A 72,089-nucleotide genomic window follows, 5' to 3' on the forward strand; every position below is an offset into this window, starting at 1 on the left:
TTCTTAATGCACTTTGGTTCATGATCTTTATTATCATTTATTACATCAAGCACTACATTATATGCAAAAACATTGTCAACGTTAACTTCATTTCGGTCCTATTGTATTCCATTCATAATATAATTTATTGAGATCTCATTATTTTCACACATTTCAGGTACCTGAGTTTCTTTTGGAATTGAAATATTAGTAGTCTCAAATGAATCTTTGTGAGTTACTAACTCTTCTTAATTATCCTCAATTTGATCATTTGTGTTCCTAGCTCCTTTTCTTTTTTGAGGATTTTTATCTTTGGAATCAATGGGCCTTCCATGTTTTATGCATGGTTTAGAATCATTTGCAATAACAGGCTGTCCAACTAGGACATTAATTCTAATTGGAGCATTAGCAATTGGAATATGTGATTTAGTTACTTTTTTTAGGTCAGTAAATGCATTTGGCAATTGATTTGCTAAATTTTATAAATGAATTATCTTTTAAACTTCTAGTTCACATTTCTTTGTATGAGGATTAAGATGAGATAATGATAATTCATTCCAACTAATTTCTTTTTCCAACTGCTTATTTTCTCCCCCTAATGGTGGGAAAACTGATTCATCAAAATGACAATTAGAAAATCAAACAGTAAATAAATCTCCTATTGATGATTCTAAATATTTAATTATAGATGGAGATTCATACCCAACATATATTCCTATCCTTCTTTGAGGACCTATCTTAATACATTGTGGTGGAGTAATTGGAACATATACTGCACATCTAAAAATTTTTAGGTGGAAAATATTAGGTTCTTGACCAAAAACCAATTCTAAAGGGGAGCTCTTAAGATAATTTGTTGGCCTGATACAAATTAATGATGCTATATGTAAAATTGCATGCTCCCAAGTAGAAATTGGGAGATTCGATCACATAAATAATGATCGTGCAATCAATTGTAAGCATTTAATCAATGATTCTGCAAGTCTATTTTGTGTATGAACATGTGCTACAGGATGTTCAACATCAATTCTAAGAGACATGCAATATTCATTAAAGGCTCGTGAAGTAAATTCATCGGCATTATCTAAATGTATTTTCTTAATAGGATAATCAGGAAAATGTGCTCTTAATTTAATAAGTTGAGCAAGCAATCTCGCAAACGCCAAGTTACAAGAAGATAACAAGCAAACATATGACCATTTTGTTGATGCATTAATTAAAACCATAAAGTACTTGAATGGTCTGCATGGTGGGTGTATAGGCCCACAAATATCACCTTGTATGCGTTCTAAAAATGTGAGAGACTCACTTTCTATTTTTATTAGTGATGGTCAAATAATTAACTTTCCTTTAGAACATGCAGCACGTGAAAAATTATAGGATTGTGAAATCTGTTGACCTTTCAATGAATGTCCACATGGTTTTTATGATTATCTTTTGCATTATAATTGACCCGAGATGGCCTAACCGATCATGCCAAACATTGAATTTATTACTATTTGTAAAATTTTGATTTACAATAGCATGTATGTTAATTGTATTAATAAATGTGTAATACAAGCCAGAGGAAAATGTAGGTAATTTTTCTAGTGTGCACTTTTTATCAGAAATTAAATTCGTAATAATAAGATATTCTTTATTTTCTTCATTTGCTGTCTCATTATGGTATCCATTTTTACGGATATCCTTAAAACTCAATAAATTTCTACTAGACTTAGTAGAATAAAATGCACCATTAATGTGTAATTTAGTTCCTCCAAGCAACAATATATTAGCCCTCCCAGAGCTATCAATCATCTTTATACTTTTGAATATAGTTTGAACATTGGCTTTTTGCATTACCAAAGAAGAAAAATATTTTTTTATTTTTGAATATTGTATGAGTTGTTGCACTATCAATGAGACACATATCTCCATTATTGTTGTTGGTACCAATCAGATGAATACTCATTTTTCATTAAAAAACATAAAAATATATAATTAAAACATAGAATACAAAAACTTTATTCATTGAAAAACAACAACATCATAAGTAAATTCTCTAAAAAAATTATAAGTAAATTCTTTATTCCAATTTAAGAAAATTAAAATGACACTTAACTATAAAATTTAACATCAATATCTAAGAAATTTATTTCTAAACATTTCCATCCCTAATCAGGTGATCAATTCTTCCATTAGGATTGGCAAAGAAATCAGCATTGTTCAAATGAGTAATATCCATGTCACCATAATCAGAATCACCACCTTCAAAAGCAAAATGTGTTTCTATCTTTACCTCTTTGTTTTTACTTTTACTTTTAAGTGATTCTTGGTAAAGATCAATCAAATATTTTGGAGTACGACAGGTACGTGACCAATGACCTTCACCACCACAATGGTAGCACAAATTTTCAATATTATTATTATTATCCCCACTTATTCCTTTCTTGTGTTTTTCTTCATTGTTTGTCCACTTCTAGCGGAAAGATGTACTACCACGGCCACAACCACGGCTACGGCCATGACCTCGTCCACGGCTATGGCCATGAATACGGACATAACCCCGAGTTGATTCATTTGGCACTACATTCACTTCAAGGAATGGGGTAGAATCAGTTGGACGAGATTCATGATTTTTCATCAAAAGCTCGTTATTTTGTTCCGCCACAAGAAGATAAGAAATCAATTCAAAATAATTTTTAAAACCTTTTTCACGATATTGCTGCTGCAGGAGCACGTTGGATGCATGAAATGTGGAGAATATTTTTTTAACATATCATCATCAGTGACTTTTTCTCTACATAATTTTAGTTGAAAACTGATTCTAAAAATTGCAGAGTTATATTCACTCATAGGTTTAAAATCTTGCAAACGTAAATGCATCCAATCATAACGAGCTTTTGGAAGAATTATAGTTTTTGATGGTCCTACCTTTCTTTTAAACTGTTCCAAAGAACAAGAGGGTCTTTTATAGTTAAATACTCAGTTTTCAACCCTTTATGTAAATAGTGATGAAGAAAAATCATGGCCTTGGTCTTATTTTGATTGGATGCTTGATTACCATCCTTGATTGTGTCTCCAAGACCATTGGCAACTAGATGGATTTTCGCATCTAGTATCCAAGATATATAATTTTTTCAGTAATGTCAAGAGCCACAAACTCAAGTTTTGAAAGATTCGAGATACAAATACTATCATAAAAATATGATAAGAGTTAGATGATATTTAGGATTAAACAAGATTAAAAAGATCAAATGGTTAGAAAATATATCAAATCATATATAAACATAAAAATTATCTTGCAATAAGAAACCTTACTACAAAACCTATAGATTACCAGAGCTTTCGTGCTGATAACATGTTATAAAATTAACAACTAGAAAATAAAGATATTAAGAGAAGAAATAGAGACAAGAGAATGAGAGAATTTCTTATGGATTATTATATCCTTCAGCATAAATTACATGTCTTATTTATAGGCATGGTCTTACACATTAAAGGTTACACAATTGATAAAAGCAAATAAAGGGTAATTAACTCTCATGATGGTAGGAGTTTCATGGGAGGACAGTCAACTCTCATGATCGTGAGAGTTTCATGGGAGGAGATGAAGATGAAGAGGTGATGAAGATAGACATTCACTATCCTTGTAATATTCATAACAATTTCAAGTTTAAGAATAAAAATCATGAATCATCTTGCCTTGGGCAAGGATGACACCAACAAATCAAGAAAAATCATAAATCATCCAACAATATCAATACTATTATGAAAATAGGTATTATGAGCAGGAGAAAAAAAAGAAAAAAAACTATAATGAATGATTTAGAGTTGAGATACATTAAAAAAATAAAAATAAAAATAAATTATTCATAGCTAAGGTACATTAAAAAAATGGCTAATATTGTGCTACTTGATTTAGAATGGATTAAATAACTGCAACTCATGTTCAACAAAGAAATTTTAGTAATATTAATTTTTAGTCCTTATAATTTCAATAAGAAAGGATGACTTTTTTTAGTGTTTTCGGTGTTTTTAATTCCTATAAAAATTGAAAATACTGAAAAAAGTACAAGGACGAAAAGTAAAATTCGATAAAACTATATGAACGAAGATTATGTTTTTCCTTATAAATATATGGCCATGCTAAATAGGACAAAAATTAATTGGTAAGTTCTTCTATTTTTTTAATTTTAAATTAGATCTATGTAGTTTATTTTATTTTAATCAAATATTGTAGTTTGATTGATTAAACATTTTTATCCCAAAAATTAAAATTAATAATAAATATTAATTTTTTAAACAAAAAACTTCTAAAATTTATAGAAAATTTGATTTAATACTTATGGCCAAAAAATAAAGAATTTTTTATTTAATGCAATGATTTACATTTTTATTATTTTTTATGACAATTCTAAATGCATAAAAATTATTTAGAATACATAGCCTAATTATATAAATTTTGAGTTATAAAAAATTATATAATTAATTTTAAAATTATATATATATATATATATATATTAATAAAAGCTAGATTTTAACTCTCGTGCATTGCACGGGAGATTCTAGAAGGATTTAAATATTTCAAGTAAGAATTCAAAGTGGCAATGATATTGTATTAATTCTATAATTTTTGGCCCTATATGCTTTCATAAGATCATATTAAAAGGCATAAGAAACCTGCTGAAAGCATACGCGCACATAGAAAGATTAAACAAGACAAAAGCAATGTAGACGGAATTGTCTATACAGAAAATAATTATGATAGTTGAAGTAAATCCAAAATGGTTCAAGTTTTGATGAACTATCTATCTCAAGTCCCTGAAAATATCTCAATGCACAACATTGTCAACGATGGTTGTTGGTATTTTTCACTGCCATGAATCAATATCATTAACCCCTTCTACTTTTTTTAACTCTTAAAAATGCAGCATATAATTGCCGATGAGTAAACATTGCCCTTGGTAGAATTACAAACGTACATGCTGCAGTTAGCCCTAACTTTTGTTAATTGTCATTGTAAATGGCAACATGATTGGAAATTGTCATTGTTGCATTTAGAATGGTAATATACTTTCAAAAGGATTTATATCCATTATATGAATAAACATTTTCTCATTAGGGTGAGAAGTTGAGAATTATTTAATGTTATAGCTTTCGCAATAGTTCTTCCCAGATGTGAGACACTAAGTCTAGTGCCATTATATAATCCTGATGCCTAGTCTGCATTCCACATTAAAATTATTGGTGATCCCACCTTAAGTGTTAGTTTGTGAGAAGGTAGGTTATAAATTTTAATAGTGTTCAAAAACTCCATGGTGTATAAGTCATCAAACAAATCATTATCTTACATTGATTTACATACAAAGTCTAAGCTATAATAATCAATCATTTCTCCTAGTAGTAGGCTGTACATGAAGTCATTTACTCGCTTGACACATTCGATGATAGGTGCAAGGATTGCTCAGTCATTGAAATAGGCAAGATTGTGAAGGTTTTCTACTAAATTTGGATACGTGGGTGAAACAATTGCATCTAACGGGTCTAAAAAGTCAACAATTAATAACTATAGATGTAATTCAATCTCTGCCGTGCCACCATTTGGGACAGGAAAATTACCATTCCTAACATCTAAAAGCCACTTCAAAAATTATTCCAATTTAGCTTTATCAATAATATTTGTAGACGAAGAGATGCACTTGTTTTTGGTTAAGTGGTAAATCTTGCAATGATTCATAAAGTAAGAATCATCAATAGCATAATTGACAATGCTGCCTCTACGAAAATCACTGCCATCCCAATGCATTTTCTATTAATGACATTGTCACAATGTATTATATCTTATAATGAATGATCAAAAGGTTCTATGCAATATTTTTTAGTTATAGATAATTCATCGCATATGATTAGTTTCGTCTTTAGAAATAACTTTGTTAATGGTGATTTGTGTTTAATATTGCACATTGAATCATCGTTGATGTCAATAGGTATGACACATTTGAAACATCCAGTTCTTCAAGATGGTCAAGATGATAGTAATGTGGCTGCAATACAACTTGAGGCAACTGTTAGAACAATCTCGCATCTAGAATGCAGGTATGATATCAATGCATTTCATAAATAGGTTTTACTTGTGCCACCACATTCATATACAAAGAAAAATTGTTCGGATGGTTGATCTATTAAATAGATTATGCTATCCAAGATTACTTTCTACTCATTATTCGGGGAATTTATTAGCTTTTCATCCTCTTTAAACAAAACAACACGATCAAAATTTAAGTCTTGCAAGATAAGATGGTTACTTAGATTCGTAGAAGAATTTCCATTTGGTATAGGAAATGATGGAAAGTTTGAAAGGCTCTTACTGTTCCATTGCAATAGGTTTTGAATTCCGTGTAGTGTAGCTTGTTCTTTTTCCAAGCTTGTTATGTTAACACCTAGGGCAATACAGTAAGACATTATATGTATTAATTACTCAATATTTTTGAAGAGCAAAACAATGAAGTTTGTGCCATTCTAGATATTTTTCAAGTTGAGAGATACAATAACAAAACAACATGCTAACAAACATACTTTGAAATGAAGATCTAGAAGCCTAAATAAATGCTTCCATAATAGCATCTATATATTCCTTGCCCAAGTAGATGTTTTATGAATATACATGCACGTATTTAGGTGCATCGTATTCCATATTTTTCAACAATAAAACTATATATGTATTGGATATATATTGTATCTGATTCACTTGTCATATATGAGGGTCATGGCCAGCGAATAAATGATTATTCCTATCTATTACCTTTATAGTAAAAGAGTTTGATCCGATGCTTTTTATTTATTTTTCCCTAGTAACCAAATAATTTTATTTGTAAATAATGCATATTTGATTCTATCTATAAACCTATTTTCTTCCCTGAGTTCTACTCTCAATAAAAATGCTAGTTCTTAATATTAATATGTTATGATATGAATAAATTACATTTTGTGTAAAGGGCAAACTCTTTTAAATTAGATTTGTTCTATATAAATGAGTTAAGAATCGAATCCCTAACTGTAACTCATGCCAACTTAAGTTTGTATTGCATTTTTCTTTTTTCTTGGTACAAAAAAGTTTAGGTGAGTTGGATCTTGAAACTCACAACAGCAAAAGCATGGCTTTAGGTTCAAATAATATTTACAAAAGTACCTACAAATCTACCACCAAAAAGGTTTTTACATCAGCAGTGAGATTTAATCACACAACCTTGTGTATTATTGTCCAAATCTTTATCAGCTGAACTAACTTTTGTTGGTATTATATTTTCTTTTTATATAATAACTATATATCATAATTAATAAATGTTAGTTTAGTTGGTAATGATTTAGTCCATAACTCAAAAGGTCACGAGATCAAATTTTGCTATCAATGTAAAGACACTATTAGTAGGCAATGTGTAAGTATTTCTATAAACACTCTTTGAGTCCGGAGGCATGCCTTGGTTTAGTGAGCTCTCAAAATCTAATTCACCTAAACTTTTTTTTTTAACCAAAAAACTATATACATTCAATTGTCATGTCTTTTTTCTTTTCTTTTCTTCTCTTTTTTTTTTTGGTAAAAGGGTTCTTCTTGGGCTAGAAAGAATCAAATAAACACAAAACGTAGAATTTGTGGGCCTAGACATTAAAGAAACGAAGATATAAACAAGGGATATCAACTAATGGGTACTTGATAGAGTTGATAAGGGCTACTACCAGTATTTTTTAGGGTGAGGGTTCGAACTCTAAGGGATACTTTAGGATATCGGATGGTTTATACCAAAAAAAAAAAAAATAAGGGATATCATTGCTGGCATTGGTGGCCCATTATACACAAGTAAAATGAGGCTCAATAACAATTGTCATTGGATTTTTTTGGGCCAGTAGGCTCAGTATTAATTGTCAGATTCAAAACTTCCGTAATAAGTAAGGACTCTGTTTTCTGTCACAAAAAAAAAAAAAAGAAAGTAATGACTCTATTTTTTTTACCCCAAAAAAAAACTCCGTTATGAAGTCAGATTTTCCTTTACCATATATGAAAAGAATAATCTTTTTCTCTTAAAAAAAATCCTTTTCTCAAAAGCAGCCTAATATTTTTTTAACCTCTTATTCTCTTGTTTAAAGGAGTTGATTCCTTGAAAATGAATACCCAACTACTTCAATTTGGGTAGTTGGATGTCGCTTTTGTCCAAAAAGAAAGAAAAGAAAAGAAAAGAAAAGGTGGGGGATCGCTTGCTTTTTAGCATTATTTTTCCTATCATATTCAATATTTTGGTTCGTATTTCATTTCTAGGTTTTTACTCAAAATATACACTGGTTATTTTATATTTAGGATATATTACATTCATGCATCTGTTATGTAACTATTCTGTTTTATCTAAAGTAACAACTGACTTTTTTTTGAATGAAAAAAAATTTAGGTAAATTGAGTGGATCAAGGTTAGAACATTTTTTGAGGCTCAAAAAATGTTTAAAGAGGTATTTGCAAATTACTCACTAACAGGATTACCATAAAGCAATAATATTTGAACTTATGATTTTATAAGTTATGTATCAAATTCTTATTAATTTAACAAACTTTTGCAAATAACTACGAGCTTTTATTATTTAATAAATTAGCATTAATTAATCATTGGACTAATTAACAGATTGCATTTAATGATATCAAATAATTAATTCTTTAATATGCATTCAACTAATGAATTGTGTAGGCATTCTAATTCTTTTGGAAAAGAAAAACTTAACAACTTAAATTTATTTACTTAATATATATATATATATATACATATTGGTGGAATCAAGACAAGTTGACACGTATAATTAAAGCCAAGGAAAATTTTAAAACCCAATAATTATATCTAAAAATTTAATAAGCTTTTGGCATTGCCCCTATTAAATATTTGTTTTAATAATATGCTTTCTTTCACTAACATTTAGTAAGAATAAAAAACAAACTTGTAATAAAGAAGTCAATAACGTACTTTATAAGTAGGACAACAATTTCTCTCCTTCCCCTTCCTTTGTAAATAGTATGGAAGGGAGCAGTAATTCAATCAAAGTTTAGCTCTTTGATCTTGGGCCCAAAGATGTCACGAAATCTCATGGCACCCTCTTGAAATAGGTTGGGTTAGGGTGGATATAGATGGTTCAATCAATAATAATAGAGCTTGTGGAGATTTTATTAGAAATGAAAAGAAAAATTAAATAAAGGGTTTTTTTTTTCCAAATACTTGGGTTACCACCAGTAGCTGAATTCTTATGGATTCTTAAAAGCCTTCATCCTATGTTACAACTATAAACACCTTAAAATTAATGTCTACTCTAATTTCCTCTTGATTCTTACATTTATCTTAATGAATTCTCTCATAATCACCCTTTATCCATACTATCAAGAAAATTAAAGATTTAATTATATAAAATTAGATCATTACTTTCGATTATATTTTCAAGGAAGTAGAAGATTGGCTCATTTACCAAACTTCACATGAGACCTTAGATATTGATGTCTTTGATGATACATCCTTAGGATGCAAAAATTGGTTAAACTGTAATATGACTTGGCTTGTTATTCTATGCATAGTTTTTCATGACCTTTTAATTCCAAAAAAAGTTAAAACGTTTCCTCTTAAAAGTTTTTTAGGAATAGTCCCAACCCAATCTATATATATAGAGCTAGAGATCTTACTTTTATTGATTAATCCAATAAACACCCTGGCATAGACTTTCAAATCTTTTAGAGGTTCTGTTAATTGGAGCATATTTTAGCCTTATCACATTTTTTTGGGTAAAAAGTGTTATCACATAATTCATACAAAATTAGACAATGGACTGGTAGAACATTTGGGGCCTCATAAAACAAGTTAGATTGTTCACAACTAGTAAGTAATAGGAAGAATGACAGTCAAATCTAGAAAGAAAAAATTAATAACAATTATGTCTTTAGTAATTTTTTTTTAAAAAATGACTTATAACTATTTATTATAATAATTGCAGATTGAGGAATCCTAATTGTAAAAATAATATTTAAATTTTAAATGTAACTCTCAGTTTGCTATTATGATTTTTATTTGCAACTGCTTAAATTTATACTTGCAACTTATTTTTTAAAAAAATTTTGTGGGGGCCTAACTATTATCAATTCCTTCTTTAGGGACTTTATTATCATTCTTTTTGCATGCTATCACTTATAATAAGTTCTAACATGTATACCTACATTTAGAGCTCATTTATTTCAACTTATTTTATAAAAAAATTACTTATTTATTTAAAAAATTTATTTTATAAGTTTTTATAAAGTTTGTTTAAACTTTTGAAAATAATCAGAATAAAAAAATTAAATTTTTGATTATTTTAATAAGCTACTTTAAATAACTATTAAAAATAATCTAATACGGTATATGAAAAAAAAGTGTTTTAAAGAAGCAAGATACACAAATTATTATAAAATTATTTTTATAAAATAAAAATCAAGAAAAATATCATAAAATTTTAAAATCACTAACTAATAATCACTTTTATATTATTATAACCAAATATAAAATAATATCTTCTATAAAATTTCTAAACTATTTAAAAATTACTTATTTTTTATTCTTGAACAAAACGGCCAATATTCACAAATTAAAGAGCTTTTTCCATTATACTATCCATACTTAAAATCCTTCATTCACACTTTATTTTGGTTTTAGTGTCTAAATGAAGGTACTATTAGATTTAGACAGCAAAATGGAAATGTGACTTTAATGAGTTGAGGTGTTTTTTTTAATATTTGTAAATATTATGGTTTTCTATAAATTTTATATCATATATAAATATAGATTATGGAAGAAGATGTGCAAAAAAAAGAGTAAAATCTGAGTAATTACATTAGAATTAAAATGTGCGCAGATATATTTGTAATCACTTTTGTCTCTTTTTTGGTGGGCTCTACTCTTTTTCTAATTTATAAATAATAAATATATACATCACTCACACACACACACAGAATGAAGTTACACGCATCTCATCTAAGTCAAGGCTATTATTTTCCGGCCAGATACTAGAGGAATTAAATATTAGATACTGGGTAGGTGATTCTGCTTTTAGAAAAAACTAGGTTATGTGCACTGGCACACGTTATTGGTGCTATTTTTTTTTTCCAAACATTAATGCTAATTTTTGTAGTTAACTGAAAATAATTTTAATATAATTTATCATGACAAAGATGTTTTAATTCAAATAATATTATTTAGAAGAAGATTTGAAAAATGTGGAGGGAATTTTGAATTAGAGAGAAAGATTGTATACTAAGAAAGAAGTGAACAATTTTTTTTAAAAAATCTTTTAAAGAGTAGATAAAATTTAAAAAAAAATTGACAATAAAATCTTTTAAAGATTGTATACTGGAGGCTATAGAAGCACCGGCAACTAAGCAGAAGAGAGAAAATAATAAGAAAAACTCTGACAAATCTAAAGAGTTGATCACATTCCTTAAGTAGGCGCTAGCTTTTCCTCATGCCCATCAGCCTAAAGCTCCTCACTCCTAAGCTCCTAAGCTTCTAGCCTCTCAATGTCCTATAATAGCACTTGACAAGTATTGAAAGTTGCTTAGAACTTACGTAGAGACACAAGAAGGAGTGTTTTTTCCTTTCCCTGTGGAGATGTATGCAGATCCAATGTCTATTGACTAAGTCAACAATGAGGTGCTGGTTGACTTATTCAATTATGAACAGGCTACCACTACCTCGTGTAACTTATATATGAGGTAAATTTTTAAAACCTTACATTAAATATTTAGTTGTGTATGTATATATATATATATATATATTTCAATCATTTAGTAATCTACTTATTTTGACGGTTAAAATACCTTTACACCACCATGCTTGCCAAAAGAGATACAATATAGAGGATCATACTTGTTAGTCTCCATGTAGTTTCTTCTCATTGCAGCAACAGAATGAGTCTTAATTAAGGACTAGAAATAGCTCAGAAGCTTTCTAAATACTTCCAATAACGTGGCGCTGATAAGAATAGAATATTAATAGCATCTTATTGTGAAGAGTAAGTCACTTTACAATAATTCACTTTCTTCAAAATTAAATTATGTAATACTTCCTAGTTATAATCATTGTTATGGGAGATACTGGATGTTATTTGTGATCAATCTAACCATAGGGAGAGTATAGTACCTTGACCCTATTAGTGGTGGCAATCTCAGCAATAGGCCACATATAGTGGAGATGGTTGATTAATAAATTGACTAAGTTTTGTGCATATATGTATGTAATTCTAGTTTTTTATGTATGAATATTTCTCATATCAACATTTCTATTGCATGTTTGGGCCATTGTCATGTATTGCATAGATGTCAATCAGTAATTTCAACAATTAATAAAGGGTAGCAGTCACTTTGATACAGTAATGTCGTGGATAATTATGAAGGTATATATATTTATCATTAATCATGTTAGCAATGCAACTATAATTCATGTCATATCATTAATTGATAAGATTTTTTTTTTTATCCATTATGTGATCATAGTGCTCAAAACAACCAATAAAGTCAGGAATTATGGGTATGCTATCATGAAATACATGAAAAACATGATCTAACACACTCCCATCAAGACTTTTCCAAACAATGCACATATGTTTTCAAATTTTTCATCATTATATTATCTTTATTAATTAACATGATTTTAAATTTATTATTGTTGTTTTTGCATTTAGTACTACGATGATACATATAGTGACATATTTATTGAGGCTCAAATGAAAGAAGTCTTTGAAGAGCTATCATGTAGTATTTTTGCAAGCTTGATTTAGTTATAACAACTAGCAGTAGCAACAATAAAAAAAAGGTGATATAGATATATATTTAAAGTTAATCGACATAGATGACATAGGTATATCTAGCTAATTTTTAAAATTTAGAGCTTTATTTTGCCACAAATTATTTTAAGTTAACTAACTTCAAATTGTCAATAGCTTCTGTAAAGGTATTATCATGTGTATTTCATATATATGTGCTTATTGTTAGCTGAAATTTCTATTTTTGGGTGCTGAAATTTGGATATGTAATGTATAATGTAGGAAGGTTGTTAGAAATGTAGCCCTCTCTTTTAAATAATTTGATCTTAATATTAAACAGTTATGAGAGAAACTATAACGATTGTGAGAGAAAACTGTTTAATATTATAACTAAATAAAAGTGCCACAATATTAAATGATTTTGGCTACAGAATTGTTTTATATTTAAAAATATTAAAAAGTTTTGGCAATAGAACCATTTAATATTGTGATTTCCATTTACAATGTTCAAATTAAAACCATTTAATATATCTAAAATATTGAATGATTAAAAACCACTGAGCAAAGTTTTAAAAATATTCAACACTTGATTACTCAACAATTTATAGTGTTTAATATTGAAAAAAAAAATAACCGTTTTACAATTTTTTTTGTAATAATGTAATATGCATTTGTCACTTTATTAAAGATAACTTGTTAACAAGATCCACCTACATATTAATGTAACATCTTAAAATTTACATACCGATTTTTCGCAAATTATTAAAACCATTATCGTGGTAAAAAATTTTCTTACCATGATACATTCAAAACATAACACAAGTCTTAAAATATAAAAAAAACAATTAAAACCATGAGGGATAGACATAATTCTCATGGCATGATAATCAAATCAGATCATACATCAAGAGGGATAGACATAATCCTCTTGGTCATATAAATACTTTTAATAAAAAGGATTAGAGTTTACATGCTTCATAAAGAAGATATGTCCTAAGTTGGCACAAGATACATTGTATAATCCAAAATAAGAGGCAACGTAAAAGATGGTGTCTCATACACCATAGTTACACCTTTGGTGCTTTTTTGGCCGAACTCGCTCCTGTAAAAATATTAATCACGGGGAATGAGACTTAAAAGTCTCAGTAACCAAAAATTAATATGTAATGATGCATGTGGATGTAACTAATCATGCGATTGCTAAGTGGGCACATAAAATATTTAACCGAACAATACTTTCAAACAAACCGAACAAGTATTTAATTTGCATGACTGCACCTTATATCCTCCTTTCGCCATGCTCGGACGCCAAATCACCCGACCAAAGGTGAGTTGAACCAAGCGACACGCCACTCATTGGGTCCAATGAGGACTTACCACGTGGTAATAATTAACCGAACAGAAATTTCCATTAACACCATATATTAAAATACCTGAACAAGTCATACATCATTCAAATATCCAAACAGAAATATATCCGAACAATAATATCTCATCATGATAAACAAAAATAAATTTTTGACCCACTTGACAATAATTTCAAACAAGTATATATATACAGTATTTATTTTCATTAATTTATAATTTTTTCAAACAATAAAACAACACATACCCATTCACAAATACACCCATCACAACGCATTAATAATGGTTACCTTATGTCTTCAATAACAAGTTCCCCTTCACAACTCCTTTTTCACCACTATCTTTGTCAATATAATTTACATAATTATTTTACAATACTATATATTAATTTTACATTAAAATTAATAAATAACTCTAATTTAAAGAGTTAAAAAGTCTTAGATTTATAATCCATATTAACACTAATTTAAGATTTATGCCTCATTTAACTTTCCAAATTCTTTTCTAAAATTCTTGTACCCTAATAAACTATTTTTAAGCCTCAGATCACTTCTAGTATTACAATTTCATCCTTCTATATTCTAAAAATTCGTCCAAAAATAAATTAAAAATTTTAGAATTATCCTGAAGCCTCAAATCACCTTTCTATATTCTCAAAAATACCTATTCATACTTAAATAAATATTTAATAATTAGAGGTTCATCCCTACATCTCAGATTCTACATAAATTCAACCATATAGATTTAGAGTTTAACTCAGAAATTCTTAAACATGAGTTTTAACCTCAAGAAAATATTCTATAATATTTATTATATCCCTAAAAGCTTTAACCTATATTTTTAATCTATCATATTATCAAATTAACTATCTTATAGAAAAATCTTAAATATTTACTCTATCTTATAAAATAATCATATCACTAGAAAGCTAATATTATTTAGAAAATAACTATAAAATTAATTTTGTAATAAATTTTTAAATGCTAATCTAAACAGGAAAGTTAGAACATACCTGAAGAAAAAGAAAATAATCTCCCCTTGCAAGAAGACGCCGAGCAACGTGAGAGGAAGAGAGAAAAATAATATAAAAATGAGATTGCGGGTCCCAAAATTATATTAAAAAAATTATAGGTCTGAATTTAATTATTCAAACCTTTGGGCCATTACTTGCAATTTTCTCTAAATTACATCTTGGACCCTTAATTGTAATTTTTACAATTGCATAAACTTTTTTTTTCTTCATTTTGCTCCTCCTCGCCTGTGCCTCCTCCTTTTATATGTGAGGAGGCACCTCACCTTCCCACATTTAATCGATGTGGGACTTCAACAATGCCTCTCTGTTTTTTTTTTTACTTCAACCATTTTTTTAAATTTTTTTAACTCACACACACACATAATTTTTTTTATTTTAAATCTTAAAATTATATCTTAACAAAATATTTTTTATATAATTTTAAACCTAAATTTTTAATTCATAATTAAATTTCTAACCATATTATTATTTTTGAATAATCTCAAATAATATAAATTTCTATTATTATCATTTTTTTTAAATCAGGATGTTACAATTAAAACTTCTATACTTGTTATAATATAACATGGACTTGTTAAATATTAACTTAATTTTTTATTTTATTAACTTAATTATGGTTAGTTGTTAGCCAAAGCCTATACGAAGGGATAAAGGTTACGCATTTAGGTAATGGAATTGTATCCAACCTCAAGAGGGAGATTAACAAAGATTCTCACCTCACTATTTCACCTAAAAGTTGGGGTTAATTTGTAAATTACCCTAGTTGGGTATATTAATGTAAGGTTTTCATCATTTTTATTGTTAATATTCTCTTCTTCTAATATTCTTAACAGTTTTGCTTGTCAATTTATAAAGGTCACTCATCACTATGTCTGAATGTGTAGAAGTGGACTTGTTAAAATACTAACTGAAACTTTTACTTGTTAATATACTATGTTAGTTGCAAAATGAGATGTTTGAAAACCCTAAATAAATGACAATTTCAATTAAAATTTTAACAAGTTGATTTGATATTATAACATGTTTATTATCTACGAATTTATCAGGAATTATCTCATTCCCTTCTCTACAATTTTCCACACAATATATGACTTAGGAATTTTTTTTAATTATCTCTTCTTATTTTAAATTCTTGATCACATGGAAGGGGGACTCACTAGCACTACATTCCCCCCCCCCCAAAAAAAAAACAATTCTAAATGCACAACATATATTCGCTAAATATAAAATTAATATATGCACAACTGCATCTTTTGGCCAAGAATTAAATATTAGATATTGGATATGTGGTTTACTGTGATTGAATAAATAAAATTATTCATAAGTTGCATCCAATCTATCCAAAATAGGTTGAAATTAGATCATGATCTGTTTCACCTAGAATCATCTATTAATCAGGTTACCACTTTGGTTGAACATCATTGGGTTTATAAATATAATATAATATAAATGCCCCAACTAAGTGGTCCTAATAGGATATGCATTATTGTCTCTCATAATCTTCATTTATTTATATATAATAATAATTCGAACATGCAAACCAGATCATTAATCAATAATTAATTTCAACCCATCGTTTCCCAGCCGTGAGATGGATGAACACGTATCTAGCTATGAAAGTAATCAAATAAACATAAATAAAAGGTGAACTTCCAAGAAAAGGACCAAATAATAAAAAAATTATAAATAAGGACCTTGGATTTCTGAAATTTCTCATAAGGACCTAGGTCCTTTCTTACCAATTGTTTGAAAATATATATTTTTGAATAACATATAAGGAATTCTAGTTTAAAATTTTTAAAAAGTAAAATATAATTACCTACCATCTATTTTGATAAGTTACAAATATCTACCTTCTATTTTCTTGGTGAGGCACAAGAAGTATGCTCCACACCAAATGCATAATCTAATATCCTCAAGAGTATATAGAATAAACGGTAGAACTCTCCTAACTAGTTTATTCCAAATACAAAACTTGGGATTAAATTATTAATGTGACCTCATAATTTAATTGTCTTCTCTCCCCCCTTAAATTTAAATAAATAAGTATGGAAATATCTAAATAAATGTTTCATGAAATATCATATTAAAATTAATAAAAAATTAGGATTAAATAAATGCAAATTGTAATGACTAATCTACCTCATTGCATCAAATTCCTAATTCATTAATTTTTTTTATGTACATGTTTGAAATATTATTCTTGACAACTTATATATTTGAAATTTTAAAGAATCTCTATATAAAAATATTTACATAACTAAAAAGGTTGAAATATGATGAAAATTTTAAAATTATATGTATTAAAATTAATTTTTTTGGTAAAATAAATAATTTTTAAACAACATTTATGCTTACGAAAGTATTTTGGTAGAAAAATATGATTTAACAATTTATAAAAATATAGGTCAATTTAAATAGTTAGGAGATTTAAAATATCATAAATAGGAAAATATCATAAATGTGTGTGTTCTAGGGCTTGTTTGATTGTATTCTCATTTTTTTAAGTTTTATAATAAAATTTTCAAAATTATTTTTCAGAATAAAATAAAAAATATATTTAATTATGTTAATTCAAAAACAATTTTAAAATTAAAAAGTTAATTGATAATGATGGTTGCTAGTTATTAACGGTAGTGGTTTATAGTAGTTATTGTTCTAATAATTAAATATAGTGCATTTTGAAAATAAAAAAACATAAATATAGTAGTTATTCTCATTTTTTTAAGTTTTATAATAAAATTTTCAAAATTATTTTTCAGAATAAAATAAAAAATATATTTAATTATGTTAATTCAAAAACAATTTTAAAATTAAAAAGTTAATTGATAATGATGGTTGCTAGTTATTAACGGTAGTGGTTTATAGTAGTTATTGTTCTAATAATTAAATATAGTGCATTTTGAAAAAAAAAAACATAATTTTTTTAAAATATTTAAATCCAAAATACTTACCTAAACAATTTTTTTATTTCTTTATTTTAAAAATAGTAAAACAGTTTTTGAAATCAAAATCAATCAGGTGCTGATTTTTTTTTAAGGAAAACCTACATAAGTTTTAAAATTAGAAGAAATATCTCTATAATTAAAAAGAATAAAAGGAAAATTAGTGTATTTTACTATATAAAGTAAAAGAAAATTATATGTGCACATTTTATTTAAGTTTTGAGATATTTTAAATAAGAATTAATCAATAGTATTGACTATTGAGAATGATGTGATTCTAAAATATTATATAATTACTTCAATATATTTTATATATTGTTGATTGAAAATTTACTTCAAATTCTTGTAAGTAAAACTGTCTCTAAAATATTACTTTAGCCCATAATATTCATAAAAAAAAATTCTCACGTCAACATTAAGATTTGAATAAATTCAACCAACAAAACCAGCTTTGGTTGGCATGAAATTTAGTTTCTTTCTATACTGCCTTTGACCTGTTATTTCACAATCATCTCTAAGAAATATTATTCTAATTCTTAAGAATTTTCTTTTCAAATAGGTTAGAGAGTGATCTCTAGTATTATTGGTGTGAATAACGATCTCCTGAGACAAGATATTGCAGAATATATGATACAAATGTGTATGATAAGTACCTCTCGATGCTCCTAATAAATAAGGATTCATTTTTTAAAAACATACGTTTTGTCATTGCAGAATGTAGAAGGTATCAATTCTGTATCCAAACTGCAACATCAACAAGCTTAATAGGTGAGATAATGCCGAGACATTAAAAATTATATTTGGATATTATTTTCTGAAATTTATTTTAATAAAATAAAAAATGTTTGGATGTTTTTAATTAAAATTAATTTTAAATGTATAAATGACAATAAAGGATGCCTTTTATAATGTAAATATTGACAAAATTTGTTAAATGTCCACTTAACAAATAATATATAATAGTGATTCATGCATTTTTATAATTATTTAACTCGTATATATACTTCTTAATGATAGAAATTTTAATTAAATTATATCGTAATATTAACAATTTAACCTATGTAAAAATAAATGAATATATTTAAGTATAAATAAATTTCATAAAAGAGAAAAATAAAATTATTATGCACCTTTGCATAATTATCCACCTCCTTCAAGTCTCACATCCAACAATCATTTTTAAGAGTAAAGACTGATTTCTGCCTCAGCATGAGATGCATAAATGATAATTATATTGATAGTTTTACATCTAACAATCATTTTTAAGAAAATAATTTTGTCTCTAATTCTGTTAACTTTTATTACATTCTTCTTTCACTCCTTATCAACAATGATATCCACCCTATTGTGTGTGCTTACTTTTCTTTATATACCAAAGTTTAAAACCTTGAATATTTTTAGCTTGTTTATCAGGCCCTTGAGTTTCTTGTAGGTACAAAATATTAATTTTTCTATGAATCATAATTTCTACTTCCTTCATACATTTATAATTCAAAGTCTCAGCTTTTCAAATACCAAATTTGATCTCAATCACATAGAGTAACTTCTTTAATCACCCTCATTCAGAATAACATGATAACTCTTACTCATTTAACACTATATTTGGGCGCCGATGTAGCGACTTTAACTCATTTGTCATTGCATTAGAGTCATGTAGTGCATTACTTACTGGCAACAACCTAACATTGCAAAAAAAAAAAAAAAAAGCTTACTTTTCATATCTATATGAGATTCAACAAATTTTTATGTTGGTTATTTGAGAGTCTAACACAACCCTCTTCTTTTATTTAGGTTTAAGATTGATTATAAATTAAATAAATTTCATAAAAGAGAAAAATAAAATTCTTTATGTTGCATACAAACCACAAAGTGCCTATGCCTGAGGTATATTTGACAATTTAATAATTCTCATAGATAATAATGGCTTCAACAGCTGGAATTGATTTTTGATAGTAGGTAAGAGCAAGAAAATGCCTCTCCACGGTGTGAATTAGAGTCAAGTCTAGCTCCAACAACTTGGAGTGTATTCGAATTTTAATTGGATACAATTGATTATGAAAAAAAAATTAATTAATATGATTAATTTTAATTATAATTGATTATATGAACTTATATGTAAAATATTTTTAAAATAATAAATATAATTAAAAGTATTATATTAATTTTTATCTATTTTTGGTATTAATTTTTACTTTGTTTTAATAAAACATATGATGCATTATCAATATCATGATCATTATCAATCCTAAAAACATTAGAAAAACACTACTCAAACACCATAAATTATTAAGTTTTATTAATTTTATTTTAATATTTATCTTTTAAATTCCAATATGAGGGTCACGTGAGTGGTGGCTCAATAACCAACAGTCCGTTTCTTGTGCATTTATGCGAGCGGGATCAGTCATGCTTGTTGACCCTCAAAAAATGAAAATAAAAATTAAGGATTATTTTTTTCCTAAACCAAAGATCATTAGATATTTTAAATTTAATTATAATTAATTTTATCCTTCAATGTTAAAAATTTTTTTCTCTCTTCATTCTACCATTTTTTTATACTATTAATGAATCCTATATTATATTTTTAATATTTTTTATTATAAAATATTAAATTAAGGTATTTTTTTCAACTTTATTTCAAAGATTAGTGAACACCTAAAATTAAATAATTTATCATAAAAATTTTTTAAAAATGTAATATAAAACCTGTCAACAATAAATAAATAATGAATAAATAATAGGATGATAAAAAAAATTATTATTAAAAAATAAAATTAATTTATAATTAAATTTAGAGCGTGAAATAATAAAGTTAAGACTTAGTCCATAAATAAATCGGTCATCTCATGAGTGACCTCCCATTTAAACGAAGCTACCTCGTAATTGGCACTCACCTTCATGGAAACTTCCTCATTCTTTCCAACTTCTCAACTCTCTTCTTCGTGTTCTAAATTTTCCCTGTTGAAGCTGCAATTCTGATTTTTCTCTCTCTCTCTCTCTCTCTCTCTCTCTCTCTGTGCCAAATCCGAACCATCGAAGCGTGACTCAGTTTTGTCTCCCGCATCTGATTTAGTACTTTTGGTCTTTTGTCTTGATCTTCTGTCAATTTTGCTTTTCATCGAGCGAATCTGCTTTTCTCACTCACTCGAGGGAAAACCACGATTTTCCCTCTCATTTCCCCAGAAACCAATTCTCGTTCGTCTTCCATGGCTGGCATGCTTCCCGGAGTTGAATCAGCTCGAAGGAGACGCTTCCATCAGACCGGGCCATCCTCTGATTGCCCTCATTTCACCAGACGACCTTCCTTGTGCTTATATTCAAGCAACCACGAATTCCTTCATTTCTCTTCTTCTCTGCAGGTTCGTGCTCTTATCTCTCTCTCTCTCTCTCTCTCTCTCTCGATTTGATTAACAGTTCTGTTTTTGTGATTCGTTCTTAATTCGATTCTGAATCTGAAAATGAACTGCAGCAAAGAAACGTATTATATCAGGCGCGAACAGATGAGAAGCTGGCAGGAGCTGCCGGAGAAGCCAAAGAAAGATTGGATGAGAGATTAAGATCAGCTCAAAAGAAATCACTTAACAAAAGGTATTTCAAAATTCTTCTTCATTAACCAGAATCCACGGGATTTTTGTAAGGTATTCCGACTAAATAATGTGAGTTGTACATAGTTTTTATAATTTGACCTATATTCTATATTTGATTGGCTTACTGATGTTAAGACCCGAAAAGAATGACGTCGGTGTATCTGTGATTCAAAATTGTACAAACGCAGGTCAACAAGTACAGCTTCACTATCATTTTTTACTTTTAAACTTTAGACTAATTAATACTAATAAAACTACGCATTAGTCTAAATCTTTTTCAAAGCTGATCTTGCGTTTATCTGGACTCCTTCGAGATAAGTGTTTTAAAAGTTCCGGAAAAGGAAAAATCTCTTCCTCACTCTTTCTGGTAGAATCTCAAATCCATTCACCCAAGGCTTCTTGGTTAATATCTCTTCCCCCCCCCCCCCAAAAAAAAAAAAAATTTCTAGGCCAACAGACTGATCAATGATCAATTTTTTTTTCTAGGCCAACAATAATTAAATAAACAACCAAATCAGCAAGTAGAACAACAAATCTGAAACATATTAGAATCCAGATGAATCTTGTAAAGTATATATATCGCTTAACATCGGTTGGTCTAGATGGTATCTGTAAGGCTTAAACTGTTCTGATTGAAGAAGTATATATTCGTTTCTGACCAAACCTTCTATGAATATGGTTCTTTTGTGCGCTTAAATCATAAAACTTTGCAATTAATTAACAGGAAAAACATCAAAGAGAAGGAGAAATGCAGAGAAGGAAGACCAGAGTTACACATAGAGGTATACGGATCAAAGAAAAGTGGTGGGTCAAGGATGATGTTCAATTGGAGGAAACTGAGCTGGAAGGCTTCAGATCAAGAGGATTGTGCTGTGTGCTTGGAGTCATTCAAGATTGGAGAGACACTGACCCATCTTCCTTGTGCTCACAGGTTTCATTGCAGCTGCTTGGAGCCATGGCTGCAAAATAACAATTATTGCCCATGTTGCAGAACTTCCATTGTCATCTCTCACTAGATTTATTATCCCATTAAGGTTCCGCACTTTTGTTTCTCTTGGTAGGGATTGGGGATTGTGATGATGAATTGATAGGTTTCTTGTTTGACATATCAGGCATATGGATGGTGATTTGCAAAATATCAATCAGCACCTTCCATTAGATGAGAATATGTACTATATAAATCTGAACTGAGTTTTGAACGTGACGAAGTAATGAAAAAGTTTTTAAAGTATTTGGTCCATTTAGTTACATAAAAAAAATATTTACACATTTAGATTTACCACAAATGCCTGGTTCAATTGACGAAAATTAATCTAAAATTGATCAAAAGTTGAGTTTGCTCGGCTCAATTTACATTAGTCTAGGCCCATTAAATCTACAATTAAAGCGCGGCAGGTCTAAAACATTGGACGAATCAGTCCTAAAAAAAATATTTTGATTTAACCTTATGGTGATTATTATATCATGGGTTAAAATTTGCATACTTGGCATACTTGAACATCGAGCTCTAATTGTGGACTTTTTTTTTTTGTTTTTTTGTTAAATTAATCTCACTAATTGAATCACTATATTGTTCTCCCTAAAACTGTCAACTTACTTCTATAGATTTATTTGAGCCAGACAAGTGACAACCTCTACAAGAATGCATCAGTTAAATAATTTTATAATGTTTGTTAATTTTTTTTTAAAAAGGTCAGAATCTGATTTTTTTAATTATCTTTTGAGAAACTGTGATGTTAAGTGACCAGAAAATATAGAAGCTCTTCATTAGCATCTATAAAAACCTTGAAAAGTACCACTCAATTTCACAACAATGCAGCTATATATGGCTTTTGAGATTTTTCATGAAGCCTTTGATACAACTTCCCTACCAACCTTTACCTATCACAAATCAGACCCCACAGGAAGATGAATTGTTAATTTCGGTGATGCATAAGGAAAGGTCATTTGTCACTTTGGATTCTTAATAGTTTATAACGTAACATTCATCTTTGGCGCCCCCAAAAAAAAAAAAAGTAACATTTATTTATATGTAATATATTTTTATCCAACCAAATCAAAATAAGTAAATTTTAATATATTAATAGTATGAATAACAAAATTTTATTATAGAATAAATAATATGTAGAAAATTCATATTAGAAACAAGGGTTAATGAGCATTTTAGACCTAAAATTATTACTCAAATAGCATCTTAAATCATGAATTCTTAAAATAAACAAAAACTCTCGTCAATTTGTAAATTCTGAGCAAACTATCTCCCACCATTTATCCATACAACATTAACCATTTTGTAGCTCAACTATCATGCCATGTGTCAAGAAAGAATTAGTACCACATCAGCATTTGACTAGGCCATTCAAAGTCAAAAGTAACAGGGGTTATATTTAAATTAACAGTAGGAATAGTTTGTCAGTTGAATAATAATTCAAGATCTAGGATGTTTATTTTAAGAGTTTATAATCCAAGACTATTAAAATAATAACTTAGGATTTGTGATGCTCATTACCCCTAAAAACAAATATTTTAAATGTATAAGGTGTAGATGTTTTTATTAGTAAATTACAAAGACCTTCGTAGAAATTAGGATGCCGGATTCCTCGTTTTTTATGTTGTCATTTTTAAAAAAAAAACTAAAACAATGAAACAGGGACATTTTAAGCTAGGTCGGCCGATGGTTGAGAAAGACCTTGAAAAAAGAAAACGACTGGGTAAACTTGAATAGTAGAATCCAATTACAATTTTGTTTTCAATTTGGACTAGCTAATACTAATTAAATATGAATTTGAATTGCATCCAGGTGGATAAGTACTGTTCAAAGTTCTTGAAAAGAAATTAAAAATTATTTTGGATTCTTCATGCATAGGAATGCTGGATCCAATCAGCCAAGGTTACTTTGTTTTTAATTTATGTCCACACAAGTTGATAATTCCATCCATCTATCTATAGTTATTTAATACTCTTGTAGGTTCTAAATATATGAAACTTTTAACCATCTTACAAGCATTCAAGGGATATAGTTAAATCACTAAGATTGTTTAAAAATTAAATATAACTTTTTAAGTTACCCCTATTTAAAAGCATGATTTTTATTAAAAAAAAAGATAATTATAATAGGAGTAGTCATCAATATCAATATATCATATATAACAAAATGGTTGAAGCCAATTCCTGAAAGTGGCTTAGCGTAGCTCCTGACTCATAATACTGTTCATAGAGTTAGTGGTACTGTTTATAGAGCCATGCCTTAAGGAAAATAAAGTGTTGGCTTAATTTTGGATTGTGTGTCGTGATTTTGGGTCTAGAAAAAAGCTCCCTCTTATTTTTTTTTCTTTTAAATTTAAAAACTCTATATTTTCAAACTTAAAAAAAAAAAACAGTTGATAAATCTCAAGCCTTGTAAAGCAATGTCTATCATCTCTATCTTTTCACCTCTCTTACTCTCTTACTCTATTATTTGTTTTTCCCTATTCGAGTCCCCTCAGTTTCAATTTAGCCCATAGATTATTTTGTGAAGACTAGAGGCTAATCGAGCTTGATTCTAAAATCCTCAGCTTCTCTCCTTCTCTAATAAAATCTCTCCCCGCTAATGTTGAGCTCAAAAGCCTCACCTGGCATCTTGGCTTTTGTGACTTGAGCTTCTCGCCACCCTCCACTTTATTTTTCGTTCTCTGCTGGATTTTGTCATCAATGCCTTCACATTCTTATTCATTTCTGTTGATGTGAGCAAACATTTTGTTCTTCGGTTTCTTCTGAGCAATTAACAAGCCTCCCAAATCGATAAAGGTTAGTAAGAAGCTCTGGAAGGGTCTCTTTTGTTGCGTTTGGCATGCTGACATTATTTTAAATGCCTATAATGTGATTAATAGGGATTGGTTTGTTTTTATCAGTTTTGCTTATAGAGATGTCATTAGTTGTGCGCACTCGTGAGCAACTAAAGCTCATGTCTTAGAGGAAGGTGCATCTTATTTCCTAGAAAATGGCTAAGGAGAATAAGCAACGTGGAGGGTTGGGTTTTAAAAACTTTATAGCCAGAACATGGCCTTATTCATAAAGCTTTGTTAGAATCTTCTCACACAGCTGTCCACTCTTTGGGTCAACTGCTTAAAGACTAACTATGGTTGCAGTGATCCCCATCTACCTTTTGTTTGCAAAAAACGATCCTCATTTTGTGTTTGGCAAGCAATCATAGATGTTTGGGATTGGTTTTATTCTAGTCTTGGGAGGAAATAGGGTAATGGTTTGGATAACAAGTGTTGGTGGGACCTTTGGACCCCAATAGATCAACCTTTATTCACCCTTGTGGACAAGAACCATAGTTTCCTCAATCCTCATGCTAGTGTCATTGATGTGCAACTGAATGGCTTATATAATATTATGGCTTGGAAAAGCTTCTTGCCCGATTGGGTTGTGAACAATATTTGTATTGTCCTTCCTCTTTTCCTTTCTAACTATGATTCTTATTTTTAGAGAGCTTCTCCAGATGATAGATTTAGAGTTAAATCCGTTTATAACTTTATTTATCACAAGCATGACTCAATAGTAAGACATTTTTGGAAGAAAATTTGGAAATTGTCACTTCTAGAAAAGGTTAAATTCTTTCTTTGGCAAGCCCTTCAAGAGATATTTCCCACTAATTCACTAAGAGCCAAAATGAGACTTTCACCCATTGGTGAATGCTCCCTTGAGTGTCATAGTGAAGAGAGTATTTTACACATTCTTAGGTATTGTGCTGTTGCAAAGGATTTTTGGCCAAACTTGATTTCTACTGACCTTTATCCTAGATTTTTTAATTGTTATTTATAGGAATGGCTTGATTGGAATGCAAAACACAACCCAGCTAGGAGTGCTTCTTCAAAATGGCCTTGGACGAAGCTATTTGGTTTTGGCTATTAGCTACTTTGGAGGATGCAAATCTATTTTTAAAGGTTCTCAACTCACTGCTAAGGAGTTAACCCATAGTTGTATGCATCATATGCACAAGCACATTGCTGTTGGAACACCAAAGCACATTGTTCTACCATATTCCATTGCATCAGATTATACTTGGATCTCTCCACCTAGTAATACCATTTGAGCGGACGTGCATGCTTCAATTAACCCTTGGCATCATGTTGCCTTTGGTGGGCTTCTTTGAGACTCAAATGGCAATTGGGTTTGTGGGTTCAAACGAGACTTAGGAGACATTCTGGTCGTGGTTGCAAAACTATTGGCAATTAAGACAGGATTAGAGGCATGTAAACAACTAGGTTTCATAGGTTTCATCTTTACTTTGATTCCTTGGACGCCATTAACATGATTTTGCAAGATTATATAGCTAATCACCCTTGGAAAGAAGAAATTAATGCTACACGAGACCTCATTTATAGTGTCCTCGAGGTGGAGATGCACCATGCTTATGGGGAAGTCCTTCAATGAGCTCATTTATAGTGTCCTAGGATAAAATTTGTCCATGTAATTCTGGATGACTTGCACGCTATGCTATGCGAAGATAGGTCAATGTTACCTAAGTTGTGTGTTTTCTTGTAATGTAAATCTCAAGCTTTAGGCTTGCCATTTACATTAAAAAAAAAAAAAAACCTCATGTTTTAGAGCGGCATTATTGTATCTTTGACTAATTCCCTTCTTGAATTTATGAAGGTGATTGATGAATGATCTGTCTCTCTTTTAGGTTATTGTAGTTGCCTTTTCATTATTATGAAGGGTTCCTATTTGATCAAAAAAAAAAAAAGAATTTAATCTTTTAATATAATATATGCATGTCACCCTTTAAGTTAGAGAGTGATTAATTGATATAGAGAATGAGATTGATATTGATAATGAAAATGATATAATATTAATGCTCAATGCAAAAATGATAACAGGTTACATAAGGTATTAGCAAGAAATAAATTCGTATTAAAAATATTTAACCAAGATCAATGCTTAACAGAAAAATATTGATCGGTATATAGGGTGTAAGTTTAAATTTTTTGAGGCCTAAGGTTTTGGCCTTAATGGCCTTGCAGGATACACAACCCTAGCTCCTGTGTCAGGATGACACGCTCAAATCAAAAGGTCGGAGATGTTGTTGGGACATTTTCCCACCATCACATTTGTGTAGGACAAATGATCAATAATTCAATGTCTCTCCAATAACGATTGCAGACATCACAGGTTGCATTCATAATCATTCCAAGATTTTTGTTTTGTTTTGTTTAATATCTATAAGGAGAGACTCACGTGCATCAATGTTGAGGTTGAAATGAATCTCTTAATATTGAAGTTTTGTACCGTCAAAGTGCTTATATTTCTCTTGAGAATGCTTCCGAAAAACAGTGTGTGTGTGTGTATTATTTGTTGTTTTAACTTGATATTATTATATATTGATATTAAATTGATTTATATAATATTTTTTATTTTTTATTTATTTTGAATATTTATAAAGTGAATATATAATAGTCATTTTTTATATCTAAAATCTCATATTATTAATTTTAAATTAGATTTTGAAGATTTATGATATTTTATTTAATTAATTATTTTCTTCAAAATTCAAAAAATTCAATTCCAATATTTATACAAATAATACTTTTGTCTACATTAAGAGTAGATAAATTATTTAACGACAAACTAGAGTTGGGATCAATAAGAGAGGTTAATTTCTTATAATATGATGAATTGAAGTTCAAATACTCACAAAAAAAAATGCCTATATTTAATGGCTAATCGTGCTTTGAACATGATTGTCTCAAATAAAAGAATATCTATGAGGAACAAAAATACATTACCTAACAAACATTAATTTACTTTGGGGGGAAAAAACATCAATGTACAATTTTTCTCAGGAAAATCTATATTTGTTTAAAACGACGCCGTTGTTGGCTCCCATGCATGTGAATGGCCTCCTCACGCCCAACGGCTAATTTCAGCTTCATATTCAACTCAAGTGACCGTTTGCTCGAGAGCTCATCGTCTCTAATTCAAATTCCCAACCCAATCCTCTGAAGCACCGTTTACAGAAAACGCCCTTCATTGAATTGACATTCAAAACCCCAAAATCTACAATAAAGGTGAACGAGTTTGTGGAAAATAAAAAACTTCAATCTTTTGTCGTCGAATCTCTCACCTATTCTCGTCCTCGATCTGATAACAGTAATTCGAAAATGGTGTACTCGTACACGCCCGCTTACTACTCCACCCTCCAAGACTCCATTACGTCTCTGTGCAAGACCATCCTCCCTTTCAGCTTCAAGAAACGGTGCTTGCCGGCGTCGGAGCTGAAGCTGTCGAAGCTGCAATCCGACAACCTCAAATGGCAGCAAGACTCTTTCCACCAGATTCTCAATCTCATGGGTCTTCACAAAGAAGGGATTGTAGTTGAATCCGAGGTTGTCTCTTTCAGAACAAATTTGCTCGAGAAACTCATCGCTTCTCCGCCAGATCATGAACACCCTGTCGTGTTAAGGGATAAATTACTCTTCTTGCAGGTATGCGTAAAGGTTAAAACTTTTTTACTCACCTGAATGTTTCATGAAGAGGGTCAGATCTTGAATTAGATACCCTTTTGTGTGTTTTGTTTGTTTTGATTTTAGGAGCTTCTTTATGCGAAATGCATTTCTGAGGAAGAGTACCATTCTTCGAAGAGGCCGTTGCTTCAGAGATTGGCAGTTCAAGGGGCTGAGATTGAAGCCAGAGATGTGATCGTTGGAGGATCGAAGGACACGAAGGAGAATTCAGAAGAAGAATGGTCAGTGATTGACTTGAAGGACGAACAATCCTTTAAAGAGAACATAAACTCAAAGAACAAATCAAAGAATATTAAAGGATCAGCCTCTGTTTTCGGCTTCATGTCTGCTTACAAATCTGGAAACAACAGAACAGAGAAGAGCATATTTGAATCGGCTTCTTTGGGTATGGATTCAAAGGGAAAACAAAGCTCGATTCTCATGGAGGAAAGTGGACCTCCAGAACCCATGAAGGAAAGCTCTGGTGCAGCAGAAAAGCTGAAGAGGAAGCCATTCAAGAGTCTGTTCCAGAAGGACCAGAAAGAGGGAAATGAAGCAGCAATAAAGCATCAATGGGGTTTTGATGGGTTCAAAAAATGGAAGAAGAGTGAATCAGGAGATGAAACAGCGTCGTCTCAAGCTAATAATACCATAAGAACTCTTAGAGAAGGACCAGACACCAAGTTGATTAAGAAGAAGCTGCATTCTGATGGCTCACCATCTGATTTTTTCATAGATAAGGTTTGATTGATTGAGTTCTTTCATTTTCATCTTCATCATCAATCTCTGAATAACAAAGTGATTCTGCTTGTCGAACCAATTCTTGCGTGTGATTATTAGGTTTTGGGGGAGAAGATAAAGAAAGAACTGTCAAGAATCCAGGCAGAACTGAGCACTACAAACCGAAGTCTTCAATTTTCGTATGTCTTCTCAACAAACATCCTTATTATTATTATTATTATTATTATTTTCCTTAGGCAAAATACAAGTTTTGGTCCCTATACTAAAATTAGTGTATTTTGATATTAATTCCTATACTTTTTTTCATTACTCCAAATCCTTTTAAGTTTTATATAACATTAATCCTTATAATGACATAGTTAAATGCATAACTTTTTTTAATTCTGTTGAAAAATTATAATGAGTTAGAACAGAGTTTATGCATATGTCAGCAATCATTAAGTTATTATGGTCACGTTTTAAAATATATGGCTAGTGTTGCATGTAGATGAAATTCAAGGGACTTCAAACCTTGGGGAAAAAAAAAAGAAGAAGAACTAATATCAAAATATGCTAGAAGTATGAGGACCAACAATTATATTCTTCCTTTTCTTTTCTTTTTTTAGTTTAGATTATATAGCATCTAACAACAATGATTCGGGTTGAATAAACAGGAATGATCAAATGGAAGAAATTTCTACAAAACTTCCAGTGGACAAGGCCGAGTTGAAAAACTACTTTCCAAAGTAAGTTGCTAATCTTTATGAAGAAATTTCTACACAACTCCATGATAAAAGTTGTTTTTTTCAAATTAAAATTGTAGTTAAACTCTGACTATTTATACTGTTAGAGTTGTAACAAGTAAACTCATGAAATTTTAGGTTCAGTAACATGTTATGCTGCATAAGTAACATATATAAAAGTGAGCAGTCCATTCCAAAAACTATTTATAAGGACATCCTACATATTTCATAATACAGCATGATTTGTCTGAAGTCAGTCATTAAATCAGTCAAATATTAATTCAATGATTGATGATCAAAACTTTAGTCGAGCCATAATCAAGATCATAAACAAAGCATTTTATTAAATTGGTCAATACACTAGCTAAATAAACTCCTGTACTTTTAGTGATGGTAATTAAACAAATTAGTTATTAATAGATCTTTATAAAAAGGATTGGAGAGAGTATAAGTCTTGTGAGTATAACTAGCCTTCTCACGTTTTGAACAATGATACACTTTTTTATTTTAAAATTAAAATTAAGGTTCTAGCCTCCTACTTAGAAGGCTTAGGAATGTCACGGCTCTTTACAAGAATCATGATATTGCCATATTTTTTTGTTGAGCTCTTAGTAACATTCCTCCACATAAGCATTTTATAGTAATATTCTCTTTGGATATAAGTTGCATTTGGTAAATTTTCTTTTACCGTTTATACCATTGATTTTTTTTATTCCTTGTCTTTAAGTAAGACACTTTTAGGAGAGATTTGCATCTCAAAATATAAAACACTTTGAGAAAATTAAGATTTCATTAAATGAGCTTATTCATATATTATCCTTTATTTCTCTTTATTTAACACTAATTAAGTGTAAATTTAAGGTTATTAAATAAAGGATATTTTTAAAAGTTTATTTTTTATTTTGAAAAAAAAATTATTAAGTGTATTTAATGAGATTTATTGGTATGCGAAATTTTGTCTAAAAATATCTTATAATTTAAAATAAAGGGAGTATATATTTAAAAACATTGCACATGTTACTGGAAAAACTCAAAGTCATATACATATACATATATATATATATATATATATTGTAAAATATGAATTAATTACCTGTAACATATATTGTGATATGCAGAGGGAGTATGATGTAGCTTAATTGTCCCACACAAGTATAGCAACCTAGATTTCCAGTAATTATAAAGTGAAGCTAGTTGGCATCCTCATGGTCTCACTATAGATTTCTATCATATCAATTTTTAGATGATGACTTGACAATGCTCCACTTTTATTATAATATTGAGATTGATTTCTATATAAAATTAAATTATCTCTATAATTATTTTCTATCATGCAATATCTTGAAATTTTTTGACTATTTGTAGCATTTATCTCAAAAAGAAAAAAATATTATTGTTTTTCTGAAAAGGCTTTTGTTTCTTGTTTTTAATAATTTGAATATAAGTTCATGCAATATCTTGAAAAATTTTAACTATTTGTAGCATTTGCCGCAAAAGGCCAAAAAAGATTATTGTTTTCTTGAAAAAGCTTTTGTTTTGTTTTTTGTTTTAAATATTTTGAATATAAGTTTATACATTGATAGCCACCAATTTAATGTTGGGTTGGATATAGGTTATCCAAATTTAAGTTTGACTTAAACTAATATGAAAAGTTATATGCATTAGATAAAATTAAGCTTAATAAATATATATATATATATATATATTATAAAAGATAATGACTCATAAACTCATAAAAGATAATATTCTTCTTTTTGCTTCTTTTGAAATATCTTTTATCATGCATTTTATCATGTACAGATAAAACTTATTAAATATACTTTACATTTTTGTAACCTTATTTTTCTCAAGACAAAAATATAAGCTTTTAAAAATACCCTCCATTTAATACTCTATTTATAAAAGATTATTAAAGAGAGCGAACATATGAGAAAGTTAATAATGAAAAAATATCATTAATGAAACCTTATTTTTATTTTAAAGAGAGAGAATATATCGAATCTTCTTTAAAAATATCTTATAATTTAGGACAGAGGTACTATTATTTATAGTTTATAAAATTACATTACATCTGATATATATATATATATATATTTATTTATTTATTTTTATGGCTGTGATGAAGGTCTTGGTGTGAAAAATATGGAGATGTAGTGCTGGAAGTGGTGAAGAAAGAATTCAAAGAGCATGTTGGAGAAATGGAAAACATGAGAAGCAATGCTAGAGAGAAGCACAGCAACAACAGATCAAAGCGTTGGGCAACCTTTGATGAAGATGGAGAAAATTTTCACCCAAATCTTTTTGCTCATCCTCATCAACATCATAGTAATAATAATAATATCAACCCATTTGGAAGCAGTACCATCAATCCATTTTCTCATAGTAAGTGGAATTGATTAAGCATTGATGCCTCAATGAATTATAGGGTAAATGTGTATTCTTGCTGTTGAAATATTCTTCGAGAAGCACTCAATACCCTTAACCTATTAGATAGAGTATTTTTGTCCTTGTCATTAAATTGTCATTAAATTCTTTAATAGTTAATTTTAGAATATCAATTAGCATTTTCTAACAGTCAATATTGAAAATTTGATGATAAGGGCAAAAAATAATCCGTTTTAATTTCTTCAAAAATACTCCTTAGAGAATATTTTAAAAACAAAAATATACATTTACTCATGAATTATGGCAAGCTTGCCTTGTAACCATAATATCTTCGTGTTCATGTTTAGTAGGCCCACCCAAAAGGAATTGTGATTAATTGATTACTATTAATATTTACATCTATTGTAGGAACTGAAGAACACTGTTCTTCAAGTAAAAGAATCCAAATTCCCCTTGTCCCACTCCCATCCTATCAACACTTTCAGAAGATTTTTGTCTTCATCAATTTATAGATCCATATGTTTATTTCCCATTTAGTATAACACTGGGTACATATAAACAAAGTAGCTAGCTAACAAGAAAGAGCTTGCAAAAGAAAATAAAGGAGAAAATGGACAGGAAAAAATAGAAAAAAAGATGTGATTTTATTTTATTATAGTTGGCTGAACATGAAAAACAAGAAGGAAAAAGTAGTTAATTAATATTTTACATAAAAATATTAATATGATAAATTTTACATAAAAATTTACATATGATAAAACTTAATAATTTAACATATTAATAAAAATATAATTGCAAATTATTTTATCTAAATTTATTTCTAAAATTATTAAATAAAAAATAGTCAAACAACTTTAAACTGCAACTAAATTGCCATAAATTGTGGAATCTATCGTTACATAAACAAGTGACTTTTTTTTTATAATCCAAGAAAAAAAAAAGAAACAACAGATACAAAATAAACTATTTAAATAAGTGATTGAAAGTTTATCTTTACATATATAGCAATTTATTGTAACTGCAAAAGGTCTACCATTGCCCTCAATTAGAAGCAATATTCTTTGCAGTCAGCGAAACTTATTCAAGGGGAGAAAGAAACAACATTCAAAGGGGCAAGTGTCGCATTATTTTCTTCCTATTTTCATGACAGAAAGAAGCAGGCAATAATGGCTAGCTACCATGAAACTTGCGTGGGGGTTGATGACGGTGCTTCTGGTCAGCCAAGGAGGACTGAAATCGAAAGAAATGCCGATACCTTCTTTGCCAATCTGAGGTGTGTAGTTGGAAGATGCAGAGAAGGAAAATGAGTTCAACACATCAGATCAGATGTAGTCAAATAATTAGGCAACAAAAATTATTTACACCAAGGTCTTTCCAGACTTCTTCATTTCATGGGATTTTTGAGTAATTAGAATTCTTCTAGAGGGAATAATAGCGATTTTCCCAACAAAAAAAAAAAAATTTGTCATACCAAGCATCGCCATGAATTTCCCGCAGCTCCCGGATTTCCTTGAAGTAAAATTATACAATTTTTTATTTTTCAGGGAAAAGCATAACAATTCAGTTACAATCTCATACTAATAAAAGCATTAGGCGTATCATTACCAAGGAGCGGAAATGATGCTAATATTTACAATCGCACATACACAAAATCAGTGAGATGACGTTTGTGTGTCTGAGGCAGAAGACTCGGTGAACCCTTCAGAGACATTTCCACGACACAGGGGACATATACTGGGGAAAGAGCAGACGTGGAAAAATGATTATTGCAGTAATAATGGAATTAAGAAAGAATAGAAAAGAATGAAGAATCAAGTTTTAATGACAATACCCATGTATCTCCTTAAGCCACTTGTCAACGCATGCCATGTGGAACTCATGATTGCAAGGCAGAACACGAATTTTGTCCCCTTCTTCATACTCCACCAGGCATATGTAACATCTAGCAAGTTGATCATCATAACAAACAGTTGACAAAAGGAACAATTCTCAACTGCTAAATATATTTTTAAGAATAAATAAATGACAAATCACACTCACCTCCCCTTTGGTTTTGAAATAAACAGGAAATAAACAGTTACAGGTGTCATTGATACTTAGCTTGTAAATGATTTGTCAGTTTTGATGATGACATATTTCAATTCTTCGGTCAACTTTGTTGGGTTGTTTGTTTATTTTACAGATATATACATCAATTCTATGACATATTTCTAGCAATTTTTCATTTTTATGAATCTTACAATTGAGTACAATTCACAGTCAAAAAATTTCTCCGTTAGATTGACAACTTGTTTGCAATCTGAGAACTAAGTTTGCACATCCCTTCAGGTTCAGTTTTACACTAGACTCTCCTGATGAAATTCATAAAACCTAGCTCAGCCCCTCTGGTTACGTGAAAATCAAACTAACACCTCTCATATTTTAAGTTGTCATAAGCATTTTGTCTTTTGGTGATTCGTACTGCATTAAATTATGCTATTCTGAATTTCAAGATGAATACTGTGTGGGATACAAGCTTTGTAAACAGTCTTGTTAGTAGAAGGGAAGTTTCTGTAGAAATTGGTAATCAGTGGCGAAGCCAGGATCCTAGGTCGGAGAGGCAATGACAGAGCTAGAATTCTCGATAAAAGAAAGGCATTTTCGTTTCTTCCAAATCAACTATTTCTCTTTTTTTCTTTCTTTATTCCCTATCCAACTTTCAATTGTAAATTCATTATTTATCATTGCTTTTTTTTAACTAGTCTTTGAGTAATATTTAGGACGAGGAGTGAGTCTATTTAGTCATATTAGATTTTTTTCTATTTTTAAACAATTAATAAATAATATTAGTATTTAGGTGCAGTGAAATTGTGGGCTAATATTCATGAGGCTAAGTTAAAAATTTCAATAGATCTTGACTAAAAAAGTAAGATTGAAATGGATTTAAATTTTTAAAATATGAAAATAATGAGGTGCAAAGTATAATAAGTAAAAGATACAAATTGGCAAAATATAAAAACCTACACTCCCAAACATGTCACTTTTTCCAAGTGAGGGGGGCACAATTACATGAGGCTCCGCCGCTGTTGGTGATTGTATTTCAAAACCCTCAAAGGAAGATAGCATAATTTGCTTTAAATAAAAACAATTTTCTCAGATCAACCAAAAACAAAACAAAAACAGCAACAACAACAACAACAAAAAATTGATGAAATTCACTTAGGTCATAGTTTAGCAAACTAATTAACTATATTCACAATGACAGAGTCATGAAGAGATCCCCCCCAAGGTTCTAATTTGACCTAATTTATGCACCCTAACATTTTTTCAAGGTAACTTGATAGTAGGAACAAAGAGACTTACTGTTCAGTATTACTACCACCATCAGCGGTGTCAACCATTTTGTGACACTTCAGAGGAAAAGAGTCAACAACTGATTCTGCTGCTGGGAGAGAGGCCATAGATAATGAAAATGGCGTGGGCTGGCGATGAAGTTCATCTAAAAACTGCAGTAAATAAATAAATGGCAACATTTCACATATTAGACTCTTTACAGTTGAATAGAATATGGATGTGTTCGAACCATTTTATAATCTATTGATGAAACTCATTTTTTGGCCGCACAAAGCATGCTAACTAACAAAGGCTAACCGTCATTTCTCACAATCTCAGCAGGCTTCAATTATAAAAGATAGAGATAGATCACTTAAAAATTAGAGAGGATCACAGCATGACTTTACATCCTATAAAGAGTAACAGCACGACTACACAAGTAGCCACGAACAAAAGGGTGGGAGAGTATCTTGACACAACCAATCAACCTGAATATTCATGATGACATGAGCTCGAGCATCCTGCAATTTTGAAATATGGACTAGAATTTTCGGATCCAATTTAAAGTTTCATTCTATTGGAGTTTCAATGATATCCATTCTTAATTAACAGGATAAGAGATAAGCACGTCACTTATCTTGGTCCCCACAATGAAACAATAAAAAAATTGAACATTTAATCCATTGCCGTATGGAGCCACACAACTTACATCCCATAAGTAAAATCTTCATATTGAGCTAGAATGAAAAGATGCAAATTTGGTAAATGGAGACATGAACAAAAGACATTTGCAGAGTTCAAATACCCAAATATAAAGATAGACTAACAAGAGTTTACTGAGCATTGAAGCATATATCCCGAATTAGAAAAAACGAACTACTCCTGAAAAACTCATGAACATAACACCACAAGATAGTAATGAAAAGGGCCAAAAATAGTTAAAGGAAGCCCAAAAAAAAAACATGTAAAATGAATCATCACGAAATATGACTAAAAATATGCAACTGAATGTTAGCTACAGAAATCTGCAGGGAAAATTGTATAACATAGTTGAGACTCGAGACAAGGATACAACCTCAAATAAAGCTTCTGCAAGCAAGACTATTCTTGACATACTTGCTCGTGTATTAGATTCCTCAGTCGTGGAGAAAGGTTCACAGGAACACCTTCCATCAGGGTGAAGTCCTAGTGGACAAGAATTAGTCCACTGATCAGTTTCATTAAGGCCATCACGAAGTCTTTCCCAGATCTATATACACAAGGAAATAAAACTCAGATATCAAAGTCAACTGAGCAACTAAGGCACTTAAAAGCAATCTATATTAAAAATATTGAGAATCACCTGAGATCTCGAGTGCAGCATTCGCGAATTAGATCTGCGGATTCTACTTCCAAAATATTCAAAATCCTCTCCAACCTCATCATTTGAGAGCCCACTGCTCAAATCAAGAAGCCACTGGTCTTGAGATGCTATGTCATCAGGATCACCAGCTGAGAAGACAATGGTTGGAGAAATACGAAACCTTCTAGACCTACGATGTGAAAAGGCATCCCAAAATTGTCTCCTACTATTTCTTCTCGTACTATGATCAATGGAATCAGCATTGCTATGAGACAAAGTATTGGACGATATAGCAACCACATCAACATGAAGCACACTCTCATATACATGTTCTCCTTCCCTGTTGGGAAGAAGAAACCCTAGACTTGGGGGAATTGCTTCTTCACGAGATTCATTTTGTTGCAAAAGAGAAGTTACTGGTATATCGGAAACTCGAGAATCAGGATTTGAACCAGAATTCTGGAAAGCTGTAGCTGTAACGCTGTGAATCTCATCATGAATTTCACGAGAACTGGAGTTTTCATACAGTTGAGGGGATGAACTGCTTAGATGCAATGTCTCATGAGATATTGGAGTGATACTACTATCCACTGAATTATCAATGTTACTGACTGCATCCTTGTTAGCAGAACTATTTACACAGACTGAGTCTGAAGACTTCTGTTCTACGAATGAAGTACTAGCTGTGTTGTTGCTACCCCTATAAGGTTCATTGTGACTACTATCAGCACTTACCTCACAAGAAGGAACCGACTTCTTTCCTTGAAACAAGCACTCCCTCTGATTTCTAGTTGCAACGCTTCTGGAAGAATCTTGAAGATTAGCATTCTCACAGGATTGAATGCTACTACCCAAGGAGGTTGCAGTTTCAGCATGTGAGTTGCTAATTCTAGCTTCCGCTGAATGCGATAAAGATGATTCCTCTATGGCTTTCTGAACTTCATCATTAAAGTCTGTAGTAGAGTCTACTAGAAGTTCAGTTGGATGATCTTCAATCTAAAATAAAAATACAATCAAATACTTTTGCCATCAATCTCTCTCAGTATCTCGCAGTAGGATTTCCTCAAAATTTTCACTTGAGATCAATTAACAGCACAGAAATTCAAGCCACGCTCTAAGTTTGTTTCCTCGCGTGAATTGTTCAAAACTACTATGATTATACAAGCATGTCTTTGATGGGCAATAGAATATCAACTAAGTCACTCTTATAGTAAGTCATAAATTTAGTGAGTACGGAGGAATACCACTACTAAATGGAGCAAGAGAGTAAAAATCTAGAATAATTCGAAAATAATTTTTATAGCCCCAGAGATTTAGATCATCCAGTGAATTCAATCAATATAATAATACAATATCTCAAATCCCAACAAAAATAATTTAGTTATATAGAGACAACAACAACAACAACAACAACAAGCCTTTATCCCACTAGGTGGGGTCGGCTACATGGATTGCAAGACGCCATTGTGCTCTATCATTTATTAAGCTTTTAGAAATATTATTAATTAAGAGATCACGTTCAACAACTTCCAAGAGTGTTCTCTTAGGCCTTCCTCTACCTCTCTTAATCGGACTCAAAGTTATATGTTCCACTCTTCTCACTGGTGCCTCCCTTGGTCTTCTTTGTACATGCCCAAACCATCTCAACCGATTTTCTACCATTTTTTCCTCAATAGGTGCCACCCTCACTTTTTCACGTATGTGCTCATTTCGAATTTTATCTTTACGTGTATGTCCGCACATCCATCGTAACATTCTCATCTCTGCTACTCCAACTTTATGCTCTTGCTGTCCCGTTAGAGCCCAGCATTCACTACTATATAACATTGCCGGTCTGATAGCAGTACGATAAAACTTTCCTTTAAGTTTATTAGGCACCTTACGGTCACAAATAACTCCTTTAGCTTTTCTCCAATTAAACCACCCAGCTTGAATTCTATGTGAAATATCTCCACTGATTTCGCCATCATTTTGGATAATGGCTCCCAAATATCTAAACTTTTCCACTTGAGGTATAATTTGATCTCCCAATTTCACTTCCAAATTATTTTCGAATAGTCCTTTATCAAATTTACAATATAAATATTCCGTCTTACTTCTACTCAGACGAAAACCTTTCGACTCCAATGTCCTCCTCCATAACTCAAGTTTGCAATTAACCTCTTCTCTTGTCTCTGCTATAAGAACTATATCATCCGCGAAGAGCATACATTTCGGGATTTCCTCTTGAATATGTTCCGTCAAAACATTTAAAATCAAGTTGAACAAATAAGGACTCAGAGATGATCCCTGATGTAGCCCAATCTTTATAGGAAAATCCTTTGTTTGACCACTAGGCGTTCTTATACTAGTTTTTACCCCCTCATACATATCTTGTATGGCTTTAATATAAGCAATCCGTACTCCCTTTTTTTCCAACGCTTTCCAAAGCACTTCTCTTGGTATACAGTCATAAGCTTTTTCCAAATCAATAAAAACCATGTGTAGATCTTTATTTTTACAACGATACTTTTCCATTAATCCCCTTAGTAGATAAATCGCCTCTGTAGTTGATCTACCTGGCATAAAACCAAATTGATTCTCAGAAATACTTGTCTCCAATCTCAACCTGTGCTCAATTACTTTCTCCCACAATTTCATTGTGTGGCTCATGAGTTTAATCCCTCTATAGTTAGTACAATTCTGAATATCTCCTTTATTTTTATAAATAGGAATTAATGTACTTCTCCTCCACTCATCAGGCATTTTCTTGGACCGTAAAATCACATTAAATAACTTAGTTAACCATCTCACCCCTTCTTCACCTAAACATTTCCACGCTTCGATAGATATACAATCAGGTCCGTTAGCTCTACCATTTGCCATTTTCTTAAGAGCTTCATTTACCTCCTTATCACGTATTTTTCGATAGAATGACAAATTTTGTTCTCCTTCACCAGTTACTAAATCCTCCAAGTTACTAGATGAATCCTCTCCATCATTGAAAAGTTTAGAAAAATAAGTCTCCCATCTATTTTTAATTTCATCATCTGTAACTAAAATTCTTCCCTCTTCATCCTTAATACACCTTACCTGTTCTAGATCTCTTGATTTTCTTTCCCTACTCTTGGCAATCTTATAAATATTTTGCTCTCCTTCCTTCGTCTCAAGGTTCTTATAAAATTCTTCAAAAGCTTTAGAACGAGCTTCACCCACAGCTCTCTTAGTTTCCTTCTTAGCCATACGGTACCTCTCCCAATTTTCCTCATTGTTACACAAATGTATGGCTTTAAAACAGTTCTTCTTATACTTGATTTTGTCCTGTACACTATTATTCCACCACCAAGACTCCTTATCTCTCGGACCAGGACCTTTCGATTCTCCCAAAACTACTTTTGCAACCTCCCGTATCTTTTTAGCCATATCCTCCCATATGATGTTAGCACTTCCCTGAGAATCCCAAATTCCTTTATCCAAAGATTTCGCTTGAAAATATCTTGCTTCTCACCTTTTAATTGCCACCACCTAATCCTTGGTGTTACTACTTGTCGACATTTTTGGATTTTACTCATAATACACACATCAAGGACTAGGACCCTATGTTGTGTCGTTACAGCATCTCCAGGGATCACCTTACAATTTTTACAAAGTTTTCTATCTGTGTTCCTAACCAAAAGAAAATCAATCTGCGACCTTGAGGCTCCACTTTTGTAGGTGATGAGATGCTCATCTCTCTTCTTGAAACAAGTGTTGGCAATCTTAAAATCATACGCCAATGAGAAATCAAGAAGAGTTTGCCCTTCATTGTTTAGCTCTCCAAAACCAAAACCACCATGCACCCTCGCATACTGACCAGCTTCCCTCCCGACATGCCCATTAAAGTCTCCTCCAATAAAAATCTTTTCACTCTGTGGTATGTGTCGAATCAACCCCTCCAGATCCTCCCAAAATAATTCCTTAAGACTGGCTTCTATCCCGACTTGCGGCGCATAAGCGCTAACAATATTAACAGTCTCACGTCCAATTATCATTTTTAAAGAAATAATTCTGTCTCCAATTCTGCTAACTTCTACAACGTTCTTCTTCCACTCCTTATCTATAATGATGCCTACTCCATTGCGTGCACTTACTTTTCCTGTATACCAAAGTTTGAAACCTTGAATATCCTTAGCTTCTTCTCCACGCCATTTTGTTTCTTGCAAGCAAAGGATATTGATTTTCCTTTGAATCATAACCCCTACAACCTCTACAGATTTACAATTTAATGTCCCAACATTCCAAGTACCAAATCTAATTTAGTTATATAGAGAGTTCAACCTAAAATAGAGTCCACCATACTTCCAACTACATATCGTCGAACCACTATCTAACCCTCTCTTTTATTATGTATTCCAACAAATCATGAATATACTACCATTTAGACCTGATTACCCAATTCAGAAACTAGCGGATTCACATCAAACAACATAAAAGGAATTCATTCATCCAGGATCATGTCAATAAAGGATCATCTAAAGTATTAAAAGAAGTGATTCCGAAAATAATTAAGTTTCGGCAATCGCCAACTTGCACCATCAATGAAGTGAGCCCAATCGAAAATTGGGTCGAACTGACTAATCTCGAAACCGTCAAGCCCACTGATACCGATTCTTGGCCATGGGAAATTGGGCAGATGGAAAACTGGGGACAAAAAAGATATACCTCATAAGTAGCATGAGAAGTGGAGGCACCGCAGGGAAAAAGAGAGGAAAGACTGAAGCGGTTGGTGTGGTTGACTCGCCGAGTAGAAGGGCGAGAAACGTGTCGACTATTACCACCACCCATTTTAGTGGGGAGAGAGAGATAGAGATTGCAGAAAGAGAATGAGAGAGAAGGTAATGGTGGCGAGACTCGAGAGTTTTGTATAGGGACGACGTTGAATTTGGAAGACGACCGACTATAAGCGTTTAAAATTCAATTTTACATTCCGGACAAGAAACCACCACCCAATTTCAACATAATTACATGGAAATTGTCTGTCCGACAGCGTTGGCACACAGAGAGAGAACGAGAAAGAAGAGAGGAAAGGGGCTGTGGGTCCCACAAAACAGCCCTTCTCCACATGCTCAGTGGCATACGCTGGAAGAGAACGCGGTGACATTAGATGCAGATGTAGATGGATTTAGGATCGGAAAAATGGATCGAGTATGAACTCATTTAACTCATATAATTTGATGGGTTAGATTAAAAGAATTAGTCTGTTTTTTAAAATGAGTTGAATTAACCTAACCATAAAAATAGTGGATTAAAATAAGTTAACTCAAGAGTTAGCATTTTTTTAAAAAAAATAATTTTTTATTTTTTAATTACATTATATTTTTTTATAAATATACAATAATGATAATATTTTTTAAATATATAATTTGTCACTTTAAAAAATATTCTTTACGTTTGAAATGTAGTATAAATTCTTTTTATAATTTGCGAATAAAACTTTTGTTATAGTTTGTGAAGATGATTTATTAGTTTTTATAGATATATTTAAATATATATTATTTATTACTATCATGAGATCTATTCATTAAAATTATAAATATGAATTCATTGAGAAAAAAATATGAGTTTATATTCAAATTTTCTTTCTCAGTAATAAAGTTGGCACACCTTGGTGGGAAGATGATTGATAATAAAAATCTAGCAAAATAAATTTGTTTGCTTGAATTCTATGTTTATTTTATTTATTTACAATTTTTTAATTTCTAATTTACTTTAAAATATTAAATAAATATATATATTTATATTATATAAATTTTAAATTATTAAAAAAATTTGATAATTTTTTGCGGGCCAGCCCGCAGGTTGGCTAGCCTGCTAGTAAATGAGTTGGGTTAGATTTTCTAGCCCATTGTATTTGATGGGCTGGCCCAACCCAACCCATAAAAATACTAGCCCACGCGGGCTAGCCCGCGAGTTGGCCCGTAACCCATTTGCTTAGTGCTAGATGGATTCTATGGCATCTCATGTCATGGTTGTGTGGCAAGAAATTGCAATGCAGAATGGGTTGTTGGTTTTGATTCATCTGCGGGATCTTTTCCTCTTGTTATAACAAAGATTATTAGTATAATTCAAGGAGTGGAGTTTTGTTTTAACAAGGAATTTCATAAAGTTAGTGTTTCTATAGACTATGCTGAAATAATTAATTTGATCCAATGATTGGAGATGAATAATCACCCATATAAAAATATTTTGAATTAGGTCATATTCATTTTGCATGAGAATCATTTTGTTTCTTTAAATTTAAATTTTATGTTTAAATAGGCAAACAATTGTGTCCATTTGCTTGCTAGTTTTGTTGAGAATCTTATTGAATCTTTTTACTTTCTTGATTAACCCCCACCTTAATGCAGACCAGTATTGGATGTCGAAAAGAGATGATCATCTTTATGTATTGAAACAACCTTGGTTAGTTAATGCATCTTCCTTCATTCAAACAAGAAAAAAAAAGGGACGAATAGTATTAAAGGCCTTAAAAATAAAGTTTATTTCACTTAAGACCTAAATGAATCTGAAATTGTTCTGCAAGCCTTCAAGCCCCAAGTGCAATATTTCTTTAAAGCAAAAATACTATTTTGCCCTTAATGGACAGAAATGAAATTGAACGCAGAGAAAGAGTGACAAACACATAGGAATGGTATTCAGTTGGAGAATGGGAATGTCTCTAATCTCTAATAGGGGGGAGTAACTTTTGAGGTGTGTAGATTTCAAAATCTCTCCATCTTAAATGATGCTTTGATGATTTCAAGATCTCAGTTGGAGGTTTTTAAGTTTCTCACATTCTTGCTATAGAAATAAACTGAGATTTTTACTATTCTTGCTATAGAAATGAGAGGCATCCGTTGTTGCTACATAAATCATTTAAGGGTAGAAATAATTTAAGGTTTGTCATTGCTGCATGTCAGTTGCTGGTGAAGTAGTGACATAGATGATTTTCACTCATTTAATATGTAGTAGTTCATTTAATGAAAGCATTTAATGGGAGTTTTACATGAGGTAGTAGGGTACATATGAGATGGACTTTTTATTATACAAAGTTAAATATGATATTGTTGGAATTGAAATTTTCTTTGTGATTCTACTACTGATATGAGATAAAGGTTGCTAAACCATTTTGGCCATAAAAGTTTTAGAGTGGATTAGTTGTTATATAATAATGATGGTTGACTTGTTTATATTGGAGTTTTACACGTGAATTGAATAAAATATAATCCAATATGAAGAAAATCTTCTGTCAGAAATGTTAAAGTATTTGGTGTGTAAAATAAACTTTGAGTCGTTTTTGTTGAACGTTGAGATGTGCATTATGTTAAGTCTAGCATAATAATAAATTAGAATCACATGACATTCAAGTGAGAATCTATGAACTTTGTGTAGTGCATAGTGGATATTATGTTATGCCATGTTTGCCTAACTTGAACATTCCTTTTATTAAGCCTAGCCTAATGATAAACTGGAATAATATGGACTTTCAAGTGAGAATATATAAATTTTGTATTGTGCATAGTGGATATTGTGTTATATGTTATTTGCCTACTTGTGCAATTTGTTGAGAAAGCCTAACCTACTGATATAAGCTAAAGGTTGTTAAACTATTAAGTTAGTTCAGGTGAAAATATATGAACTTTGTATTGTGCATAGTGGATATTATGTTATGCCATATTTGCCTAACTTGTGCATTCCATTTGTTAAGCCTAGCCTGATGATAAACTAGAATAACATAGATTTTCAGATGAGAATATATGAACATTGTATTGTTTATAATGGATATTGTGTTATATATTATTTTCCTACTTGTGCAATTTGTTAAGGAAGCTTAATGTACTGATAAAAGTTAAAGGTTGCTGAACCATTAAGTTGGTTGTGAAAGTTTCAGAGTGGATTAGTTGTTGTATAATATATATGGTTGACTTATTAATATTAAATTTTGACATGTAAATTGAATACAATATGACTCCCAATGTGAAGAAAATCTGCTATTAAAGACGTTGGAGTATTTATTATGCAAAAATGAACTTTGAGTTGTTTTTGTTGAACTTTATATTGTATAAAATAAAAGTTGGGCTTCTGTATGTAAACATTTACTTAGATTAATTTGTTCATTGCAGGTTAATATAAGAGATGAAAAGTAATTTTAGAGTCTCAATTCCAAAATAAGAAGATTTATCATGTTCAAGATGTAGGAATGCTGTATATAGTTGCAAGACATGCAAAAATCCTAACTCAGCATGAGAAGTAGTTACGTTATATTTCTTTAGTGTACATAGACAATTATAATTATGTACATGGAAGTATTCCCAATTAATATTTTTTGGATAACTGGGAATGATAAATATTTTTTATTTGTATATAGAAAAGCAACTGTTAAATGTTTTAGATATAATGAGTAACTTTTTTTATATATCAGACTTGAAATATGATGTCAAATTTCATGTGGGTACTTGTTTTAGTACCTAGGCTAGTATCAACATGAAATTCTTATCTAATGTAATTATCCTTATTAATATTGAAAATGCATGAACTTTTCATTGTGCATGCGTGGATATTGTCTTGTGTATAATAGGTGTTCGTCATAGATGGTCTGTGTAGCCATTTCAATCAAAACCCAAGGCTACTGAATTACTCAAAAATTCATGGACTTTTCGTGCATAGTGGATGTTGTCTTGTACATAATGGAAAGGCTGAAACTTGTAGATTTTGTTTTCTTTTCGTGCAAATATATACATAATTTCAATTATAAATAAAAACTATTTCTAAATTATAAAAAAATCTTAAAATATGTACATAATCCAAGTAGAAGAACTTAATTCCACAATTTTATTATCTTTCTTCTCATTTGCCTATTCCCATAAGTGTAAGTGGATATTCACGGATGACATTGTTAGGATGCTCCACCAGCCAGCATAATATGTCACATCTCATGACCGATAGTTCTTGTGTTGTGTATCTAGGCATGGTAAATGGAGGATGGTCAATATTGACAGTATTGTTCTAGAATTTGAGCCATGTAATGAGATGAATTTTACAATCATCACTGTATAACAAAGGCAATAGAGTGAGATATGAATGAATATTTTGTTCAGCAACCTTTAGCTTCTATCAGTAGATTAGGCTTCCTTAACAAATTGTACAAGTAGGCAAACAATGTATAATACAATATTCACTATGGACAACACAAGGTTCATATATTCTCACCTAAAAGTCTATGTTATTCCAGTTTATTATTAGGTTAAGTTTAACAAATGGAACGCTCAAGTTAAGCAAATATGGCACAACATAATATCCATTATGTACGACACAAAGTTCATATATTTTCACCTGAACCAAATTAATGGTTCAGCAACCTTTAGCTTATATTAATAGGTTAGGCTTTCTTAACAAATTACACAAGTGGGCAAATAATGTATAACATAATATCCACTATACACAATACAAAGTTCATATGTTTTTACCTAAAAGTCCATGTTATTTTAATTTATCATTAGGCTAGGGTTAACAAAAGGAATGCTCAGGTTAGGCAAACATAGGATAACATAATATTCACTATGCACAACAAAAAGTTCATATATTCTCACCTGAGCGTCATATGATTCCAATTTATTATTAGGATAGACTTAACATAATGCATATCTCAATGTTCAACAAAAACAACTCAAATTTCACTTTTACATAACAAATATCCCACAGTTCTAATAGAAGATTTTCTTCATATTGGATTATATTTTATTCAGTTCACGTATAAAACTCCAATATAAATAAATCAATCATCATTATTGTACAACAACTAATCCACTCTAAAATTTTCATGCCAAAATGGTTCAGCAACCTTTACCTTATATCAGTAGTAGAATCAAAAATAAAATTTTAATTTTGACAATATTATATTTAACTTTGTACAACAAAAAGTCCATCTCATGTGCACCCTACTATCTTATGTAAAACCCCCATTAAATGCTTCCATTAAATGAACTACTACATATTAGATGAGTGAAGATCATCTCTGTTGTCATTTCACCAGTAACTGACATGCAGTAATGACAAACCTTAAACTATTTTTACCCTTAAATGATTTATACAGCAACAACGGATGCCTCTCATTTCTAGAGCAAGAATAGTAAAAATCTCAGCTCATTTCTACATCAAAAACGTGAAAAACCTAAAAACCTCTAGCTAAGATCTTGAAATAATCAAAGAACTGCTTAAGATGGAGAGATTTTGAAATCTATGCACCTCAAAAGTTATTCTTTTTTATTAAAGATCAGAAACCTTCCCATTCTCCAATGAATACCCATTCTCACGCGTTTGTTATTCTTTCTCTGCGTTCAATTTCAATTCTATCCATTAAGGGCAAAATAGTATTTTTGCTATAAAGAAATATTGCACTTGGGGTTTGAAGACCTGCAGAGTAATTTCAGATTCATTTAGGCTTTAAGTGAAATAGACTATATTTTTAAGGCCCTTAATGCCATTTCAAAAAAAAAAAAAAGAGGCAATAATTGGCTAAAGAAATGAAAAAAAGGAAAATGACAATTAATGATCCATAATATCATTAATTATAATTAAGAATCCTGAATTACTAAATTCTAATAATGGATCAAGATCCTTACTTAGAATTAAAAATATAAGTTTAAGATTAAGAAAAAATACTACTATAATTACTATTATCAATTAAGACTATTGTTAATCTTAGTTAGGAAAACCAAGAACCATACTTGAGAATGAGTTGTCCATCAATATAAAATTAAAATTCACCTATAAAACTTTTGAAAAATACTTGTGAATATACAATAGTCACTTAAAAATTTATTAAAATTACTTTTGAATATGAAATTAATCACTTATAAATTTCTATACTTGTCAATAAATAGGTAAACTACTTAAAAAATTACATTACTAAAATTACTATTATAGATTTGAACTATTGTTAATCTCAGTTAAAAAACCCAAGATCTCAAGTATTATGGATTAAGTCTGCTAAAATTACTATTATGTGTTAGGATTATTGTTAATCTTATTTTCAAGTGTGGATCATAGTTTTTTCAATTGGTATTAACAATAGTCCTAACCCAAACTACTAATTTTGGTAGTATCATTTGTTAATTTTAAACTCATATTTTTTTAATTCCAAGTAAGTACCATGATTCATTATTAAAATTTCAATAATTCATTATCTTTAATTGTAATTAACAATTTTATGAGGTTTTTAATTGTTATTTTCGCATAAGAAGAAGCTAAAATATTTGGGTATAAGTCCAAAATATAAAAATAAGGCTAAAATACATAAAACCTCTTGAATTTTAAGATAGTTATATATAACTTCCTTCATCTTTAAAAGTTTAAATTAACCCCTCTAACTTTTGATTTTATTTTTCAAAACCCCCTATTGTTAATTATATTATTTTTTCATAAGGGTTAAAATATCATTTAACTAAAAAATATTATTAAAAAAATATTATATTGTATAACTATTTATAATAAATTTTTTTATATTTTTTAGATAGTTGAGGCATTGATAACAAAAAAAAATGTTTCCGTCACTATTAAGATTTTAAATATTTATGTTTATATTAGTTTTATCCATATTTTTTTTGTTATCAATGTTGCATGATTTTATTATTTTACAAGATAAATTTTATTTATTCTCCATGTTACATAAATATTTAAAATTTTATACAGTAATAATAATTTTTTTTGTTATTAATGCCTCAACTATTCAAAAAAAAAAAAATTTATTATAAATGGTTATACGATATAATATTTTTGTTTAATAATATTTTTTAATTGAATGACATTTTAACCCTCATAAAAAAATAACATGATTAACGATAAGGGGTTTTGAAAAAAAAATTAAAAGTTAAGGGAGTTAATTTTAAACTTTTAAAGTAAAGGGGAGTATATGCAATTGTCTCGAGGTTTAAAGAAATTCTATGCATTTTAGTCTCAAAATAAAGATGGTGACATGGGCAGTCGCGGCGACAACGAGAGCAATAATGGGGACAATGAACATTGTGCAAGTCATAGTTGGGACATGGCACCATAGAATGGTAGGATCCAATGATTTAAAAAAACAAAGTAGATTAGGATTTGTTTGGGGAGAGGTATTTTTGAATTAGCAAAATATAACATAGATAAATTAGTCTCAGTAAAATAGAGATGGGAAATTGGGGCGGACTATAACTCAAGCCCTAAAGCTTGATTTTTTTTTAAAATTTTTGACCTAATTTTAAAGTTTGGCCTTTATTTAAAGGGTTTAAGGGTTAGGCTTGTAAACTCACTTTAAAAAAATAAAAAAATTATAATTTAAATAAAATATTCTAAAATTCATCATAAAACAACTAAGGTCTCGCATCAAATAAATATTTAAAAGTCTAAATTTAAGATAAAAATTAAAACCTTTATCAATTTAAATTTGAATCCTTTTCATTATTATCTAAAAATAAAATATTAAATTCCTCATATGTAGGTCCACTTGTTGAAAGTGGAGGTGGAGGTTCAATATTAATTATCTTTACAGCTTCTTCTTCATCACCTATAATAAATATTAACCAAATTATATCATTATTATATATATAAGATGTATGTATGTATGTATCAGAAGACAAAATATAAAAATTACCTTAAAATGACACAAAACTATTTAACCATAGGTACAAAGTAATGCTAAAAAATTAATTCACTAGCTACTATAGTGATCAGAATACTTTGATTTGCTTGTCTTTTTTGAAAGATTGGGAAAATCATTATTGATTAGTCTTTCGCCAATGCAACACATCTAATTCTAAAAATTAGTAACCATTAAGGGAAGCTTCTTTCAAAGAATAATCTAATTCAGATTTCTTAATGGAAAAAAAATCCCTATTCTTGAAATTAAGATCACCATACATTAAAAAAAATTCTTAATCTAATCATATAGTGCGTTTTTAGTTTTTACAAAAAAAAAATTTGTAACAGGATTTGAAAGGTTGTACAGTTTTAAGTCTTTTTTCAAAACTTATTAGAGCTGGGCCTCAAAGCTCAGTTATCCTAAAATTACTAATTTTTTTAAATCTAAACTCTTATTTAAATAAAACTTTCAGGCCTGATTTTAATTTTTGATATTATATAGCCCTACATATTGGAGGGAAGTGTTTGGAGCGGGAGGGCCCCCCACTTTCACTACCAAAACAAGGAAAGAGGAGTAAAATCTCTTCCATTTCCTCCCCTTTCCTAAACCAAGTAGGGTCTTAAAAAATAATATATTTTTTAGTTAAAGGATCAAAATACTATTTCTTTTTCTGTGCTTATGAATGCTATCAATATGTTAGTGTAAAAAAAAGCAGGATATTTAATTATTTTCTTTAAAAAACGTATTGCTGCTCCAAGACTATGGTCTTCTGCAACTTTATTTCTACATTTAAGGTTTATGCGCAAGTATTTGGGTCTTTTGGTTGGCCAATTTTTCTAACTATGGAGTGTATGATTTTTTTTAATATAGATTTTATGTTAATATATAAAAACATTTTAAATAATAACTAATTATCTATGCATATTTAACAAGTTATTCCAAATCCAACTAATTATTGAATCAGTTCAAGACAGTTGTCTATAGTTAAACTATGGTTGATTTGAGATCAATCTACTCATGATTAAAATAATATAAAATATTCAAAAAAATATTCATATATAATTTTGAAAAGAGTAATGGTTAAATAATAAATGCATTAATCCGCATGTGAACAGAATATTAGTGTATAAATCATGCATATTCCAACAAAAAAGTTGTTAAAAGCAAAAATAGATGAACTACTTTTTTTTTTTGGCTTAACTCAAACAATATCGTTTCATGTTCAACAATTAAAAAAATTAAGAAATTCAACTCGATTGATTTATCCTAATTTTTTAACCAGAGCAACCAGTGGACTGATTTACAAGTTCATTGGTCTGACCGGCCAAGCCAGATTAGATTTTAATAACATGCAATTTAGTATATGTTGAAGGCAGTAACCAATATTCACAATATGATAAATCCATAAAGTATAATATATACAGAAAAATTAACACAGTTTACATTTGTTGTTCGCATCAATGAAACTTTTTAAGTTATTGAAAAGATTGTCAGCAACAAGACAAATAATTGAGTCATATAATTAATGAAATAACATTTTAATTTTTAATAGCTATCATCAATTAAACTTTTTTTAAGACCACCGTATTGAATGGGGGAATAGACCATTGACTTTGGAGAACAATTATTTGTCTTTTTTCCGGCCTTTTTAAAATTTACCAATAGAATAAAACTCTAAATTAAATGGTCCCCCACCCTAAGAATAATTAAAAATGGTTAGGCTTAGTTTAGAGCGATGACATAATTTTAATTTTTTATAATGGTAAGAATTTATTTTTAAAAGAAATCAAATTCCATGTTAATATAATTTTTTAATAAATAAATTACATTTTTTCGAAATTCTATTGAACTTAAATAGACCTCTTCAATATATCTAACCTTCTTCGAATTTTAACGAAATTCCTTAATTTTTACACTGTTGCCGAAAATTAGACAAAACTCCTTTGTGGCAGAATAAATAACTATTTACATTTTATTGTAGTATAAAATTTGAATACATTAATTATAAAATATGGAAAAATTATTATTGTCAGGAAAAATATAAATTTATTTCCTATCCATCTTATTCACGTGCTAGATAACGTATCTCGAGGCCAGCGCTCATATCAAGTCTAAGAAACGACATTTTATGGAATCGAATTTCTTTGGTTCCATTCTTTTACAGACAAAACTAGAAATGTAGATTATTGGCTTATGAATTGTAGTGATTTGCATATCTTATGGATATTAAAATTTTATGAGTCTTTTTGGGTAGGAAAAAGTATTTATTAGGCTAACAGAACTAATTAATTATACATTTATTTAATTAATTGTATTAGCATTAGTAATTATTAAAAATTATATTTCTAAGTATTTATGAGGCTAACACAATATTATTAAAATTTATTTAAATTATGATAAAAAATGTATAATAATATAAAAATAAAATAAATATTATAAAATGTGTGTGTAAATTATTGAGTACTTAAAAATTTATATGTAATAGAAATGGAAAAATTAGAGCTCATTAAGATCATAGTTTTAAATTTTAAATTAAATAAAAATAAAAAATAATTTTTAATATCTTATATAATACTCCTTTTGTTTAAAAATGTAAGATATTTTTTGAGAAGTTGGATATTTAAAAATGTAAGACATTTTTAGTCTTTCAAGATGTAATCATTGTCTTTTTTTTTTAAAGTGCCTTTATTGATAATAACTTTATATTTATTGTAGGGTGTTTAATAGGAATAAATATGAAAAGATAATATTAGTTTGAAAGTAAATAATTACTTTATTAAGGATTGAGATTTGATTAAAAATGTCTTATATTTTTAAATAAAAAAATAAAATTTTACATGATCTTTTTCAATATAAATAGTCAACTAAATTGTAAGAACTTAGAAGTTGTTTTCTTTTTTTTTAATCCAGTATGAATACAAATTTTTATAGTTATTAAAACAGTTGTGTTTGGCCCGAATAGTAAGTTATATCATTCCGTAAAGAAATAGTTAAGTCTGAGTGAATGTTGGTCCGAACTACTTTTTCAGTGGCCTATCTGAAAATTTCACGTAACTTTTTTATAAAAAAATTTACGAATGCCATCAAGGATACTACACTCATCTTAACAAGTCACTTTTAATTTAAAGACGAAAAAAAAAACCATTTAAGGATTTTTGTAACATTTTAATATTAAAGGAAAGACCATAACTTTGTGTTTGGTTGGAGACGAGGGAAAAAAAAAAGATGAAATTTTCTCTTCCTTTTTGGATGGAACAAGGAGAGGAGAGGAGCTTTCCTCCCTTTGTTTGGAATCTTCCTCTGGTGGATTGAATAAAACTCATTTTTCTAATACAAAAAGCAAACCTATAACATAAGCATCTATGCTTGTATTTTGCTAGCAATACAACAAAACTAGTTTCATTGGTAAGTTGAAAATGATTTTGATAAAAATGAAAATGAATATAAAAGTAAAGATGGAAGCAAGAGTGAAAATGAATATGGAGTTTAAAAAATATGTTCATCTTCACTACACATCCTCGTAGCCGACGCCATTTGCAACGAGAGGAAGATCAAGAGGGAGAAACTCACTGCAGTCAACAGAAAAGGTCGCCACCGACTTGCTAGAAGGTTGACAAGAGACAATAGAGGAAAGGGTAATGGAAGTGAGTGATGGGAGGAAGAGAAAAAAGGATAAAATATGAAACATGGAATGCAAAACTAAAATTTATTATGAAAATTAATTCCATCATTTTTTAAAATAGCTTCCACATAGAATTGGTTTACATCATAACAAACAAGCCAAAATCTCATTTCCACCATCAATTCTACTTTCACCTCCTCAATTCAAACATACAAAATGAGTTCTAAGAACTCTGTTTTTAAGAAAAGAAATGTGAAATATATCTAAAAAAAAAAAAAAAGAGTTATGCATCTTCCATTTTCTTTCGGTAAAACATTTTTCTACCTTTTAAACATTGTACATGCGTTCATGGAATAGTGCTCATTCCACTTTTCCTTTCTCGTTTGGGATTGGATTGGTGTAAGAAGTGTTCTCTCAAATAAAATGCTTTTCGAAATGGCTTTTGCGGGGGAACAAAAAAATGTGAAGGATTTTGTAAGCAGGAACAGCTACAAGCCTTGCATGAAAGTTTGACAGATTAACAGTTTATTTACAACGCTTGCTTCAACATTAAGGCCATGAAAAATATGATTACAATGCCTCACTTATGTGTAATCTCTGTACAACTCACATGGTTCCATAACAATGAGAAAAATAGCTTCAAGAGATGATGATGATGATGATATGAATCTCTCTAGAATCATGCAGCTCAAAGGTTATTTCCCCATCCTCCTCAGAAACAAGGCTAATAAGCATCAATGAGGAGATTCTGCAGCTGGAAGGCATTTTCTGTGCGATGCTTGAATATATATATATATGTATGTATATAACAGCTCAAAGGAAAAGAAAAGATGACAGCAGCTTCACAGGGAAAATTTTTCTATCCTTCCAACAGAGATCTTAGATTCTGAAGTCCCTCAGCTGAAATGCTGCTCCTGACTCTAACCCTTTCTACCACCATGGGTGGCGGCGGATCTGAGTGAAAACATACCATCACAACAGTTAAGTTGTCTATTGATCCTCTCTTAACGGCCTCCTCTACCATTTCCTGGCAGCATATTTTCACGTCATTGTGCTTTTGAAGCCGTCTCCTAGCAAAATCAACTGCATTTTGGCTAGTGAATGCATCCCAGATTCCATCACTCCCAAGTATTAAGAACTCATCTTCTTTGTTTAATGTCATCAGTTTAAGTTCTGGCTCAGCCGTCAGTGGCCCTCCTTGTCCTCTTTCACTCATTTTCTTCATTCCTTCAAGGTGCCAGTCGCCTAGAGCACGAGTCACACTGAGTTCGCCATTCAGGTAACCATCATATATAGAACCACCTAAGGATTCAATCCTCTTCCTTTCTGTATTACACAAGGGTCTGTGATCTTTGGACATTTCTATAGCCCCTCCACATCGGGACAACACTGCCCGGCAGTCCCCGGCATTGGCAACAAGCAAAGACCTGTTCAAGAAAATGATGACACTCATTTTCATAACTCATCTCATGTTGAAACAATTGCTTCCAAATTCTAAACAGAACTATCAAACAAGGTGCTGAGGCCTTGTTGGGTGTAGTGTCTGTCATGCTCATCACTCAACTTCATGTATCTTTGCTTTCTAACTTTTTAGAACAAGAATACAAAGTTATTTTTCAAACTTTCTTTCTTCATTTCAAATTGAAAGAGATCTTTTGTTTAACAATTCATCCAAAGATCTAGTTGTTGATAAAGCACAATTGCATATGCAATCTATATAGCCAACCTCACCTAGGGGGATAAAGTTTGTTTTGTTCTTGTTTCTTCGATTCAAATTATTTATTCTGTGAACAAAAAAGGCTCCTAAAAGTGAAAGAATCAAGATTGCTGCTACTCAATATCTAATGAGAAAAAGAGAGAGAGGAGAGAGAGAGAGAGAGAGAGAGAGAGTGAGCATGCACAAATACAATAATACTCCCTATACTCCCTCTGATCCTATTTATAAGACGCTTTTAATCAAGTCACACAAATTAAAAAAAGGTGGTTAAAATTAGTTAAGAGTGTTGATTTTTTTTTTTCCAAAAATTTCTATTGAAATCCCAAGTTACCCTTGGTTAAAATTATTAACTTTACTTTTAAATCTTGAAGTCAAACATACCACCCAAATGAACCAAATGGATATGTAGGTAGTTTTGGAAATAACTCATCAACGCTTCATCAAGTTTTATAAGATCTTATATTAATGAGCAAGCAAAATTTCTAAAAGGTGTTTTATATTAAGGACTGGAGGGAGTAAATTCTCAAAGCCAAGATATGAAAACCCGGCACTTCCTAGGATTTGGCACTTTTAAGCATGCCATGCAATGTAGGGAGTACAGAGAATGTGATTAATTGTTGATGAGATAATTATTTGATAAACAGAAACGACCTTCACAATTAAACACATAAGAGTGAAAGACAATATTAGGTCACAGAACAGAAATAGCATGAGCCCAGATCTTATTGAAAAGCAGTATTAAGTCACTGTTATGATTTATGAACACAAAAGAACTGTGGAGACAGGTTCTTACCTGCCATGTACAATGGCGGTTAGTGCAGTTGTACCAGAAGACATGGAAGACTCAAGAGAACAAGACTCTGCAAATGCAGCATCAGTCTTCAAGAATGACCTTGTGACTACCTTCTCCATCTCCAAGGGAAAATCAGCATCTTCTGCAATCACTCTCGGCAGATAATCTCGGACAAATTTTGCAGCACCCTCACCTCCATGTCCATCAAATACCTTCACATCAAGTTTTTTGCATTACATTTGAAAATCTGATCAAATGGTGCATGCCATACAAAAAGACAAAAACAACTAATAGTGCTTGGATCAAGTGGAAGGAACTCTATTTTTCTTGAGTGAGGTCAAGGGTTCGAGTCTCATGAATGGAAAAAATCATATTGGGGAAGTAGAATAATTTTAACTTAATAACTAAATGCTTCCTCGAATTCATCTCATAATAAGTTACACAACCAATTGGTTTGTCAACATGTGCTAACTAGACCAGTTAGATATTTTGTTTCAGTTGCATTATGTAACATAACAAGAACTCTTTCTATTTAAGGAAAGTGAGGAGGAGCATGACAAAAAGAGGAAGAATACAGGTCCTATTCTCATCCTTAAATTTTTTTCCCCTTAAAAAGCGAGTCCAATACCGAATCTTTAATCAAGTGGTTAACAAATGAAGACCAGCAAGTTATCAATTAGTGGAAAATGTTCATAAGTGTTAGCTTTGATTTGTTTATGTCATACATCGGTGTTTGGTTCCAAACTACAGAATACATGAAGAGTGTTGAAACTTCTTTATGTTATCACAAAATAAGATGCCGATTAAAAAGAATTAACTTAAAATTCATGACAGCAACAGATCAGTATAATTGGTCAGATGACTTACTCCATAAAAGGAAACTACTTCCTCACGGATAACTTTATACCCAAACTCCTTGACCATGTCTCCAACACATATGTGGGTGTCCTCCATAGAAGGACGACCTCCAATATCTGAACACTCGCCGGACCGAAGAACAGGGACAAAGTTCATCAATGTCTGCTTTTTGTCTCCAATCACTGTATCCTCACTTATGCTTTCCAGCTGAATGTGTCAAAGGAAAAATGAAAAAGAATAGAGACAAAATGATAGTAATAGAAGACATAAACAATGCAGAAGTAAAGTAATTCAAAATGCTCAACATAGCTTGAGAGCCATCAAAAAGGAGAGAGCAATCAATCTCAGATGCACAATCAGATTAGTTAACTATCCAAGAACAAACTTGTACTTAATGATGATTTGTGCAGTCTGTACCAGTCATCTAAGGAAATGTACAATACTTACAATTATGAAAAACACCGACAAGTTTGATGCTAATTAATTGAAGACTCAACAAGAAAAGAAAATGTTAAAATACTACTACTACTACAACAACAACAACAACAAGCCTTTGGATATATTGCTGACCAAAAGGTCATCATATTCTTGGAGACATGCTAATTCCTATGATAAACAATTCCATCTCAGCAAGGCTTTGATGATAGTCACAACCAAGAAATTACAGTATATCACAGAGACTTTAGAACAAATTATTATCAAGAAATTCTCAAGGACAGGAATCTCAAAAGGGGTAAAGAATCATTGGATTAAAAAAAAAAGAAAAACGTGCTACATTCCTGTAGCACTTAAACTATTACCAATAGGTAGGCATCATGGTACATGGAGGCTGTGGCATATTCCTATTTCATTTATGGAGAAGCTGTTCTTCTGCCAAAGAACAATCAGGAGAATCAATTTTTTTTTAAAAAAAAAAGTCTGAACAAATAGAAGAAAAATCTATCGCTTTACACAGATAAGTACCATCTAACTTGAATGAGCAATAAGGTTCAGCTAAAGTTGGAGGATTTCACGTGAGGAATGCAGTACCAGATGATCTCAACAAAATCAGAAAACATTAACCAAGTCCAAATAACACAGGCCAAGAAAAAGTCAAAGACAAACCAGAAAGAGAACACAGCCATCCAATAAAAGGCAGAAGAGCCTTAACCCAACGAGAAAAGAAAAAAAAAAGAAAAAGAAAAATGGCATCCCACTTGACATGATGAATCGAAAGATAAATCAAGAAAGAATTATCAAAATAAGAAGAGAATCTGAGAACCAAACACTTACAGGAAATGAATTCCCAACACTGGAAGTTGTGAAAGGAGGCTCCTTTTCCCAGTCCTCCATCTGGGCACGCAAGAAATCACAATGCAAAGGCCATGTCTTCCTTCTGCTCTCATGGGTCTCCATATCTTCTTCACCACCTTGCTCGGCGTCCTGCTCCTGCACACACATGGTGACAAATAGCCAGTCCTGTGTTGGGCTCAGCAACTTGCAGGTCTGGAAGAGAAAAAAAGGCAAGAGACTTCGATATAATTCTGAGGACTATAGAGAGAGAAGAGGAGATTCCGCGAATATGTAGGGAAAAAAAGAGGAAGGAAAAAGGTAGCTGTGCTTGTGTTTTTGTGTATAATGTATATTATATAGTAATTTCGAGAGACACTGGGAAAAGAATGATCGAGAACGAGTAACCTTAGATTTTTTTAGTAAAACGTGGCTGGAAATTAATTGGTTGGGTAGTGTTATAGTAGTTATTATACTATTATTTATGAGGCGACTTTGGTTTTTGTCGTTGTTAGAGTCTTGGACACGTCTTTTTCTCAGTTTTCTGCACCAACCACAATGCCTCTCTTGATATTTTCCAGATAATTTCTTTTCTAGAGGAAAAAAAAAAAAAAAAAAAATATATAAAAAAATATATGATTTGCCTCCATATTTATAGCCTTATTCTAAAAGCCTCCTTTCATGTCTCCCTGACCCCTCCTTGCTAAGGGTTTCATAGATTTGGATTTGACAAAGATCTCCCTAAACTCTAATAAACAGCTAGTATTGTAGATCTAAAGATTTCCATGAAGGTAATGTCAATGAGAGTCATAAGTTTCAAAAAGATGAAATTAATGACAATTTCTGATAAACTTTTCTGAAAATTCAAATAATTGCAAAAAAAAAAAATTAATTATAAATAAGATATTTAAATTTTAAATGTAATTTTCAATTTACAATTAAGATTATTTTTTATAATTATTTGATTTAATATTTGTAACTCAATTTAAAAAAATCAAAAATTTAATTGTTTTAATTTTTTTTTCTTTTAAAATTTTACGATCATTTTTCTAAGTAAGCAAGGAATCCAAAATTTTTGAATTTGCACTTCACTTTTTATCCATGTACTTCCCCAACTATTTAGGGTGTGCTTAGATATCAATTGATAAAAGTTGATTATAGAAAAAATTCATTAACAAAATGTGATGATGTTTAGATAATATTTTTTTTAAAATTGATTTTGATAATTGAATATGTTTAGATAATTTTTCAGAATCAATTATAAAGATAAAAAAATAAAAAAAAACTCATATACTAAGAATTGATTCTCAATTGAAGGAAAAAATAACTTACGTCAAATAGAGTTTCAGAAGACAAATGAAATTTTTAAAAAAATTGGGAGATGTTTGGATAAGATTTTCTAAAACTATAATTTTGGACTCATAATTAATTTTGGATATATATCTAAACAGACTCTTAATACTTATAGGATTGAGATTTTTTTTAGTTATCTAAAAAAAATTAACGAAAAGATTGTTAAAAATCTAAAGAAAGATTTTGAAAATCTTGTTCAATGTGTCCCAAAAAAAATGTAGTCTAATTCGTGAAAATGTTAGCTTAGTTTTCTCACTTAAACGAGAATCGATTAATAATCAAATAATAGACATGCACACATATATCACACGTGTCGTGTGTGTATAAATTATATATGTTGAAGTTGATTGATAATAATTTAATCCATTTGGTTGACTTTCAACTGAAGTTTTAGATTGATTTCATTATTTAGATCTAACAAATTGAACCAAAATTATTTTAATAATTTTTTTCGATTAAAATCGACCAATATGATCTAATTTTTATTACATTAAGAAGTATGAAATTAAAACTTTTGCAACTCTGAATGTGTTCTTTGTTTCTATTTATATGACTAATAAAAATCAGTAAGCGAATATTATAGATTTTAGGTAAAAATATGACTTAAAAGGTTTATTGACTCCAAATTTTTAGGGGCTGTATTCTTCAATTAATTATATTTCTATAAAGATAACTTTTTCCAAAAGTAAGGGGTTTACTTGTTTAACTATTTATCTTTAAAAACATGAAATTATTTTTAATTGAATACATTCTTTTTAATATTAAGGACATAAATTATGATTTATTAATTATTAATCAAAAGATTTAGAAGGGATTTGCTTTTAAAAGTAGTTAAAAAAATTGGGGAAATAAAATCATATTGAGAATGGAATGGGAGGGGAGAAAATTAATTTTCCTTTAATTGAATTGGAAAGGAAAGAGAAGTTGGAACAATAATAAAGAGACAAAAAAAAATAAAATGATTATTAATTTACAAAATTTTCTTGTTTAAAAAATCTGGACAACATTCTTATTTTTAACCATTATTATTCAATTATAATTGTTTTTCACTTAAAAGTATAAAGCCATTTTGTATTTATAAAATTATATTTTATTCAATTAATAAATGATTTGAGCTCTTAATTAATTATAAGGATATCTGATTATTTTCTTTATTTTAAGTTTGAGAGAGGGTTTGAATTTGAATGGTAGAAGAGACTCGTACGCGCTTAAGAAAAGTGATCTGCATTTAATTATGGAAGAATGACCTCTAGATCAGTTAGATAATAAAAGAAAGAATGAATAATAGTTAGCTATCAAAAACATTTAAAAGATAATTACAATCATTGATTCAGATAATTACAAAATAAAATTATCTTACAAATTAAGAGTTATATTTAAATTTTAAATGTCTTGTTTATAATTGAGATCTCTAAATTTATAATTTTTAACTGATATTCATAACTTATTTTTTATAAAAATTTATCTGAAATTGACCGTTATTAATTCATTCTTCTGGATCTAGTTATCTCCCTTTAATTTTTTTTTGTTTAAATTTTAATTAATTCTATGTACAGCATAAAATGAAGGAAACGTGGAAAATGTTGTAGAAAGCTAACCATTTATAAAATAATAGAGGTTCTCCATTATTGGAGGGTGGGGCCAGGAGAGGGGCTGACTCTCTTCATTTGTACGAAAAAAATCCTGAAAATTTGAGCATTGGAAACGGCATTTATAGTTTATTTATTAACTTATGATTAAACAAAGTTTCTTGAGAGGGGGTCAGTGCACGTGTTTGACTTTATTGGTTGCTTTAGCTTGCCATTCCCAATTTTCTGACCATGTTTTTTTTTTTAAATATATCAGGGGAATAATAAAACCAAAAAAAAAATTGCAAAGCAAAAACAAAATTAGAAGACTCGAGAGAGGAAGAGAAAGGGAAGAAATCAAACAACGCATGAAAACACTCGCTTGGCCAGAAAATCATCAGCCTCGTTATCATTACATGGGATCTGTTGAATAGTAACCACCCAATCACGAGCTAGCAAGGACTTGATCTTACAGACAACTGCATGATCGAGGTAGGTGTCTATCACATTCTAGTCATTAACAACTTCTGTCATGGTATTTAAATTTCTAAAATCAATAAATCTTTTATCAAAATAATAAAGCTTAAAATCCAAGAAATAGATATAATATATTTTTTAAAATAATTAATACTTATTATGGTAGAAAAAAAAATTATCATAAAGATTCAGGGAGTTCAAATTTTAAAAAGACAACACCTAATAGTCATAATTCAATTACAAGTATTACCCTAGGACCTCAGGTCTATCTACTAGTAGGCAACTATAAAACGTAATTATAAATATAATAGTCATCCATACAATGAAAATACCTAATGCAGCAAGAACTAGTGTTGTTAAAATTGAACTAGATAAAACGGTCTAATCGGTCTGACATGATTAAAGCAGCTTGGTTCAACCAATTGAACCACTAAGATGTTAGATTGGATTGACTCAGACAGAATTGTTTGAATTTCATTGAATCAAAAGCGAAGCCAGTTCAATATAGGTCAATCCGGGTCTAGTAAAAAAATAAAAAAAAAAGTTAGGGCTTGTACATAACTCATCTAAGACCTAAGAAAGCACAGACGCCACAAACCTAAGCTGAGACCTGACCTTTGACCTCTCTCTCGCGATTGCGGCTCGCCTTACCTCTCACACTCACAGTCTCACTCTTACACCCTTAGAGCTTAGACTCATCTCTCGCCGTCTCACTCCTCTGATCTCACTCTCGCCTCTCTCTGTTTGTCATCTCCAATCAACTGATCAAGCCTTCAAATCTGAAATCTCACTCACATCTCATCTTGTACTCTAATTCTGATTCGTCCCCCTCTTGCATCTCGCTTGCCATTCTAAGCCAGACCCATATTTCATGCCGCCATTTTTAGCCATTTTCGCCATTCTCAAACTGCGAAGGCAAACTTGGATGACTTCAAGCCAACTCCAAAGGCTTGAGTTTCATGTCGTCATTAAGATATTGAGCTTGTACCTCTGCCTCTACCTCTAGTCGACTTGCCTCCAGCTCCTCCCAGCTCCAACTCGTGCCTCTACCCCTGCATGATTCTCATTTTGCTCCAACTTGTTTGATTCTTGGCATGCTCTGCTCTTCTTCTACGTTTGATCTTTAGTTTCTATGTTCTATCTATGTATTTGAGTTTGTATAATGAGCAATATGTATACACAATTTGTCCAGTCATTTATCTATGTATGCTTGTTTGCTCTAGTATTCGTTGCTCTATTATTTATTGATTTGGAATTCTAGATATGATCTAATTATTCTAGATATGATCTAATTCCTGGCTTTGCTCTCTTTTTCATGTTTTATTTGTGCGTTCAATTTAAATTTAGAAAATGTCATCTGAACAAATATCTAGTGCTACATCTACACAATCTATTAGAGCTAAGTTAAATCCTACATGGGAGCATTGCATGGAAATACCGAATAAAAAAGGTAGCAAACCTCACTTAATATGCTTATACTGTAGAAAGGAATTTGGTGGTGGTGGAATACATAAAATGAAACAATACCTTGCTAGGAGAAAAAAGAGATGCAACTAGTTGTAAAAGTGTGCCACATAATGTTTGCTATCGATTGGAGGAAAATTTGAAAGAAATTGATCAAAAGAGACCAGCTAAGAAATTGAGAAAACAAGAAGAGGGCAATCCATTGGAAGTGGATGATGAAATTGTGCAAGAAATAATTCCTCAAAGTTCATCTCAACTAAAAAAAGGCATCTATAGTTAGAGACAAATTCTTTGCCCTAAGGACAACCCTAGGAGCACAGCCAGGAATTTGAAGTGCATTTACTGGTAAAGAAGCTTTGAATAGAGTGAATTTAGCTATGGTTAGGTGGTTGTATGATTGTTGCATTCCTATAAATGCTATAAATTCTATTCACTACCAGCTTATGATAGATACTATTTTAGCTATTAGCCCTAGTTATAAAGGACCAACTTACCATGTTGTGAGAACCAAATTATTACGGGACATGAAAAAGGAGGTGCAATTATTGGTTGATGAATGTAGAAACTTTTGGCTTGAGACTGGATGTACAATAATGGCTGATGGTTGGTAGGATCAAAGAAATAGATAGTTGATTAATTCTTTTGTTTACTGCCGTAGAGGAATGGTCTTTATTAGATCTGTTGATGCATCAGATATTCTTAAGGATACTCAAAATCTTTGCAACTTATTCATGGATATGGTTGCTTTTTCTAGTGCATATAATGCTGTCTACTTAGTAACTGATAATGCAATTAATTATAAAGCTACTGAAAGGTTGTTAAATGATAAGTTTCCTTCTATTTTTTAGTCTCCTTGTGCTGCCCATTGCTTAAATTTAATTTTATCATATATTAGCAAAGTAGAGATTGTTAGTAGCTTAGCAACACGTGCATCCATAGTTTCAAAATTCATTTACAACCATGTCTTTTTGCTAGCTTGGTTAAGGAAAAGAGAAGGTTGGACAGAAATCATCCACCCTGGAGCAACACGGTCTGCCACTACTTTTATTGCCTTAAAAAGTACCTATAAGCACAAGCATGATATTCAAGCTTTGATAACAAGCAAGACATTTGTAGAATTTAGATACTACAGGGATTCAAAGGTAAAGGATGTGACAATAATTGTATTGGACAATCAACAATGAAATAATTATAAAATTGTTGTTAAAATTGTAAAACCACTTGTAAGATTGTTGAGAATTGTGAATTCTGATGACCGACCTTTACTTAGCTATGTTTATAATAGCATGTACAGTGCATAAAGAGCTATAAAGAATACTTTTAGGTACAAAAAATCTCTGTACAAGCCTTACACAAGTATTATTAAAAGAAGGTGAGATTCTCAACTTCGACAAAGTCTTCATGCAGTAGTATATCTCTTCAATCCTGCTTTCCTTTAAAATAAGGAATTTTTTTTTAAAAAGCCAAAGGTTATGCAAGGATATCTTAATGTGATAGATAGAAAAATTTCTTCTAATAAAACCAAGTTTTTGAAAGAAGGCACACAATACCAAGAAAGGTGTGGAAGCTTTATTCATCTATTGACTATAGAATCTATAAAAACCATGCAACCTGGTAAAATTTATACTTTTATCTTTGATATTTATTATTTTTATCTTTAAAATATATTCTAATGACTTATTTTTTCTCATGATAGATGAATGGTGAAAACATTTTGGGAGCAGCTGTCCAAATGTTAAAGACTTGGCTGTTAAGATATTAGGTCAAACTGCATCTTCCATGGGCTGTGAAAGGAATTGGAGTGTCTTTGAAAAAAATACACTCTAAGAAAAGGAATAAGTTGGAGCATGAAAGATTGAATGATCTTGTCTATATTCATTACAATTTTCAATTAAGGAATAGGTAAATTATTCAAAATTTTGCTTTTATTTGTAGTTATAAAAAATAAGTTACATGAATCCTTATGCTTTGTTAATGTCATATGTTTTTATTAGAGTTGCTAATAAGAAGAAAGCTTTGGACCTTGTTGATTATGAAAGTATTGACAAGACTGATTATTGGATAATGGAAGAAGATGATTGTTCTTTACTCAATGTTAATGAGGTAGAATGAGATCTCATTTATGATGACACAATAGTACCAAAAGCTATCATTCATTAAGAAGATGAGGAAGGTTTGGTGTTCTTACTTAATGTTTTCACTTTTTTTTATCACTTGTCATGTAATTCTCATTAATTTGATTATATACATTAAATGTTTGTTTGTAAAGATAATAAGCAAAGAGGCAACGTGGCAGATAGTAAAGCCATTGGTGGACTTGATTTACAATTATTTTCTCAAGAGGATGTTGATAGCTTTAGTAAAAATGCTAATGCTTTTGAGCCTACACATGCTTGGATTAACCAAGATCCCCCAATATTTGATAAGCCATGAAAATTTAAACTTATAATGTTGTGAACTTTGCAATGATATATTTGAGACATATATTTTAGATTTGTGGTATCTTTATTTGAGACTATGAGCAATTAGAACATGTTTGAGACATATATTTCAGATTTGTGATGTCATTGTTTGAGATTTTGAGCAATTAGAATGTATTATGCAATGTGGATTTGTGGTGTTGCTTGATATATTATTATTTTTTCAGTCAAATTAATATCTTGTTAATATATATATATATATATATATGCATATAACTATTATTTTTTATTTAATCTTTATATCATCGGTTTAACTGCTAGTCTAATCGATTGAACTGTGAGAATCGTGACCCGCTGCTCTTTTCAATTCAATGTCCAGTTTGGGTTTCAAAACATTGGCAAGAACCCTAGACTGGCAAAATGCAAAACAAACTAATTATGGACAAAGTAGACTCAACGCATACTATCATGTCCTCAAGTCTTGTCTACTTCCCATTTATTGCATTCAAAATTTCATCTGAAAATTTATAAACCACATAAATGAGACAGGAAGGTCATAGTAACCACAAAATAACTTGAAACACAGCCAAGCATGGCTTAGAATTAGTTAACAAATAATTACTCAAATGAGTATTGTACCATCTCAAATTTTAATTCAAAAGTTAGATTAATTAATTGAAAATTTAATTAGTTAATGAGAGTGATTAGGAGTTAACGAGAGTTTGGATGGCCTTATGGGCTTATTGAACCTCCTAAAAGGCTTAGAATATAATTTGGGAGGGTTTTCGGCCATCTTGGGCCCAAATTAGAGGGCCTTAATGGTGCTACCTTATTTTGGGCCATCTACTGTAGCGGACATGATGAAATTCTAATACCTGATTCTATAGTTCTAGTTTGTAAAATTGAGAAGTTTTTTAATGAAACATAAAGAGTTTTGGATGGTGCTCTGCTGGGGTTTCTTATAAGAGGTGTTTGGAGTGGTTTGAGGTCTCTAAGTCATTAAGCCTCATTTCTTTCTCTTTTATCCCTCCAATTAGCTCTTTTCTAGTTTAAAGTGTGAGGATGTGTGCTATCTTATGGTTAATTACAACTACCTAAATGACTTCAATAAAGTCTACTAAAGGTTATTTAAGTTTCTTATACCTAGCTTTAGTTATTGGCATCTTTAAGTACTATTAATGAGGGGTTTAGAGTTAACCCTGAAGCTAAATAATTGAGTTTAAGCTAATAGGAATAGTTGACAATGATTATTAAGTTTAATAGAAGCTAAATAAACTAATAAGAATAAGTTTTTGGCTTAATTATACTTAATCAAGCTTAATAAGAGATTTAGGCCTTAATCATAATTAAGTGTTAATTAATGACAATTAATCATTAATGTTATTTTAGATTATTATTGTAAACTTACTGTGCTCGGAGCTTATGTTTGAAAAAGCTCCCTTGAAGAATCCAAATTAGACTCTTAAGGTGGTAACCCAAGAGTGAAAGTAAATGAAATTTTAATTATAATATATCATTGTATCTGCAGCTATGAATTATGAAATATTATTGATAATATATGTTAGACATTTGAGTTTGTGGTTGAATTCATTGGCTTTAAGTTAATGCATGGGTGAAGAAGCATGCCTCATTGTGATGAATATCTAGTGATTATATCTACATAAATGCTACATGATATTGAAATATGAAATGTTGAGCTCAGATTGGCTATGCGATAATTGTGTTAACATATTAAGTTGTTACAAATTATGATATTATAGGAGTTGTGATGAGCATGTAAGTTTTAAAAAGTTTGAATATGTTGAGTTATTGTGATATGCATATGAGAATTGTCTTGCATATGTTGAAGGAACTTGCATGACCATGAGGAGTGGGAGTTCACCTTAAAGTAGTAAAAGGATATATTAGTAAAATCCACATGGTATAACCTCTACTGAATTTGTACATAGTGGTTGGCATATTTAATTACTCAATATGCTTAGTATTGCTAATAACACACAGGTTTGGTATGGATCAAACATGATGCTTAGTATTATTAGTTTTTAGAAGGGACGATGTGGGTCGAGTACTCACGATACCTTGAAATTTGAGTAAGGGGAATTGATAGTTTGAGGGTGACTATAAGGCCTTTGGTAGGGTAACTCATTATAATTGAAAAGCTGGGCTAGTCCAGTCACATTGGCTAAACCTATACAAGTTAATAGCTCATAGGTTTGATTAGAAGATATAAGCAGAAATATAAGGTAGTTGCACCGATTATGAAACATATTATCTTATGATAAACTGTGATTAATTAGTAATATGTCTTTTATGCTATTGTTTGCTTAATTGATTGTGATTGCCACATTTTAATATGCTTTAATTAGATTTTTTTAGTTACTAATATTGTTTAATCTCACTTCTATTACTTGTACTTCTCTAGAAGATGTTAAAATAAAGGGCAAAAGTGAAGCTTTGAAGCCAAACACTAGAGACCTTGCTTGTATGTTCTCTAGTACTTTATTTTTGTGTAATGAGATACATTTTTTTACCAACTTAGGATAGTTGTAACTTGTTAACTATAGATTATTTGCATGTGAGCCTTAATTGTTAACTTGAGCATTTTAGTTTGGTGGCCTTATGTTTTGGGAAAGGCCTGGCATGAAAATGTGTGGTGTCATTAAATGTTGTACTCTAGCATATAAATTAACAACATGGCATGTTTATGCATGGGAAGCTTATATTTATGGAATGGTGGCATTAATGGTTTATAAGGGGAAGCACTTAGTAGATGTCTTTGGATTAAGACTTGGTTAGTACTAAGTGTTTCAGGATTCTCGTTTGGTACAAAATTGAATTATGATCAATCCAATTAGATAGATATATTATTTATTGGCATATAAATAGTTAGATCACCTTAGTAAGAGGTTTAAATGATTAATTAGGTGCATTTAAATTTTAAGTTTCTCACAATGTAGTTTGTGTGTTGATAAGGGGTTTTCATCGTAGCGAAAACATGCTTGGCTACAATAGATAGGTTATCATATTGTAGGTTGCGACGATTATGGCCATTGGCTATGACGAAGTGGTCTCTATATCACATGCTACGGTGGATTGTGGATAAGTTGCAACAGAAGGAGTCAAGTGGCATTAGCTATGGTGCTTGAGCTGTCAACTATAATAGATTTTTATAGCTTTACAGAAATGATTTTTTATACTGAAACCAATTACCTTTAACGCTAAATTTTTGCCAAGTTTCAACATATCTTCTTACTCTAATTCTAAGTATTTTGTGTAGTATTTTTCAATTTGAAAAATGTTAGGATCCCATTCTATAAAAGATATTTTTGTAAACCTTGATTAAATTATTTCATTGCCATAGTTGATTCTTAATTGAAAGGGTTTGCTAGTTAGTAGGATTTAGAGTTCGTTAATGATAGAAGTCATTACAAGTAAATAAAAAATAAATGAATAAGCATGTTATCCATAACACAATCCATTACCCATTTCCCCATACATCACTAAACACCTTTATTAAACCATCCTTATTCCTCTTACTGAACTTATAAGCTACCAATACAATAACATGATCTATCCATATGACTAGACCTCACTAAGCCACCCAATGAGGGGATATGACCTATCCAAAGGTGCAGAGCCTAACATTAGACCATGTGTTCTGTAACCTGTCCTAATATTTACATGACATGAGAAAAGGTTAACACATTCACCACTAACACATTTATAGTTATAAGGAAAAAATAATCATTTTAAATGGTTTAGGATCCCAAGACTCTTTTAAAAACCATTCAAAATTATTCATGTACAAAACAATGCATAATGAAAGCCAAAGGATTACAGTTTTAACCCTTAATACATGAATTAAAGTCAAACAAACAACTTTAAAAGAGGAGCCGTGCACTATGGCATGTGGTACAGAGCCATGGGCTCTTTTTTTATGCTATGCACCGTGGCACACATGACAGATTTTTTATTGTCATATGACAGTTCACAGTTGTGAACTTTCAACGTGCGTTGTTTTTGCGTACGATGTTTAATTAGAGTAATTTAAATGCCTACATGAAGCTTATTGGTAAGCTATCTAATGAGATATTTTAGATATGATCTAATGGTCCAATCTCAATTTAAATACTCAGGTATAAAAAATCACTTTCTCTCAAAAATTTAAGCACCCAAAGTGTTCAAATAGACAACTTTGGGCTTAGAACTAAGTCAAAAAGGACCAATTACACTTGGTTAACTAGTAACGTCATCATGTATACACACATACACATATTTGACCATCAAATTACCTATTTTATGCAAAATAGGACCTATTTTTCAAGAATTCGCATATACACATTTTTAGCCAAATTCTCTACATAATCACCACTCTCTCTCTCTCTCTCTCTCTCTCTCTCTCACATATTCACATATAACATAATCTTAGCCCACAAATATATTTCACCACTTTTCACCCAAATGGGCTACGATTTATAAAAATCACCACATATAATAATCAAGACATGCACATGCATCTTATGGAAGTTAAATCATTTATAAATTTACAACTAAAACAAATTCATTACATACATACTCTTGTATTAACATATGTAACATCCTTACATTTTAATCTAAATATTTAAGCATGATTAAAATAATTAAGTTTATTAAAGTGGTGTGTGGCCAAACAGGTGTGTTTGGTTTATATTTTCAACCCTAAAAGCAGGCTTGAAGGAGAATTGGGTCACCTGAATGTGAAAAGGGAAGAAAATTAAGGTGTAAGGTTCTGTACCACATGCCGTGGCTTGTGGATCAAGCTATTATAGTGTATATATGCTGATATGCTTAGGGAAGATGCTTTTTATGCCATCCACCGTGGTGCATTGTGTATCCATCGTGGTATATGGCCACTTTTCTGCAGAATAAGATCTCGAAGATGGTGCGAAGAGAAAAACAAAAGAAAATGCAAGTGACTTTGCTAGGGTTTGAGGAAGTTGACCTTTGGGAGTGCATTATAGCTAGAAAATATTTAAGGTTAGGTTTCTAAGCTTAAATCTTCCTACCTTCTTCCATTTTCTTGATGTTAGAAGTTAGGATTTGGGTAAGAATGATAATTTTTGGTCCATATAGACTATGGGTCCAAACTCATTGATTTAAATAGAGTTAATGGGAGTCAATTAAGTTAATAAAACTTGGTATTTATTGTTTTACAATGATTAGTAGTTGGGAAGCATTTAATATGTGAAAGTTCACCATTAATATAATGGTTGGGGCAATATAGCTCCATTAATGACTATTTAAGAGTTCAATGAAGTTAGAATTAGTTAGAAGAAACTAAGAAACCCTATAGGTACTTATATATATATATATATATATATATCTATATGAAAGGAATGAATCTTGAGAGTGAACAAGTGTAGAGTTAGTAGTGAAAATTATCCAAAATTTGGATATTGATGAATTGTATTATAATTATTTATAGAGTAATCATTTGGCACAATTCATGCTTCTTGAAAGCTTTATGAGTGAGTATTTGAGGGGTAAAACCTTTGATCTCTAAAAGGTTTAAGGTAACTGGAAAAATTCTATCTTGTACTTTTGTGTGTTAATTAATTTATTAATTAATGTTTGAAAATGAACTTCAACAAATTTTTGAAATGTGAGTTCAATGATTACGTGTTTTGGGGGAGTACAATGAATATGTGCTAATGATGTATTATAAGTATATATGATTATTAGGAGTTTAATGATTTGCCAAAATGTGGAGTTCAATGAGATTGGTAAAGTAGAGTTCAATGATTTGATTGTCTATATTATATGATTATCATATATATGATTGGGTACAATGAGAAGGTCATGCATGCTTGATTATTGAGTAAATGTATGCTTTAAATTATGCATACTATGTATTGCATGATCTTAAGAGGCGAGAGTTCGGCTAGGTAGAAGAGTAAAAATTTAAATCCATATGGTGAGGCTCTCATTCAAGTTGATGGCTTTCTTAGATTGTTGTTTATATATATTATCCCACTTGTTTAGGAAGGGACTATCCCACTGGTTCAATGAGGGACTTGAACCTAGCTAGTTATCTACTAGTTTAATGAGAAAGCTAGTTTAAGGAGAATGACACCTTATAGTGTGAGAAAATGAAAAAAATTATTTTCCACAAGTGAGTAGAGAAAACCTTGGCAAAGTAACCCCCACACGTGAGGGAAGTCCTAAATCATAGACTATCCTAATGTGTTATAGTCTATGGTTTC

At 30.5% G+C, this 72,089-nt stretch overlaps 4 protein-coding genes across 5 annotated transcripts; 2 read left to right on the forward strand and 2 right to left on the reverse strand.

The window, feature by feature from the left end:
- Positions 1–20,990: 20,990 nt before the first annotated feature.
- Positions 20,991–22,932, forward strand: LOC129309697 (probable E3 ubiquitin-protein ligase RHY1A). The gene is made up of 3 exons (XM_054951375.1): positions 20,991–21,473; positions 21,584–21,702; positions 22,426–22,932. The coding sequence occupies exons 1-3, from the start codon at positions 21,321–21,323 to the stop codon at positions 22,715–22,717; spliced, it is 564 nt and encodes a 187-aa protein (XP_054807350.1). The 5' UTR covers positions 20,991–21,320; the 3' UTR covers positions 22,718–22,932.
- Positions 22,933–28,662: 5,730 nt separating this feature from the next.
- LOC129310012 (uncharacterized) lies at positions 28,663–33,415 on the forward strand. The gene is made up of 5 exons (XM_054951818.1): positions 28,663–29,170; positions 29,276–29,929; positions 30,029–30,108; positions 30,583–30,654; positions 32,777–33,415. The coding sequence occupies exons 1-5, from the start codon at positions 28,847–28,849 to the stop codon at positions 33,045–33,047; spliced, it is 1,401 nt and encodes a 466-aa protein (XP_054807793.1). The 5' UTR covers positions 28,663–28,846; the 3' UTR covers positions 33,048–33,415.
- Positions 33,416–34,339: 924 nt separating this feature from the next.
- Positions 34,340–42,780, reverse strand: LOC129308537 (uncharacterized). Of its 2 annotated transcripts, XM_054949701.1 has the most exons (7): positions 42,371–42,780; positions 37,691–38,686; positions 37,424–37,597; positions 36,379–36,521; positions 34,868–34,978; positions 34,642–34,770; positions 34,340–34,545 (listed from the first exon to the last, which is right to left on the reverse strand). In XM_054949701.1, exons 1-6 carry the CDS (start codon positions 42,491–42,493, stop codon positions 34,689–34,691), a joined length of 1,629 nt encoding a protein of 542 aa, XP_054805676.1. In that variant the 5' UTR covers positions 42,494–42,780; the 3' UTR covers positions 34,340–34,545; positions 34,642–34,688. The 2 variants fall into 2 exon arrangements, with proteins under 2 accessions (XP_054805676.1, XP_054805675.1); XM_054949700.1 differs by having other exon boundaries at positions 34,340–34,770.
- Positions 42,781–54,398: 11,618 nt separating this feature from the next.
- On the reverse strand, positions 54,399–58,899 carry LOC129310011 (probable protein phosphatase 2C 27). Its single transcript, XM_054951817.1, has 4 exons — positions 58,569–58,899; positions 57,306–57,503; positions 56,439–56,650; positions 54,399–55,355 (listed from the first exon to the last, which is right to left on the reverse strand). Exons 1-4 carry the CDS (start codon positions 58,734–58,736, stop codon positions 54,788–54,790), a joined length of 1,146 nt encoding a protein of 381 aa, XP_054807792.1. The 5' UTR covers positions 58,737–58,899; the 3' UTR covers positions 54,399–54,787.
- Between the last annotated feature and the right edge of the window lie 13,190 nt (positions 58,900–72,089).

Source organism: Prosopis cineraria, unplaced genomic scaffold (genome assembly GCF_029017545.1).
Source record: "Prosopis cineraria cultivar Desert tree isolate PC_DT_omini unplaced genomic scaffold, ASM2901754v1 PC4, whole genome shotgun sequence".
Taxonomy (NCBI): Eukaryota; Viridiplantae; Streptophyta; class Magnoliopsida; order Fabales; family Fabaceae; genus Prosopis; species Prosopis cineraria.

What these genes read in the sequence shown, in the direction of transcription:
- LOC129309697 (XM_054951375.1), top strand. Translation starts at nt 21,321, where the DNA reads ATGGCTGGCATGCTTCCCGGAGTTGAATCAGCTCGAAGGAGACGCTTC. An exon ending in ATTTCTCTTCTTCTCTGCAG is followed by an intron (nt 21,474 to 21,583) that starts GTTCGTGCTCTT and finishes AATGAACTGCAG; the next exon opens with CAAAGAAACGTATTATATCA. An exon ending in AAGAAATCACTTAACAAAAG is followed by an intron (nt 21,703 to 22,425) that starts GTATTTCAAAAT and finishes ATTAATTAACAG; the next exon opens with GAAAAACATCAAAGAGAAGG.
- LOC129310012 (XM_054951818.1), top strand. Translation starts at nt 28,847, where the DNA reads ATGGTGTACTCGTACACGCCCGCTTACTACTCCACCCTCCAAGACTCC. An exon ending in ATAAATTACTCTTCTTGCAG is followed by an intron (nt 29,171 to 29,275) that starts GTATGCGTAAAG and finishes TTTTGATTTTAG; the next exon opens with GAGCTTCTTTATGCGAAATG. An exon ending in TTGAAAAACTACTTTCCAAA is followed by an intron (nt 30,655 to 32,776) that starts GTAAGTTGCTAA and finishes GCTGTGATGAAG; the next exon opens with GTCTTGGTGTGAAAAATATG.
- LOC129308537 (XM_054949701.1), bottom strand. Translation starts at nt 42,493, where the DNA reads ATGGGTGGTGGTAATAGTCGACACGTTTCTCGCCCTTCTACTCGGCGA. An exon ending in TGCTGCACTCGAGATCTCAG is followed by an intron (nt 37,598 to 37,690) that starts GTGATTCTCAAT and finishes TTGTGTATATAG; the next exon opens with ATCTGGGAAAGACTTCGTGA. An exon ending in TTGCAGAAGCTTTATTTGAG is followed by an intron (nt 36,522 to 37,423) that starts GTTGTATCCTTG and finishes TATTTACTGCAG; the next exon opens with TTTTTAGATGAACTTCATCG.
- LOC129310011 (XM_054951817.1), bottom strand. Translation starts at nt 58,736, where the DNA reads ATGTGTGTGCAGGAGCAGGACGCCGAGCAAGGTGGTGAAGAAGATATG. An exon ending in GTGTTGGGAATTCATTTCCT is followed by an intron (nt 57,504 to 58,568) that starts GTAAGTGTTTGG and finishes TGACACATTCAG; the next exon opens with CTGGAAAGCATAAGTGAGGA. An exon ending in AAGTAGTTTCCTTTTATGGA is followed by an intron (nt 56,651 to 57,305) that starts GTAAGTCATCTG and finishes CTTGATGTGAAG; the next exon opens with GTATTTGATGGACATGGAGG.